The sequence below is a fragment of the Hetaerina americana genome, unplaced genomic scaffold (genome assembly GCF_022747635.1).
Source record: "Hetaerina americana unplaced genomic scaffold, ioHetAmer1.1.p SCAF_23, whole genome shotgun sequence".
In the NCBI taxonomy this organism is placed as follows: Eukaryota; Metazoa; Arthropoda; class Insecta; order Odonata; family Calopterygidae; genus Hetaerina; species Hetaerina americana.
This window is the reverse complement of record NW_027286797.1, coordinates 2,958,715-3,030,803: the sequence shown is the minus strand read 5'-3', so window position 1 is coordinate 3,030,803 and position 72,089 is coordinate 2,958,715. Positions and strand designations below refer to the sequence as shown.

Below are 72,089 nucleotides of genomic sequence, written 5' to 3'. Positions count from 1 at the left end.
GATTTAGATGAATAAACTTGTATTTTTAATTTTCTGAATAAATTCCGGGAAATTTTTGATCAAGGTAGTATGTGGCTCAGGGCGTTGGGAGAGGTAGTGTTTGAGAGCGGAGAGACCTTCTGAGTGGAGAATCGATTAGTATAGGGATGTTGCACCTATAGTGGCCACAGGAATCTCGGTATCTGGAGGGAGGGAGGTTGATTTTAGCCTCTCCAGGAAATGGTAAGAATCTATGGTGTGTGACGGTAGGCAATGGACTATCGGTTGGAGATAGTGCTCTACAAACCCTCTCTTCCTTGAGGAAGGTGGCTGCGACCACCGAAACTTCGAAAATTAGTGTCTCTTTTTTGTGTGTTTCTGTGTTTTTGTCTGTGTCCACTACTGCTAATTTTATACATTATTATTCACGTCCGGGAGACTTTCAAAATTGTTATAACCGTGTGGGTCGCCCCGGCATCATCTGGGTGGAGAGTGAAGTGCACGGTACCAATGCTGCGGTGTGGAAGGCAATGGACCACAGTATTCTCCCTAGAATATGCTGCCTTGCATTTAAATAGAGGAGAAGGTAGCAGCTGCAATAAAATCAGTCCTAGGATTGAAATATTAATAATAATGATCATTGAAACATATATAAATTTATATATACATACATACATTTTTTACATATGTATATATATATATATATATATATATATATATATATATATATATATATATATATACATATATTATTATTATTAGGTAATCTACCAGTTAAGGTAGGTTTTTGGATGGACATAATTACTAATAAAATAATATGTGACCCCTGGAAAAACACCACACCCTGCTCTACATCAGGTCCCTCTTCAGATCTGAGTACTTTCTTCCTCCCTTCATCCCTTCCAACATCCCTATCCTGTTCCTTCCTTTTCCTCGCTTGCCTAACATTCTCCCCTCAATTACAGTCTTCAACATCCCGCTGCCGGTCAATACCCCCTTCATCCACTTTTCCTGCCTCCATAGGATTTCTCCCAACAAACCCCTCTCTTCGCCCACCCTACCAAGTACTTCCTCGTTTGTTTTCTTCTCTGTCCATTTCACCTTCTCCATTCTTCTCCGCACTCACATCTCAAAAGCCTCCAGTCTACGAGCCTAGAATAAGAAGCATCGGGAAGGGCGGCGAGATTTGTCGAAGGAGTTCGTGGCGCCGGCAACATCGTGCCTAGACTGTTGAGGGATTTTGAGCTGGATCCCCTCAAAAAACGAATGTTGAACTTATTTGAAAGAGGAAAAATTTAAATGATTTGCGTACCTGAAATATATTTTTTCGATTTTTAAAAGCAAATCGCATTAAATATTGCCCATGTGTGCAGAAAAAAACGGAATATTAGGTTTTGCTCCGCCTTAGTTTTCTCGACAAAACTAATGATCGAAGACTTTAAATTTTCATTTCTCACAAAGCATAACAAATCATCACTTAATAGCCAAATCAGCCAACAGATTAGTCTTGGGCACAACCCCATACGAGAGGTTTAAATTACCACCCATTAATTATGACCCAGAATGAAGATATAATGTATATATATATATATATATATATATATATATTATTATTATTATTATTAGGTAATCTACCGGTTAAGGTAGGTTTTTGGACGGACACAGTCACTAAATAAATATTTTGTGATTCCTAAAAAAACTAAAAATCCAGTATCCTACTCTACATCAGACCGCTCTTCATCTCTGAGTACTTTCTTCCTCCCTTCATCCCGTCCAACATCCCTATACTGTTCCTTCCCTTTCCTCGTTTCCCTAACATTCTCCCCTCAATAACAGTCTTCAACATCCCACTGCCGGTCAATGCACCCTTCACCCACTTTTCCTGCCTCCATAGGATTTCTCCCAACAAACCCCTCTCTTCGCCCACCATACCAAGTACTTCCTCGTTTGTTTTCTTCTCTGTCCATTTCACGTTCTCCATTCTTCTCCGCACTCACATCTCAAAAGTACGTCTATCCTCCTGCTCCGATGACCACGTTTCCGCGCCTTGCATAGCTACGCCCCATATCAAAGTTTTTACGAGTCTCTTCTTAACATCCTTACTCAACGTCCCTGTCATCAAATCCCTCCTCCTTGTGAAAGCCTCTTTGCCTATCATATCACTTTGCATCACGCGTACCTCTCCCCTTCCTAAACCCAAACTGATCATCCCCTATGTAACCGTTTGCTCTACTCTCTATCCTTTTGTTTATGATCCTGAGAACAACTTTAGCTGCGTGGAATATCAAACTTATTGTCCTATAGCCCTCACATGAGGTAGCCTTTACTTTTTTTGGAATAGGAACTAAAACTGATCTCACAAATTCTTCCGGCCAGATTCCTTCCTCATAAATACTACGGATCAGCCCATATAGCCTCTTCCTCCCACATTTGCCTAAACATTTCAGCAGTTCCGCGGGAATGTTATCCACCCCCACGGACTTATTTAGCTTCATCTCCCTTAATGTCCTTTCTATCTTATCGTCTAGTATGCCTGGACCTAAGCTATCTCCCTCTACATCATGTTCCTTTTCTATGTGTAACTTTGTTGGTCTAAGTTCTTTACTATACAGTTCTTCTATATACTCCTTCCATCTATCTTGGATCTTTCGTGTGTCATGTATTACCTTACCCACCTTATCTCTAACTGTTAGCATGGATCTCCCTTTCTTACTTCCCGATAAAGATTTAACTTTGCTATGCAGCGCACTAATTTCACCCTTCCTCTGCAGACTTTCCATATCCTCGCACTGCGTCTTCCACCATGCTTCTTTTGCTTTATTTGTTGCCCGCCTCAATTTATTGTTTAATTCTTTGTACTTCATTTTGCCTAATTATGTATTTACATTCTTCCATTTTCGCCGCTCATCCATCTTTGTAATCATATCATCCGTGATCCATGGTTTCCTAGTCCTTTTCGCATTAATGATTCAAATAGTGTCTTTTGCGGATTTAAATAACCCTTTCTTGATCATTTCCCATTTTTCTTCGATAGTACTTAACACTTTATCATCCTCCATGTTTTCCTCTACCGCCTGTTGGTACTCCTTCCTATTCAAACCCTTTAATGCTTCTATATTCCACTTTCTAACTCGCCGCCCCTGCCTTATCTTTTTGAAACGGACGCTACATTTCATAACAACTAAATTGTGGTCAGAGTCAGCATCCGCTCCTGGGAAGCTGTGCGAATTTATCACACTGTTCCTAAACCTGTGTCTAACCAGGATATAATCTAGCTGATACCGTTCTGAGTCACCTGGCATTTTCCATGTATACCTGCGTCTTTTGTGGTGTCTAAACCAAGTGTTGGTGATGACTAGCCCCTGTCTCCTGCAGAACTGAACTGATTTCTCCCCGCGGTCATTCCTTGTGCCTAAACCGTAGTCCCCGACCTCGTCACCATCTCTTCCTTCGCCTACCATCGCATTCCAATCCCCCATCACTATCAAATGTTACCCTGCAGGAACACTCGCGATTATGTCCTCTAACTGATCGTATATCCTATCCACCTCATCTTCCTTATGGTTGCTTGGCGGCATGTATACCTATTTATTTATTTATTTTATTTATTTATTCAGAATTAGTCCGAAAACAGCGCATTTTGGCCTTTACATCGAACTGTTAACAACGATAACAATGGTCACATTTACAAACACCCAAGCCCTAGATGGAGGGAAACTCACCCAGGCGGGAATCGAACCCGCGACCCTTGGAATAGCAGATGAGGACGTTACCCCGCCGCCACCGGGGTCGGCGGGGTATTACCTGAATAATAACCAAGCTCGTCGGTTCTGCTTTTATCTCTACTAGTAATAATCTATCTGTTACCTGCTCTATGATGACTACGCCTCTTCCTACCTCATCATTTAATACCATGGCAACCCCTTGTTGGCTCTCGTCCCCGCCGCTGTATATTATTCTGTAATTATCACTCCAGTAATCCCCGCTATCTTTCCATCTCACCTCGCATAGACCTAAAATATCTATATATCCCCTTCCCATCTCTCGCTAAACATTCTCCAATTTCCCTGTCCTCATCATTGTCCTAACATTCCACGTTCCTATTTTAACTTATGTGGTCTTCTTCTCCTGCGTCTTCTGTCCTGCTGCTGCTTGTTTTCCCTTGCAAGGGTTTCGTGGGATGACGACCGCGGAAGCCTTGCCTCCCCACTGCCGGGCACGACACACGGCCGATTGGGCCGAGCCCCGTAGTTGCCAGGACTCAAAATCTCTGTGTTGTCCATCATTCAAATCTTGGGAATGATTATTTAGGTGGTTTCCCGTTGCCTTCCTCAATAGTGTTTTTAACGTGACACCATCACTTACTGGCCGCCCCACTGGGGTCAGACGCAATTGCAGCCACCTCACTGAGGAACAGACGCTGCGTGGACTACCTTTGGTCTGGCTCCTAACCTTCGATCTATCTGGCATGGGTGACCCTACCAGGAGCAATAATTATTACTCCCGCCAGCACAGCTCTAGGGGTCATCGGAACGCACAAGCCCTTCCACCACGTCAAGGTTGTAGTCCGGGGAGGGATATATATATATATATATATATATATATATATATATATATATATATATATATATATATATATATATACGTATATATATCGTAAATGTTTGCCGCAGTCAGTCTATTCATTCAGCTATAATAAGGGTCAGTCTATTCATTCAGATATAATAACTTCTCTTATTGATGAGTAACATAAATAATAAAATATTTGAAATGATTTTTTAGTCCAGGTTATTCATCTAAATCACGCTGCAATCGCAAGGAAAGTTTCGGGTGTTAATGCGGTGTCAAATGACCAAACTACGTAGACAAGAAAAATCAATTCATCAATTTTAGGTATAGTAACTTGTAAAGCAGCAGAGACAAAAGCAACAAACATAATAGACACCTTTGTCGATGGATTCGAAGAGAATTCTGAACCAATTAGATTTAAATAGTTTTGAACCTTCAGTAATGTTTAATATTTTTTCATTGGATAAAATAGCCTTTTATGAATTCCATTACACCGATAATAATACAGAGAAGCCCAATTGCTGGGAAGGGATATAAAGAAACAAATACAACTATGATAGACGAGACGTGGTGGAATAGCATTCAATTAAATAAAAACTACATACTTCACCTTTTACTTATTTCATTTTATACTACGCGTTTCGACACCTACTCGTCGTCATAAGGTATGAACTGAGTAGAGGTAGTGTAAACTTTATGAGTATGAGGTAGTGTAAACTTTACATTTATCTAAGCCCGGAAAAAACAGGTATTCATAAATTTGAAAAGGATTTCAAATGTCACGAATGAACCACCATCAACGAAGCCTTAACAACCGGACGAAATAAAAAGAAAATCGTTATTCGGTGTCAAGTAAGAAAACTACCGCGATAATTTAAACATAGGATGTATACTTTCTTTTAGTAAACAATATGAATAAAATTTTCTTAAGATGAACAACCGAAATCATGTGCTTAAAAAAAAGTTTCATGCCGAAATTTGTGAAAACACCACTTTTTAACGTCGCTGCTTTTATGGGATTCTCTTAAAAAGTGAGTGCGCAGCTCCCACTGTCACCAAAAAGCGTGCAGAAACCTGTAATCGTAATATATATTTTATACCAAATATATATATGAAATTTTTGTTAAATGTTTTGAATTTCATATTTTATTCCCGTTACTTGTGCCCATTTCACTGCAACTTTTAAGTAAATTATTAGCATTTCTGTTGAGAATGTAGAAAACTGCCGAATGCAAATGTAAATTTTAACATTTATTTTTCTTTCGTCTACTGTGGCAGTTTGAATCCTTGATTCTGGCAGATTATTCTTCTGTCGTAATAATGCATTCCAAGTTACCCTGACTTTTTATAACCTATTCTACTTCAAGTAGTCGAAGGCCTTTTCCACAAACGCCAAGCATGCAGTGCAATTGGTTTCGTTGTTTACCAGTGACCCTATTTAGAGCATAATTTCCCTCATTTCCCTGTTTACCCTTTTTCTTTTTGCATTTCGGACACATGTGGTGACACGCTCACGGCTCTGCGCTCCTTAACCGCTCGCTGGACCGTTTTCTTTGGTATTACAGCAATTAATTAGTTATCAAATTTTTCCGGCAATCTATCCGTAAAACTTGTCTGATTGATGCAATCATAATTTTCTTACCTCAATCTCCGTTTAAACTCTTTACTTCATTTTACCTCTTCTCCAGACATTTTCTTCTCCTTCAAGTCTCTGTTTTTCTGTAATCAATTCTCTATATTTCTGGCCACGGTCGCCTTCGCTCACCTCATCGGCTTTCCTATCGCTTTATAGGCCCTTAAGAGAGTCTTCCAAATTCCCTTCCCATCTAACTTCGTATTCTATCATTATATTCCCATTTCCATCACATATATATCTTTCTCCTTATTTCTCCAAAGTTTCTCTTCGATACTGTTCGTTACTTTGGTTTACCCCTTCATACTTTTCTTTATTTATTTGGAGCAACTTTCAGGTCAAGTTAAGAAGTTATTTCTGTTTCCCGATCGATCTGGTCCTGCAACGTCTTGAGGAAGCCTATCTATTCTACATTTCTCGAATGTTGTATTTTTCTTCTCTCGTCAATCCCTCATTCTCGCTGCGGGTAATCCGTTCGCCTGGTGTTCCTATTTTACTCGTCAATTGCTATTTTTATATGAGAGGTATTCTCATACTTCCGATACTGTCTTCTTCACAACATACAACTTCTCTGTACCATCTCTGCTCTGCTCGTTTTATTTGTCCAGTTGTTAATCTATGCTACCTGGAATCTTCCGCTCTATTTTTTTCGCCAATAGAAGATTCTCACTGCTCAAATTTGCACCTCGTTATTAGCAGTATATTGCACTTGGTTCTCATTTTTGTGTCAGACAAGGACGCTATCGATTTGGCATTTTTTCTACTTCCTGAAATCTTACCAGCAGATCTTAATTATCAAAGTTCCTCGAATAAATTTCCCAGTACTATCATACTCTTTTCATGACTAATCTCCTTAACTTTTGGTGTATTTTATCTGCAGAAGACAGCTACGTATTTCCTTTCTTTCTCTCTTGCTACCACTTTCTAGCCAACCATTATAATCCGACTTTCAATTTAATATGCCAAAGGGTAATCACAAATGTTCATGCCTCTTTAATCTTATTCATTTCTAAAATTTGGTATTCCCAATCTCTGTGCCCGTGACCTCCCCTCGTTATCCGACCATCGGTACCCAGCAATCAAACTACCAACAGAACTACCTTCTTCTTCCCCATATGTTTACCCATATTTTACCATCTTATTTACTCCCATTATTTATATTTCACTCTCTTTACGCTACTGCCTGTCGTTGCTTGTTAATTATTCATGATGGTCTTCCTTGAAATTCATGAAGAATGGAATGCCATACTCGTTACTACGGTGAATTATACACCACTCGGGTCACATTTTACCCAGATTATGGTGCTTGTTCATCGCAGAACAGAATTTCTTCATAAAAATTCTTAGTATTAGCTGGAAACCTCAGCTAATCCCATTCATTCAAGTTTCATTGGTCAAGTTGGCTTAACGGTGATGTCACTTTGAACTTTTGGGCACAAATCACCCCGATGGCGAGGACGCACCCGCCTGGGCTGCCGGCCACCTGTTGCTTGGATTTCTCTCCCCCATTTCTTTAAGTCTTCGGACACTGATCACCGAGACTTGCAGAACGCCTACCGCCATCAATGGTTTCCAAACCCTTCTTAAGCGTTTGCCATTTTCCAACACATATCCAGCCCCGCCGGGTTTTTCATAAAGCAATGGGCGCAATTAATTTTATATCCTAAGATAATAAATAATATTATGGATTCATCATAAGTTTGTTGAAAAAATTTCTGATTTCTAATTCCTCTTTTGCTGTAAAAATGTAATATTTTATCCCCTTAAAACAGTTCGATGAAATTATGCACAATAATAAAATAGTTTGGTGCAAAATCTCCTTTTCCTTCGTTTTGAACTATGATCCTTCAACGAACAAACTATCAGACTTTACTTGATGGAACTTTTCTACACCTTAGAATAAAATATTCTTCTTGGTGGAATCAAGAAGAATATTTAACTTAATTTCATTCTACACCCACGATATAGGTTTGGCAAATATAGCGGAAATTCATCTGATTCGACCAGATTTGTCGAAACTTTGATCGTGGGCGTAGAATAAAATTTCTTGGTGGCACTTTTTGTCTCTTCATCGTACCCCGGTTATTCAATATAATTCGTAAAATATCCAGAAAGTATTTTTTATGCGGGATTTTTTTACATTCAACTTATGCATGTATGCCTAATAAATACAAAATAATATTATCATCTTTACTATTTTCGCGTACTTCTATTTTTAGCATGTTTAAAAAAATAATATCTCATTAGTGATACTATTTTTAAGCCACTAATTTACGCATACATTTTATCTTTATAACTGTTTCAGGAGAAAGTAAAATTTTGTTGGTGAACAGTATTTTATAGTCAAATTCTCACTGCACCCACTATCATAAGCCTGAAAAAGTTCTGTGCTCAAACAGGTAAGACCGCAACATATTTGTTTTCTGTTAAGCTCGTGGACAATAAGCGTTTATCCATTTTTTTCTATTCATATTTATGAATATTTGTGACTTTAAAATGAAATTATTGCTCCTATTTTATATTTTGGAAACATAAAATGGATTTTTTCAATTCAATTAAAATGGTATCAAATTTTTATATCCGTGGTTTCTTAGCCTGCAAGATTACAACATGAATTGGGGAGAACTCGTAATGTTTTAATTGGCACTCAGTTATTTTTATATACTAACAAAACACGCCATATTCATGGATTTCTTTTGAGATAATCTTCATATTTCTTTCCGCGACCAATAAAAATGAAATCCCCACTCCAAGCACTATTTCTCAAACTCAAACACACTTCGAAACATTCTATCACGAGGGATGAAGCGTGTTCCGGATCATTCCAGAATATCATTATTCCCTACCACTTCCCGTCCGCAAAATATTATTCAGAGAGCTAATATCAATTAAAAATGGCAGGAAAGCCTCACCGTTCCCTTATTAGGTAAAAATATTTTCATTATTGTCAGTTCATAGTTTAAAAAAAATTAGTTCATACGAACTTAAAAGGTTTAAACTTAGGTAATGTATATTGGTATACTTCTAAAATACTTTCGTAAAGTATAAATGCTCCTTGCTCTCAATTATTTCTTCTCTCGAACCATTTGAATTTCTAGTCCCCGCAAGCAACCCAAAACGACTTCCCTTGGCCTCCTCGCCCGACACCCACCCTCATCACAGCCTGCAACCTCCGAATGCCTATCGATTTCGTCTTCGTCGTCGGCACACCCTACAACCGAAATACTACTCCTCTTTCTCCTTTGCCCACACTATCTGCCCCCTTAGCATCTACCCTAACAACTCCTCTCACCATATCTAATCCTTCTTCGTCTGATTCCTTCTTGTATCCACCTAACTTTTCCATGCGGAGACAGTCTCCCAAATCTGGAGCCTTCAACATACGGCATTTTCCACTAATTCCATGTTTTGTAAATGTTCAAAGATCCACATAAAGTGCTTACTAGCAAGGCAATCCAATAAAATACTGCTTTTCAAATCAATTCATATTATGAAAATTCAAATAGCTAAGATAAGCAAGCACCGTATTTTCCTTGCAATGGCTTTACCCATATTTTAATGCGATAATGTATAAAATAATACGATACGATGATATGAAATATTACGATAATAATATAAAACATTGTGGGCCAGATGAATTGCGTGCAATGCATGACCTGCAAGTAATGCAACCATTTTAAAACACTTGAGGGCAGCATATTCAAGCTATAAAAAGACGATTATTGCAACTACAAAATATATCGACGAATTAGGCTATCCTAATACAAGGAAAAGGAACTGGAGCACTGACTCTTGCTTCTCATGCCCCATTCTTATTACAAAGAAAACAAATTTTAAGCAGTCCAAAGATCAAATCGAAACGCCTAATTGGCAACTACGATTCCAATAACAAGCACGTCAAAATCATACGATTTGAACAGTAAAGACCAGTGGCCCCAACCGTTTTCCAGGAGACCAAGTGCCGGCACACAGGGCATGACTCGCTCAGCCCACTGCAATGACTGTTCCGTTTCTGCAACCCACGAGCGAATTAAAATTATCATCTAGTGCGTAGGAGATTAGGTGGGGATTTATTAAATTATTATATTTCGTTTATTCCTCAGTCATTTTCCCTGGGAGAAGCAAACAAATGGCGACGCAAATGCCCATGGTCTGCGTGATTTGAGGTGAGGCGTGTACGTGGGATGAAAGGGAACGCCCGAAAGGTGTCCTCGTGAGGCTCTCCTGGCAGCCGTGGGAGAGAGCACAGAGATTCGACTTCAACGGACGGCTTCAGCGTAACGTCAGAGACGGAAAGGAAAAAGAATCTTTCATCTATTTCATGAACAAACACTCCTCCATAGGGTCTTCGTCTCGTTTGCGAGGCATGCGTTGCTCGCATTTTTGTTGGCAATCACAATCCCTAATTTGTATGTCAGCATTATTTTTTACAAATTTAAAATGTCAATTACCGTATTTCATTCATTCATATCAAAATAATGGTATGCTATCAATGAAAATTAACTCCACCTTCTTATTCCCCAAAATCAGTTATTCAAGTTGAAACGTTCATTTCAGGAGTAATGGGCGATAAATAATACGAATGAGTAGCTTTCCCTTTCATACACTTCACAGAAGGCGTCACAAGTTCATGCCACACATATTATGCATCGGTTAAACACCATAGAATATCAATCAAAGGCGCACTCAATTTATCAATATGAATAAAAGAAGGATAGCGGCGTGGTAACCAACGTGCACAGATTTTACGGTATCCCAATTGTTCAAAAATGAAGCCAACACGTTCTTAGGATATTCCAATATGGTTTTCAATACACTTTTGAGTGATTCGCCGCTCATTTTGAATCAAATCTTCGACGATTTTGCGATGCTAATCGTCCGTGGCAGTGATCGGGCGTCCGCTGCGTGTTTCATCAACAATTATGGCTTTTCTAGGCTCGCAACCACGAAAATTTGCTACCCATCGATTAACAGTAGACCTATCCACAGCATCGTCACCATAAACAGCCTTTACACGACGATAAATCTCAGTAGGAGTTACTTTCTCAGCAGTTAAAAATTCGATAACAGCACGTTTAGCTCGCGTTGACATAGCACTAGGACACGTCTCCGGTCTTCCGCTTCTCGAAATACACTGGATGAATGAAACGACCTCAAACCTACGTATGCACATTGAGAGGGAATGATACTTCGACATGCTGAAAGAAACGCTTCTGAAAGTCATTTTGTTTGTGGTCCACAAGTATGTATGCATTAGTTTTCAGCCTACCCTCGTAGTTAGAAGACACGGACATTCCTAACTTTGTCATCGTCCCCAGATCGGCCGCAATGCCCTAAGGAAAATGGCGGAGGCTGGTGCATCTTAAAAGCGTCATGTTAAAGACAGTTGAGATGCTTCTAACATTCTAACCACAAAAAAGCATTGGTGTAGGAAAACGGCGAACATTACTCTACATTTTCGGTACATATTTTCGCCATATTTTTCCTTCCAATTTCGTCGAGGACCCCTCCACTCGGGAAGTAAGACGGGAATTGCCAATCAAAGGAATTCCCTCGGGATCTGACACGCGATCCGTTTGATTTCCATGTATGAGGTAAGAATCCCTTCCAGATTCGATTAGTAGGCTTGCCACCTGACCGTCACGCACATGGATATCCAATTAACCAGCCGTTAATTGCAAAGAGTACGAAAATAGAGAGAGCAGTAATTGCCCCCAGGTTCCCTATCAATGTCCAAGATAGATCTTGCATAATTTGAGCGATTTTAACAATCTTTTTTCAGTAGATTTCCAGAACACAGACGTACCTTCGGGTAATGGTAAATTTTGTGGGAGATTGCCACGTGTTTTATAAATTTGTGGCCGTCCGTGGCTACCCCTCTGGCTTCGCTCGACGTACACTTCCCCCGCAGTCCAATCCCCTCCCCTCTTCGTCAAGGTCCTCGCCCCGACCCCTTCCACACATGGGACAACCCCCTCCTTCAGCTCTGAAAGCCCCGCTCCCTGCATGCCCGACAGTGCCCCCTTCATCCCCTTCCCACAATGCTGGCACCGGAAAGGGGGGTGGACCCCCCATAGGTGGCGAGGAAGGGCGTGAGTCGAGTGCCGGGTTTCTCTCAGACCCCCTTGGCAACTCAACCCTCGCCTCTTTTGTCTCACGGCGTGGGCCTCATCACCGGTCCGCCCAAATCGCCGGCTGGCTCGGGATTTTGACGCCCTTGCATCTTGGGAATATATGCACGTGCACCATGTCATGGAATCGAAATAAATTCTGCCGACGAGAAACACGAAAAGAGAGGCTTTGATGTCGTTTCTGAAGTTTAAGAGGACCATTCGCCCTGGCCTGCATCAGTTGTCCTTCTGATGTAATCACTTTGCCGAGTGAGCGTGAATTCAGAAATAAAACGCACGGTTTTTGCCTTTCAAAACAGATTTTCAACCAATAATAAGGACAAATACGGATAATTTTACAGAAATTTTAAATGACGAGAACACGTTAATATATTATTCAAAGCCGATAAAATGTATTGTAGTCGATCTCGAAGGTTTTCTGTTTTCATTTTGCTAAACAAAATCGTAGACCATTTTTCAGAAATTCTATCTCCATTACTTTAGTGTAAAAAAACTACACGACATTTTACCCTTTAGCAGGTGATTTGGCAAGCTTTTTAGCGTTGTCTATTTTTGTTGATGGAGTACGATAGTGATCCCCCACACGCCATATTTCTTTCGAGAGCAGGGGCCTCTTGACTGAAATATGTACTCAGTGCATAAACACACAGCGAAATTATTTCAAATTTAAAGTTCCGCAAAATAACTACAACATAAAAATATCGATGTGGAGCTTTCAGTAATTGCTCCGGTCTATATTCCACATACAGTATGTTATGTCATGCATCAATTGAATTTAAAAATATACGAATACACGCATAAATAGCCTTTCACAGAGCAACTAACGAAACGACATCTAATACCACCACGCTCCTCACATCCTGGGATAAATATTCATCCGTAATTGCATTGTGGCTGGTAAATGTTACCTGCCGATGAGAAAAGCGGCGGTTGTGGTTTACTGTTGAGGTTTCAGCTCTAAACGGGGCTGAAATCAATTCTAAAGAAGCAGTGCTATCGATTATGAAGCGAAAACAAACGGGGAAGGAAATGGCTCGAAGCAAAATAGTCGGAAGCAATATTTCCCTGCTATATTTACTTCGTTTAAACGTCTGGGTCCTTATGTAATTAAGTATTGATTTCAGGGCAGGAATAATGAGAGATGGACTTCACCGTGGATCACTGACTTTTCTAATCAAATTCCTGAAATGGAAGAATTTCTAGATTCGATAAGAAGTAGCAAATCGGAGGCAAGATGGAACTTACAAGAATGCATTTAAACAAAACAATGCACATCTTCTATATTCTGTTTCTGTAACATACATCTCTACATATGTAACTTTACTGAAGGTAAATAAAAAAATATCACATTCCGACTCAAAGCCGTGCGTTTTTATAAATTCTAATAATGCTTAATCCCAGAGTTGAAATAAATCGAACGACACATTTGGTTCCCGTCATGGAGCTTTATCAAACTCTTAAATACGAGGGTGGTCACAGGAGTATCCGGTCTGACCTAGAGATGGCGGTAGTGGTTTCAACTATTCCACGGCATAAAAGGTACACATTCTGTAAGGCATATGTTTCAAGTTTGAAGACGCCACGTTGTTTAGCGCTTGATTAGCAGCCATCAATAGGGAACGCTTTCGATGAATTTTTGGAAATGGAGAAAATTGGTCATCGTCATGTGATGCAACACCATTATTTGAAAGGCCTCAGCCTAACCAATATAAAATCTGAGCTGGATTCTACTCTATGTGAGTCTGCGCTTTCGTTTACAGCAGTAAAATACGTATTGGGTGGCAGAGTTTAAACGAGGCCGTACGAACTGTCAAGACGAGCATCGCATTGGTCGACCAAATGAGGTGATGACTCCAGAAACGGTGAAGAAAATCCACATAGTGATTCAATGATCGACGAATGAAAAAGCGCGAGCTATCGGATATCGTAGGCATTTCAAAAGTGCGGTATTAACTCAACATTTGGACATGAGAAAGCTGTGTGCAAGATGGGTGCCGCGTATGCTCATACTCGAGCAAAACCGGTGTCGTAAGATGTTTCAATTGATTGTTTAGCAAAGTTTCACAGCAATAAAGCAGAGTTTTGTGCCGTTTCATAACCATGGATAAAATATAGGTCCATTACTTCACACCCGAGATAAAAGAACAATCAAAACAATGGCTTCAAAAGGGAGAACCGCCTCCAAAGAAGGCAAAGACCGTTTCAACTGCAGGCAAAGTCATGGCGTCGGTTTTTTGGGATGCGCGTGGGATAATTTTCATTGACTATCTTGAAAAAAGAAAAACTATCAACGTCGAGTATTATGCAAACTAATTGCAACATTTGAGCCAAGAAATCAAGCAAAAGGGGCCGCATTTGACTAAGAAGAAAGTGTTGTTTCATCAAGACAATGCGCAAGCCCACAAATCTGTTATTGCAATGGCCAAAATGCATGACTTAAATTGCAATTACTACCTCAAGAACCATTTTCGCCAGATATAGCCCCCTCGGATTATTTTCTGTTCGCATACTTGAAAAAATGGCTCGATGGTCAAGGAATTCCCAACCGTGAGAAAGTGTTGTCGTCAGCTAATGGCTATTTGTGAAGCAAGACCGTTCTCATCATAAAAAGGGTATGAAACTTATTGAACATCGCTGGGAAAAGTGAATAGCGCTGAAAGGAGATTATATTGAAAATAAATAATTTTTTTTCCAAAATTTTTGTTTCCTTTGTTGGGTCGGGTACTTCTGGGATTTCCCTCGTTCTTTGATAATCAAAACTGAGATGAAATCAATAATTTATTTCCAGTAAAAAAACCATTCCATGCACCACTCCCCGGGTCGATGCCTTCTGGTTCGTCTCATTCACTTGTCGTGGGTAGTGATACACCACAGATCTTCATCATCAAATTTTCGTGATTCCTTTGCCGAAAAATATTGCAGAATATCTCTTTTTAATTTTATATCGTCGTCTACTCATACCTTTACAGTATGTCGTCGTCAATCAAGTGAAAGGAATGACATTTTCGTGCATAGCATAAGAAAGCTGGCGGGCATTTTTAATGAAAGCATTTTTAATCGCGAAAGGTTAACTGAACTTTTTCTGCTTTTTCAACGAATATTGATGATTTCCTACCCTCCCTTTCGCTTTTGTAGTAAATTTTGTAAACGAAATGTCTAGCGCGCCCCAATTTTTAGTCTGTCAAGAGATATTAGATCTCCCCCACCCAGTCGTGTGGTCTTCTAAATATCCTCCCCAGGGAACAAGCTGCAAGATTTTCAATTCAGAGGTTTAAAATTCAAGGCCCAAACAAAAATATACTTCCCTAGGTAGGTTAGGGAAACTGTTGTTTCTTTTCCGCACCTGATTAAATTGGCAGGCTCATGGCCTAATCTATTAGCGTGTATCCTGGAGCACAAACAACCGTCTCTTCTCCATGTAACTTCAGCAGCTGATACTTGACCGATTCGAAACCAGAAAATGGGGTCTGCGTGCTGAATCAGTCAAAATCAGAAATGCTCATTGATTAGCATGAAAACAATCGGAAGTGGGTTTTTTAATGTCTCAATCAGATGTATAATTCTGTGATTAAAATTGCATTAAGATGACGCATTCTTTTTGAAGACTATAACATGGCAGGGTAGTAGCCTAAATCATCTTGAAACCGTAAGAGGCATCAGTGAGGTAAAAGTGGAAATGAAATGAAGGGAAAGGTACAAAAAGAAAGCTTTATTAAATGGGAATGTTGTGAAGGGTATGTTGAATGCAAAATGAGAAATAAATGAGTATGGGATGCTTTTTTTATATAACTTGGTGGAAAGTTTTAAAATTATTTGATACGAGATGAAGAGCTTTAAATGTGTGAGAATGCTGGCAGATATGCTTTTGGTATTATTAGCAGTACATAAAAAATGTATGTTGGTCCAAGGCACCGAAAATAGGACGCATACATTATATTTTTAGTTCTTCTCACATTATTTCATTGAAACGAAAACTAGGTAGATAAAGATAAGTATACTATACATTTTGAATCAAAGGGTGTGCGGAGTATTTGATGACTTCTTGCTGTAATAATGTAAGGGATGGGGTGAAAACTAAATGGGCCAAGTAATAAGATGTATTAAATGAAACAGTAATAAACAAATAAGAAAAAGATATATCACAATGGTTTGTTCCAGCTCAGAAAATGAATGAGAGATAGAATAGAAGAGTAAATTGCTGCTAAGGAGGGGGTAAACCCAGAAAAGTATGCGTCAATCTGGTCGAGGATATTCACAAGATCAAGAATATTAGAATTCTCAGCAACCGTAGAGAATTAAGAGACAAGACAGAGACTGAATTGAATACAATGTGACTGTGACATAGGCGGAAGTGCGCAAGGATGGGGACAGAACGGAAGAAATGAGTAAAAGAGGAGACGCCATCCTGACGATTCATAAGGTTCATTTTATAAGCCCGGTAACATTATAGCGGTGTTTTTGTGCTTATTAATCCATTTTCACCATAAAGTGCACTCAATATTGTATCACTTGACGGTCTGACTTCTAGATCGAGTTTAACACATGAGTCACCAAGCCAGAAGATGGCTCACGTAGAGCGGCATAAAAGACGCCACTATACATCTCGAGCACCATAAAACCCCAATTTCATCCTAGAGTTAATGTGACGTTCTTGCTAACAATTGTGGAGGGGCGTAATTTATCTGCAGATGTATTCGCTGTCGCGTCTTACCGTTCTTATAAATTTTCCGTAAATGTCTTTTGAGAATGTTCCTCTTTTCAAGAGTATAAAGTTAAGTTGAACTTATATCAATACTGTGATATCTCTATTTAATTACGGCACAAATCACGTAAATATTACCGCAAATGGTATTGTTTCAGACATAATTATTTCTAATGCTATATTAGGCCTTATCCAATCATTACCTCAACTTTTTCAGTGCAAATCATAAGCTTTAATTCATAGTCAAAATTATGAGATTCTTAAACGAGACTCAAGTGTCCTTTTTCTCTCAAGTGTTCCAAATTTAAAGCGCCGTATACAATGGGGACTTGAAGTAGTTCTCCCGTGATCCAACTAAAATTCAAGAGTCTTCTAACTACCTATCCACATGCAAAAAATCTTTGAATATTGCATTGCAAAACATTTTAATGTACGTGTATCTAAACATACATAACATCTTTTATGGGCAAAGTTGTTACAGATACAACGAAAAATAGGTGAAACTTAGCCTTTTAGTTGGCACTGAAAAAGTATATCTCAATGGCAGATAATTAAAGTGGCGAGTAGCCCACACAAATTAAAATAAAACTGTCATTATTACGCTTTTATTTAATAAGTAACATTTGTGATAGAATGAATTGTTAGAAAGACCAAGGGTGAAACATTTTTCTTAAAAGAGAGGAAATAATTTCCTCACGTTGGCAGAGGATCCTAATCCTTTTTTTCTTCGCTTGTAGCTTTCCTAAGGGGATTCAAGAGTTAATTTGGTAATATTAATTGATTAGGGAAATGATAAAAACATCTGATCGACTTTTCCTAGCATTAGGGAAAGTGATGAATGAATATCGCGCTTCACAAAAAAATTAATTCTGACTAGGATTAACAAAAACAATGAAAGCAGACATATCGATATTGAAGAACTTATAAATTTAGTAGCTGAACAAGATTGGAGCATATTTTTTAGGGAAAATGATGGTTGCACGGCTTTTTTCCTAACTCATGATACACTTACAAGCGGATTATTTTCTTAGAAAAAAAATATTTGAACCGCAAAGATTTTAAGTGTATGATGACAGAGCAATCACTTAAATGTATTTCGAAGATTTCGCGCAAGAAATGTAGATGTCACTCATTGAACGAGGGTCTAGCAAACAAATCCATTAAATCCAGAAAGTTTAAAAGGGAATTTCGGACTGCTTCTAATAAATACTATACGCATAAATTTTAAAGACCTAAGGTTGCTTGACGGAAAGTGGAATCTTTCGAAGGAACTAATAGGTGAGTTAGATCATGGTACTGATAAAATCCACTTGGAAGAAGATATAAACAATATTTTCGAGAGGTCAAAAAATTGAACTGACATTAAATGATCAGTTTTTTAGGGAGTTGATGCACAAAAAGCCATCAGTGAGAGCAGCAGTGATGCTTTCAAAAGTAAAACATGCACCAGATTTAGAGCAGCTATCTGTTACATATATATTTTAAGTCCAACTCTCCCACAGGAGTAAATAAAGTTGGTTAAATAGTTTCCCCATTTTAAGAATTGTTTTACAGCTCATTCGTTTATTCTAAGCTAAATTATGAGATACATGTTTTGAGCGGTGATATTTCTACAAAAAAGAATTTATTCAAGTTATTGCAAAAATAATCGTTACTAGCAAAATCTTTTTCCATTACAAAATCCTTTTGCGATAATCTAACATTGCTAAATATATTTATACGTTAATAAAGTGTTGAGAATGTTCTACGTAAGAGAAAATAATGTATCATCCGTAAAGAACAAGCCTAATAACGATAATCTACCCATTAGAGATATATTTTTGCAATCAAGCAAATTTGCCAATAGTTACTTGGCAATCAGTAAGGATTACATTTCGAGTAGAATGGTGCCAGTGATATATTTAATATTAAATACAAGAAAATATGTCAGAAACTGGACCAAAGAATATTTTATACTCGGATTCCCAAGAGCCATCGTGGTGGAGATCGTTATCGCCACGCTTAAAACGTCTCAAAATAGCATTTAAAGGACCAGTGTGAAATGGGAACTGTGAAATAATTACTTCGTCCAACCTACCCTGACACCTGCAATAACACTTGCAATAACCTAAAATTACCTCGCTCATTGCCTTCCATTGGATCAGAATAGTGTTGATATGCCACTTACTGCAGGAGAGAAAGGAACATTAGGATTTTTTTAGTCATAAATAACCGAATCACAGATATGTGGAGATATAGAATTATAAAGCAATTTTTACGGGTAAATTCATACAAATAATTAATAATCGGTACCCTAAATAATACACATTTTAATGCAATCGAATTGTATAATTCCGTAAATAACTAAATATATTAACATTGCTAGATCAATCATTGAACAGGAAATAGAAAAATATTTCCCTAAAAAGAAATAACGTTGCATTCAACGGATGCTTTACCTTCAGGCGTTATTTGTACTGCAGATATAATGCCATTCACTTTAAAAATAAACAAATCACCACATAATCTTGCACATCAATCAAGTTTCCATCAATGGTGGCTTAAAATAAAGATACAACTCATAATACATAGGAATGATATTTATCTTCATAATTTAAACATAATGTCACTATCGTAGAACTAAGAAATTATTTAATGGTCTTCCGACGACGGCTTAGAATTAGGCCAAGCTTTTCGGTTGTGTGTCCACACATCAACCTCAGATTTACCGGTGATAACCCAAAAATTGGCTAAGATGAAAAGATTCAATAAGAGCTTCACTGTAGAATAGTAATTTTAAAACTTTTCTTCAAAAGCTCCTACTTAGTATCGGCCTTGTTATTAGGAAATCTGACCTGGAGCAATACAATTCTCTCCCCTTGAAAAATACCCACACGGAAAAAGTACTCAATTCCACAAATGAATTCCCGTGTAATCTACGGTTGCTATTCTGGGCAAAGATTTTACCAAAAGCCCTGAACTATAAGCCCGTTCATCAAATAGAAACTAAATTCAACATGTCAAGCGACATTTATTGGACAATATGATACTTTTTCGGATACTAAATTGTTCGATTGGGTGGCATTCAAATGAATGTGTATTGCGGTTTGCACAAATAACATGGATAAGCGCAGTGCGGTTTTCAATGCTTTTTCAATCCGCTGATTTAAAAAATATGTTCCTTGAAGTTCGTTGACAATTCAATTGTTTAAACAATGAAACCACCGGTTTAATCTGTGAATTTGACCTCGCAACATTCCTGACTTGATCTCTTTTACCAAGTAGTTAAGAAGTGTATTCTCTTGCCGGTGCGAAAGTGGCGCCGCTCACTTAGTTAAAAGACTCCTATCGCACTGCTCTCACGTCTATGGGAAGATATCCCTCGTGAGACGAAGCACCTGCATCGTGCACCGAACATTCAGAACGCCGTACCAGTGCGCACACGGTGGGAAAGACTTAACTCCACGCAACCGACTCTATTGTTCGCGCACATCGAAGTGTTTCTCCTCCCACGAGGATGGGTTTCGCAAGAGAAATATTTCACCGGCGTCGTCATTACTAGTCATGAAATCTGCGATGGAAGTGTTGCACGGAACATGCATTTTGAGAGTGACACACTGGCGATCGATGGATGAGACCTTCGTCAAACGGGCATTCGATTTGAATGCTTAACTCAATGCAACAGACGGATGAAAGCCGTTGCACTAAACATTGCTCTCTGGTGGAAAGCACCCAGACGCAAATCGGGACACAAGGCCGTAAACGACCTGCGTACTGCTAACCAGTCCGGGCAAAAGGAATGTGAAAGGGCTGAGGACGATTTTCTCCCTGAGTTAAAAGCAATGCTTGATTACATGTACGGGGTAAATACCATATCCGAAGGTACTCTTTAAAGATAATGGGTGTGCATAGCGTGAGGAATCCATCATGCTTCAAATACCAGGTCATAAAGAACACAAAGTTGGAACATAAATCTTTTCCCATAAATTGACAAAAACTCAAATTACCGTTTTCCTCCCCCGAGCATAAAAGAGACTTGAAATAATTTGACCTCGTAGTACTTCAGGTACATTCACTGCCCGTGCCACAAACCCGCTCACCAACAGTCGAAAGACCTTTACCACATGAAACACAGGGAAAAACTTTGTGCTCATTGCGGTCAGGTTACAACGCAAATTGAATACAATCGGAAAATATTGAGCGGAAAAGGTTCTCTTAATTATTCATTATTCAAACATTTTGAGATTAATTGACTCCTAATTAGGGCCGCTGATCCCCATTCATGCGGAGCAGATTCACTGCTGGAATCAGAACTAAGTACGAGGGTCATCCGGAAAGTAGTACCCGTTCGTGAAATAAAGACACAAAAGTAAATATTAACAAACATAAAAAATTTTATTTGAAAGAGGATACTTTAAACTACTTCTCAACATAATCTCCAAGCAAATTAAGGCATTTGTCATAACGTGTGACAAGTTTCTGTATTCCTGCTGCATAGTCCTTCGCCGCCAGCTCATTGAGATACGCGAGGGACCCATCTTGCACAAATTTTTGCATAATGCAGATGGTGTTTAACAATTTCATGAACAATTGTTCGAGAAACATTGGGAAAATGCTCACAGATGTCATCAATTGTGACGCGCCGATCGTTCCTCACGAATTCGTCAACTGAGCTCACCAGTTGGTCTGTAATGACAGACGGTCTCCCCGAACGCTCATCGTCGTGTGTGTTCCCCCTCCCCATGTTGAAGTTGCGACACCACCGCCGAACAGACGACTCGTCCATTACATTGTCTCCATACACCTCCTTTAATTGGCGATGAATATCACATGGGCGAACGTTTCTTGCATTGAGGAATTTAATCACTGCCCTCACTTCACAACTGGCGGCGTTCTCAATTTTTTTAAACATTGTAAACAATCACAGAAACAACACAGGCAATGCTAGCGTCACGCAACTTGGCTCAGAGAAGGCAGACAAGCCACTGAAGCTATCTGACCTCGTCCAGCGGCTACTCGCGTCGTCAGCACTTCATGCGGCACGAACGGGTACTACTTTCCGGATGACCCTCGTATATGTATACCACAATGACTGTTCTACATTTCAAATCATTTACTGGACCTAATTTTTCACGCACACAGTTTCCATTCGGATCCCATGTTCCCTAGCGTGACTCGATGGCCTGACCCCTTACCAATCAAGTTTGTGTTACAAACAGAGAGCTAAACGTGTGCAGTCGACGGAAACCAACACACGGTTGATTACCGACGATAATTGTGCTCACTCAGTCTCCCAATCGAAGAAGGGGGTGTGGTTCTAGAAATTTGGGATATCCTTCACGCCGTTCAAACGAGATGACATCTCAAATAACGGATTAGACAAATCCTGTAATTGTGAGAAAATTCATCATACGTGGCCATCTAAGAAAATAGGTATGCACAAAAAAATAATTTTCTCCCGTACCAACCGTCACCATTGATCTCCAAATAATACCATCAGAAATATTAATTGGTACGCTTTTCTTAAGGATAATGAAACAACGTTACTACGGACAATAATTCCGTGAGGAAATGGTTGTCCACCCGCGTACAAGAAACGCGTTTCCGATCATTTCAAGTTGGCGGGTGACACGACACAAAAAGGAATGGAAAAGCGATCCGATTGGGGTGGGCACGTATATTTCTGCAAGCGAAGAGCACTTACCATGGTCAATCAATGCGGTCGGAACGGCAGCCGCCAACTTGGGATGAGCGGAGAATAAACGGAGGAATGAAATGTCCGCGACGAATTGGACCACGGCCCCGACTGGCATGAGAGGGAAAACGTGTGTCGAGAGGGCAGCTTACCATCGTTCAGCGAGTGGTCCGGCCGCTCCTCCTCCTCGGCCGCCGCCGCCGCCACCACCTCTTCCCCCCCACGGCCCGCGTCTTCCGCCCCCCGGCCCCCACCGGCCGCCTCCTCCTCCCCCCCCGAACCCTCCTCGCACGACACCTTATCCACGAGGGTAGCGAATTTCACTTTGAGTTGAGAACGGGGATTGGATGGAGAGGAGGCATCTGAGGATTCGGAGGCGGAGTTTGTCGTGACCACTGCCCACATGCTACCCACTCCTCACGCGCCGGCTCCGGGGGCAGCTCGCCTCCATCCGCGCCGAAAATCCCTCTGGGGCCCCCGCTCACGGCGGACGACGCCCGCAGATATCACTTTCACCACTCGCTTATCGCGACTAGCACGCCGACTCGATGACGGCCGCCGCCGCGTTCGCCCTCCGCACTCGTCGCCCCCCCTTCCCCGCGACATCTCCTTCCCGCATCATCCGGGGACCGAGTTTTACCCATCTACCCGCGTGCCACGGCACCCGAGAGGGGATCGTGACCGGTGTGTTCGCATCGGAATACGCGGATTGCGAGGCGACCGGGCATATTTTTCATTTGTTTTATTGAGGTGGGGATCCGCGGGACACCCACGGGGAATGGGACGAGCAGAGGCCTCCGCAAACCTTCCCCCCCCCACACCCAGCCCGCTTCAACCGAAACCCCCGCCCCACGTCGGGATCACCGACGACGAACTGGCAACGCCGACCCTCTCTCCTCCCTCGGTCCTTGCGCGCTCTCGGGGCACCGGGGGATTGCGCGCGTGGACGACGACTCGAGACAGGAGCTGGCGGCGCAGCAGTGCAGTATGCTTTGCCAACGACCTCTACGGGTAGTGGCTCCAACTGCAGCGACGAAGTTTCGCGAATCGCAGCGCGAAATTTGATGGCGCTCTAGGGCGCGAGCAAGTGGAGGGTGCGGGCGCGCGGAGAGGGGAGGGGGCGTTCTCGCGAGGGGCTGCTCCGGGGCTCTCGGGGAGCGACCATTCGGATAGGGGGGGACAGTGAAAATGCTCTGGCGAGGGGGGGAGGGCACAGGTGTCAGGAAGGTAAGAGTTTTTCAATTTTCATGCTAATGTCAGTGAGTCAAGGGAAATCGGTCAGAATTCAACGAAACGAGTAATACTTCCAAACTATTATTAAACCTAAAGTAGATATTATGTTGGATGCTCGTTGGTGCCTCAATTGTGATTCGCGTGGGAGTAAGCAATGCAATCAGCAGCACAAGTTGGTAACGTGTTATTAAAGTTAAAGTATCATTTTTGAACTTTACAACAATTCCCGATGAGTATTTCTGGGAAAATTACTTTATTGTCAAAATATCTTCAAACATAAAGGCTTTCCTAGGAGCTCTTTGCAATATATCTTAGGCAAATTTGGACCAATTCGACGTTCTTTAATAAAATATTAAGTATCATTATTTCATCTCAGTTGAAAATGTTTTAATGAAATATCCAGTTCCCTCGACCCCGTATATTAGTGCCAATACTATCCTTCTTTCATTGAGTAGTGGTTTTCGCCATTTTTATTCCTTACGCCAAGGCAAATGTATTCTGATTTTCAGAGTCACTGCCTCATATTTGTCTAGCACGAAGTTTGAAGGTTGATATAATCTAGCGAATAGTACTCATTTTTGGATTTTTCATGGCACCAAAACACCTCATCCAGTTGCATCAAAAGATTTGCGACACGATACGATTCACGGAAATGAGGAAGTTTCACTTGAAGAGTGTTGATTTGATGAGAGTAAGATGCAATGTCGCTTGTTGTTACAGTTTCCGATTACCTTAACGGGCTACTTGCTCATTCTAATTCCACGGGCATTGATTATGCTATTTTCCATGACGCCATCCCTCTTTTTAAATGAAATATTATCTCTGCCCTTGTGGAGCGATGCTTGTGGACGACTCCAGTAACTAAATGCCTGTAAAATTTAATTTAAGTCTGTGCATAGTCGTGCGTTCCTACAAATCGTTTGCAGCCATAAACGCACCATCATATACTACATCTGATTTTAGTTGTCATTGATTCAACGGCCATCTTTACATTTCGGTCCAAATAAACCGCACTTCGGCACAGGCGTGCCTCAGTGCTAGACAAACGAGACAAAAAAAATCCAAGAGGGAATTAGCAGGTTCTATTTCAAGTTCATCACTTGCATTCAGGGATTTGGAACGGGAGCATTTAAACTACCCGCCCTGGCGACCTTTATAGGTGTCACCCACCCTGAGCGGCAAGCCTCATGGACTTGGCCGCCGATTCAAAGGATCGCCCTGATATACAGAAATCACGCTATTCTCGTGTGACCGCAATTGAACACATAGATTAGTTTTCCTCGAGAGGTACACGGTGAGGTAAAATTGCATGCCAACAGTAAAAAAAAATTTACAGCAATTATTGTACACGTCCGAATATCATAGTCCAAAGCCAAATTATGAGCACAGTGTTTCCATAATGCACGTCCACATATTCATCTGTAAGCCATTATCTGTTCCAACCATTCGGGAACGGATACGCGAATGGTCGACTACTAGCGCCATGGAAGCTAAAATTATGCTAAAGTTGCTAAAAATCATCGGTTCCCCGATTTTGGGAAATCGAGATCGCAGCATAAAAACGATATGAATGTGTTCTTCATATTGCGAGGATCTGTTAATCGCGTGGGTCCTCCGTCTTGGCAATGTTTTGTAATACGCGGCCCGCTGGTTCTTTGGAGGTGGGAGGAGAAAAAGGGGACGCCTCTCTTCACTCCGCCGGCGGCTTTAATTTCCATTTTTCTGACGGGATATTAAGCAATGAGTAAGCCCCTTGTAAGGTAGTGAACTTTACGGCCCACCCTTCGATTTGCATCAACTTTGCGAGTAGAAAAAAAATCCTCTTGAAAGAATGAGTGGAGTATGAAATTAAAATAAGTTGTCATCCATAGGTAGATTTTAAGGTGTAAAACCTTGCATTTCCAGGCTATACTTTCTATCTGTTGATGGTGCAATAGTATGATATTAAATTCCAAGAAACTGCGGTGGATGCCGCAACAGTAAATGTTAACGGAGTCATCCGCTCATATATATATGCATTTCAATTCAACAATTTCAGAGTGTAAAACGAGGATCCCTCGATGTCCACCCGAGTGCTTTAGCCAGTTAAGTTATCGAGGCTGCCTTGGAATTTTTCAATTTGCTTAGTGTTTAAAATTGGCTTTAACCTCGTGGACTGTGGCGCATCGCGCTCGACTACGAATGCCCGTGACATTGTACTAATGTAGGGCATTGATTTTTACACTATGAAATTGTTACAGTGTATAATAATAGGTAATCATAAGGAAAGAACACCCATCAGAATCGTCTCGTTCGAGAAAACCTCATTCTGCATAAAATATGATAATCTCAGTCACGAGTTGTGTAAAATTAAAACTTGCTGCTGTGTGCTAATATTTCCAGCGGGAAACTATGTTTACAACTTGTAGTGCAAACATTAAATCCTGAAGATTTATTCCAGACTATCAGCCCTAAATATGATCGTCTTGTTGCCCGGATAACGATTGCTCATTAACGAATATTCCTAAAAATATTAATTTTATCAATCGCTTCGTGGCAACCTGGAATGGCGGCTTAGGTGTCCACTTGCTAACCCAAAGGTATGAGTCCCATTGGGGGCCGGTCTGCCATGGAACTCGGGTGGTGAAGCCGAACTTCACATGAACAGCACTTTCGGAAGAGTGCATCGTCGGCCAAACTACCTTCCCCATAAACTTCAGCCATCCCATCTTCTGAAGTTTCGGTCTCATCCATTGAAAACCAAACACACAGGAGTAAAGTTGTGCTGGCCGAATAAAACAGGCATAGAGTGCGGTTGGCGAGTACAATAGCCTGCGATGTAAAAAGCCCCGACAGAAAAATGTACATCTAAACATTTCTCTAAGAGAAATACCGCTTTCCTCAAATGACTTCGTAGATAATGCCAATACCAATTCGACCTCTGGACGGTCAATTGCCAGCTTAAGCCTTTAAATTGGCGTCCTTTCGTCCTATGAATTCTCTGGTATGAAGAACTTCTCGGCTCCTGGATTCAATTTGGTCAATAACTTCTATTTGATAAAATCCATTCAAGATATAACCTCCAAAGGTTCGTGATTCTCCGTACGGACCCTCCACACAGGGTTGAGAGAACAGATATACTTTTCTTGTAGCTATGCAAACGTGTTACGCCTATCTTAGGAACAATATCCCAATCTTGCAATGAGTTATTAATATAAAATCTAAAACATATTTTCATCTTCAAATGATCACAAATTTATTCATTTATTTATTTAATCAGCGTAGTAATGAAAAGGGTCAACCTGCTTGTCTCCCAGATGGTTTCATTATTAGTCTGCACTCGTTTTTTGGTTCTATTATCAAGTTTTAGCTGATTTTCCTGTCTTCAAAGACTACCCCAAAAATCCCTTCGGGGAACCTCTTGACGTAACTTTGTTTTTGTCCGAGTTTTCTTTTTGAAATACTTTTTATTTACGATTAATAGCTCTGGATAATTTTTATTTTACTTGGTGGTCTCTTGAATGCTTGTTCTTCATTTTCCATAGGCCACCATGAATTATCGAAAGCGGATTTCATACTACTGAAGATACTCCTGACGAATTTATTTTCTTTTATATGAATTTCAATGCAGGTTAGCAAGTTATCTACTGGTCCATTTCCATGTTCTCTAAACCCAAACTGGTTTGGTGCAAAGAATTGACCTCCAGCGTCTATTTCCTTTAAGTTCTATTTTCATCATAATTTCAAGAAATTTCCCTATCTTGAAGAGCAAAGTGTATGGTCGAAAACTCCTCATATATGCAAAGTTGCTATTATTTCCTTAGGGATTTTCGTGATGAGACATTTCTCAATGCATTTCTGGATATATGAATAGTCCCAACATTATCTGTACAGTCGGTATAAAGTATTCAACAATATCAGTGTTTCTTTCAATAATGTTACTCCTCTAATTAGGTCAGGTCCTGGTCCTTTATCCTTCGTGTACAACTTTTGATGGAAGAAATTATATCTCATCCATTACATCTCGTCGGAATCTGCAAATCCTTTCTGACCGGCAGACAACTATAACAATCTCACTGAATGATATACTCGAAAGAATACACTGTGTATTTCCACATTGATTTATGCGGAAATAAAAAGTATATTCTTTTGAGTTATGGATCGCTTCCACAAAGTCAATCTTGAAACTACATCATATGTGACTGAGAGACGCCTGGTTCCTATTCCGAGAAATTAAGATTTGTTCGGTCCGAAGAACCTTCCCTAAAACCTGCCTCAACTTGGTATACAAGGTGCTCGACGCCCTTCCCCTCCAGCATGTCCAACAGTGCAGGATGAGATTTACGAGAGGGGGGGCTTAAGGCGAGGCATCTCTGCAACAGCTCATTGGCAGGCGAATTTGCCAGGACACCCCCAATTTAGACGTCGTCTGCTAATGGCGTTGTTCCACTAAAGAAAGGCATTCTACACCGCTTCACATGAGGTACTCTCGCCAGATTAAAGATGACGAAAGTGTTATTTCTATTGCATTTTCAGAAGCTCTATTCCGTTTCTCGGGTTGGAATATTTTCGACCCTATCCATTCACCTTCAGTAATTCTCTCTCAAACGAGTCAGTTCCCTCTGACGACTTGGCGAAAACATTTGGCAGTACTTAAAGTATATAGACTATTAGAAATATCTGCTGGAAATACTCTAAGAGCCAAAGATATTAGCACTATACGAATCAGGGAAAAATAATTTTGGAAAATCTGATTAGGGAAAATAGAAGCACTTTGCCGTTTTCAAAAAGTATATTTCCATTTTTCCCCCGAATAACATTTGCCCTGGGTGTTTGCTTTTATTGAAGTGATTTAATTTCCCACTTCTCCATCCTTCTTTCTTCCCAATTAACGTAATCATTGTTTTTACGGGATCTTGAGAAAACTCCTTTCCTTTCAACTTTCCTAAGCATCATGTCTTTGGGGCATTTCGTAAACCAAATGCTGCCCTATGCCATCACAAGAAGGTGATCACTATCCATGTCAATCCCTGAGTATGAATGACTGGATCTAATAGGATTTCTGTATCTTCGTTTGAAAATTATATAGTCTATTTGATGTATTTTTTTCCCCCGAGGGCTCTGCAAGAATATCTTCTCCTGAAAGGGGACCTCGAAGATTAGATTGGTATCATCTCGTGTTGCTCACAAAACTCAAGCTATCTTTCTCCTCTGGTATTATTTTTTTAAATCCAAACTTTACCACCCATTTATGACTATTCTCCTGGCTACAGGCACATTAATATCACTCAATATCTTCCCATGTAATTGTTTTACTTCCTCATCCTTACTTTGTGTTGCACAAGTCCACAGGACAGGGTTCGAGTTTAATCACAGTTATTCTATCACTGAGGTGAATGGTGACAATGACTTTTTTCCATTTTTTCTTCAGATTATTCCCACTCCATCCCATCCTGGTAAAGCATTTCCAATAAGAGTATCATTAATTTCCTTAGATATAAAATCCCCATTTCCGGCCCAACTTGGTTTGCAAACACCTAGAAGGTGCATTTCCATTTTTTTAAATTGCGATCTTCACTTCCTCTAATTTCCAAGGTTTCAAACTAAATCTTACGTTCCATGTTCAAACTTTGAATTTATTTCTTCACCCTTACTTGCTTATGACATCACCTAAAACAATTCCCCACGGAGAACTGATTGTGGGAATTGAGACTTCAGCATATTTTGTATTGGAAGAAGTCGTTAGCGAGCTTGGGACCTTGAATGTTGGTTACTCTGTTGTCGTTTTCACCCTCATTCCGTTGACCATCGACTTGAGTTCATTCGTCTTTTGGACAGATTTCTCTTCCCTGGGACAAGGGTTTCTCTTCCCTACCTCATACTAGCTCATCCGCCCTTTAAAGGGCAGTTGGTCCTTGGTATAGGGACTCCTTATACCGGGGTCTGGGGACTCCTTACACTCTGTGGTCAGAGCCTCGTCAGTGATAATCGAATTTAGTTACAGCGCATGAAGGTGAGAATGACCATTGCACAGGAGTGACTATATGTGTCTCACCGCACCTTACACCCCATTTATATTTATAATAATATATAATGCATTTTAGCAATATAAACCCCATTAATACCGTAATCTACCCTAAGGTCTGTTTGGTAGGTGGTGGTAGAGTTCACCCAGCGCTAAGCGGCGAGTGTAATACACACATCAGGGTACCCTGATGGGTCGGGGGGTCAGTTCCTTTCTCTGGGCCGATTATGGTTTCCAAGGAAGATCTGGTACCCGAAAAATCACATAGATTGGGTGAAGTTGAGGATGCCTAGAGAGGCTTGCCCGGGACTCGAACCTAGGGCACTTCGACCAGTAGCCCAACACTCTATCCCAGGACTACTGCGACCCATTTTAGTAGTTTAATAATAGTAAAATAATAGTTTATTAATAAAGCAGTAATCAAACCAAAGTTCAGTTTGGTAAGTAATGGTAGAGTTCCCCCATTGCTAAGCCCGACAGCGTGTGAAATTCACACATCAGGGGTCCAGTTCCTTTCCGTGTGCCGGTTATGGTTTCATTGGAAGTTCTGGGTGGTCCACGCCACCTTTCTAGAGGAAGAGAAGGACATAAATGAGAAAAAGAAAGGACTGGAAACGCTGGATGGAAGGGGAAGGTGAGGTAAGGCTTGTTAAGGGAAGAGTTTGGAGGGGGAGTTGTAGAAGTGGGGATAATATTAAAGGTGATGGGGGAGGAGGAGGGATGAAAATATGTGAAGATTGGAGTTTTTAACGTTTGATATTAATGCCTGGGAAATTCGATGAACCCAGAAGCCATATGTGCGCCCGCTCCATTGTTTTGAGTTTCAGCGGAGGGTCAGAGGGTTGAAGGGATGGTAAGATGGATAAACTATAGCATTTATCAAAGGGAGTGTTGTGTTTGGAGGCGTGTTTGGGGATTGGAAGCATACCAATCGGGGAAGAATTCTTGCAAGAGGCTTGGTGGCTATTCATTCTAATTTGGAGGGGTGTAGTACACTGTCAAATATAAAAGGCAGTTGGCACTTCAGAAGGTAAACTACATGGCTGGAGGTGCAGGAGTAGGGAATTGGTGGGAGAGATTTAATCAGCGGATGGAAGAGGGATGGGCTTCGGGGTTTGAAAATAGGACTTTTTTGCGGGGTTAGGAGTGGTTTTGGGATGGGGCGGGGATTTAAGGAGTGGATTGGTTTATTTGAGATCTGAAAAGTTGGCGGGACGTTTGAAAGTAACCCTTTCGGTTACTCCTTAGTTAGTCCTTTCATTTATTTATAATGAATCGGTTCCATAGAGTTACGCCAGAAACCATCAATCACTGACAATCTAAACTAAAATATCCCTTTCCAATTCCTCATAATTCCTTACTCCCTTCGTTCAATCAAACTTGCATATCCTACAGGGTTCGTCCGGAAAATAAGTGTACTGAGCTCAGGAAAAAAATATTATTACACTTTTACATATCTTAAGCTAATATTCCTCAAAATAGGACCCTTGTGAGTCGATACACTTGTTCCAGCGGCGTTCCCATTCCTGGAACGCTCCCGCGAAGGCATCATCGGGAACCTCTCGAAGACTCGTCGTCGACCTCTTCTCTGCCCTCCACGAGCATCTCGTGCCACCGAAAGATCATGTTTCTGGACATGGCTGACTGCCCGTAAGCCTGGTTAATCATACCGACAGTTTCGGTAGACGATTTCCCAGGCTTTACCGCAAATTTGATGGAATAACGCTACTCCAAAAACTTCGGCATCGCGTTCCGTGACGTGGGTCGAAGCGTGGAGGTTCGCGTTAACAGAGCTCCTCACTACACCACAGCTCAGAGCCGACTGCCTTTTCCAGCGTCGCTTGCCAACATACCCCCCTCCAATCGCAGCCTCTCAGAAGGATGCTGGGCGCGCCTGGAGCGGCGCGCCCAGCCCAGGAGTCAGTACACTTATTTTCCGGACGAACCCTGTATTTCTACCCCTTCCTCGTTTGCCTGGCGTTTTCCCCCTACCACAAGTAGGGGAGGTAGGGGGATCCCAGTGGACCTCCACCTAGGGTTGATTACCGCGCCACATGGTGGTAAAAATCGGAACTGAAAACAAATAACGGTCGAAACAAATGAAGCACGCCATGCGGGGAGAGGTAATGCGGAGAATGTTTGGTATGAATAGCAGTTGAAACACGCAATGTTAAGAACAAAGGAAACAATGTGGGAAGAGGTAACGCGGAGGACGATTGGTTATGCCCAACAGTTGTAAAACGCAATGCGGAGAAAGAGGCGTAAGAACGATTGGTTACGCGCGACAGTTGAAAAACGCAATGCAAACGTTCGATTGAAAAGCGCAATGACGGGGCGGGGCTCATATTGGTGAAGCGCTAACAAGTCGGGACGATCCTGATTCGCGTCGATGTTGTGCTCATGCGCCGCCCCCTCGCCATCTTGGTACCAATTGAAAAGCGTAATGTGCTCTGGCTGACGTCAATGCGCTCTGCCCGGGACATGTCTGTTTCGCGCTAATCTCACGATGTTTTACGCATGCGCAAACTTTCAGAGGTGTATAAATGAAAGAAATGTCATCAGATTTCAAAATCCATGTTTATTAATTTCAGTATGCATGAGGTCTATTATTCGAAAAATTGAAGAAGTATATTGTGTAAAAGCTCTCTTGCGACTTGGTTGATGATTATAAATTCTTCCAAAACTTCCACATCAAAATGGGTGGTAGCGTACTCGCCGGAGAGGGAAGAGAAGGCTGCCGAGGTTGGTGGTATGGCACCACCCGCATCTTCCTTGCCAACTGTTGACATGCGGCGACTACGCTGCAGTGGCTTCGACAGTGCGGCCCGTGACCGATTTTGAGGCAGCGGTTGTTGAGTCGGTCGCCTAGACATTTCAAGGAGTTCCTCTTCTATTTAGATAGCGCAGGAGGATATAGAGTGATGTAACAACGACGGTGGCAGAGGAGGAGTGATGGTAATCTTCGCCGCAAAGGATCTTCCGTACATCCCGCACGCCGTTGTACTCACAGAATGCATCGAGAAAACATGCTGAATATTCCTCACTTGAATAGCCTTCACCCAAGAGCAGGTCCTGCAGAGGAGGATCCCCTCCCTGGTGTGACAAAGCTCGATATTGAGGCCCAAGAACTCCATGATGTAGAATGATTTCTCTTTCCGGGAAGCTGTTTTTATGATGAGAATGAGCGCGAGAGCCACGCTGCAAGGTTTGCGGAAGCAGGGCTCGGGACCAAATGGGGGGCTATACGCGTGAGAACTCAGCTCGGCGTAGCCGAATGACGAGCAACATCCAGCATGCCGTTCAATCGAGGGAAGCAAGCTTCCATGACTACATGTGGGAAACACGACCGCTACCGGGTCAAATGTTAAAGAAGAGGGGTTTGGGACTCGGCGAATGTTTAGAACGTCTGCCATTCCGTTCAATCCGGGGAAGCAAGCTTCCATGGCCGCATGTGGGAAAGTGTTAAAGAAAAGGGATGAGGGATTCTGCATATATATAGCCGCCAAAGAGTATGCATAACACATTAACACACGAGTGTACAGAGCGCAGTTCGATCACAGCAATCCGCACAGTTAGATCATAGTAGTTTGCAAAAACGCATCTCGACCGCAGCAATCCGCAAAAACGCAGTTCGACCACAACAATCCTCAGGGACGTATTTCGACCGCAACAACGCTCTCCTCACATCAATACCCTAAGAATATTCCCTTCAGATTAAATATAATCATTAATTAAAGACACTCATATTCATTCATGGAAACTCTTTTCCCTTCTTAAAGATGGAAAGAGTCAGTCATTCATGCTGCGTCAGCAGAACGAGGCCGAGACACTGAAGCGGAATGATTTAAAGAAAAGTGTGGAATACGAGGTGAAAAAATTAGAAATGTTACCAGATACAGAGACGTCATACTGTCCACCATTATCTACGAGAGATTACAAAGGAAGATATACATGCCTAAATATTTTAGCTTGTCTATACAAGATATGCAGAAATTTAATGATACGTCGTGGCACGAAAAATTAAAAAAACAATGTAATGTGAATAAAAAAATTAATTTAATAATATGAAAATTGTATTATTTCATATAGTCGTAGAGTTGAAGAATTTGCTTGAGAAAAAGAAAAACATTGCCTAAAAAGATGGTCAATTGTTTTCATTACCTTTTTCGATTGTTTTGGATCGACGAAAATGAACGGAGAATTTCAAATACAAGCTGGTATTTCTCTAAGAGAAATGCACTTGGAAATTGGAAGAAATAGTGTAATAAATGTGAAAAATCAAGACAATTTATGTTTTAAATATGCCATTTAGGCGAAAAAATTAATAAAGACCCTCAAGGTGTTTCTATATACGATACTCAAACATTTCATACTGGTTACACTTGGGGTTGCATCAGTTACCCGGTGGAAATTTCCCAAATTGCGACATTTGAACGAAAAAATAATATTTCAATCAATATTTTTGGCTTGGATGAAAAGAATAACGCCTACTCCATCAAAATTGTCAATGAGGAGCTTGAGGATCACCATGATCTTCTCTATCTAGTTTAGGGAAATAAATCGCATCACTGTCAGATCAGAAACTTTAATAAATTGGTGAGAAGTCAGTTGACTAAATATAAATCGAAATTATATTTTTGCAAACGTTTAAATCACTGCTACACAGTGGAATCTCTTGCTAAACATAAGGAGGACTGTGATATAAATTCCCCAAGCAAAATAATTCTTCCCAAAAGTGATGACGCTTTTTTGAAATTCAAAAACCTTTCACGCACAGCCCGACTTCCATGTGTCGCATATGCAGACTTCGAGTGTGCCCTACCAATAATCACAGGTTGCTCTCCTCAGAACGAGCATTCGTATACTCAAGCACGTCAGTAGCACGAAGTGATGTCTTTTTGTCTTCTCTTGGTGGCAAACAGGCGGGGTTTCCGAGCCTATTTAATACAGGGGTAGAAATGCAGTGCACGTCTTCCTCGAAAAACTCAAAGAAATGTCACTCTATGTGAGAGGAGCATATAAAAACGCTGTACCGATGCATACATTGACTTATGAGGAAATTCTCACATTTAACCAAGCTTCTCTTTGCCATATCTGCGGCTGAGTTGGGTGAAGATCGTGTGATAGATTACGATCACCTTTCGGGTAACTTCAGAGGTTCAACTCACACGGCATGCAATTTTGATTACAAAAACTCAGCTTTATTCCTTCTTAATTCACAATTTATCAAATTATAACTTTCCCCTCGTCATCCCACACTTAAAATCTGATGACATGCAGATAACTTGCATGCCAAACAACACGGAAAGTATATTTCCTTCTCAAAATATGTAGATTCCTACTTTTCCGACCGCTTCGCCGACAGCTTTAGATTTTATTCAACCTCTCTTTCAAAATTGGTACACACTCTCCCAAAGGATGCATTCAAACAAACATCCTCCATTTTTAGAGATAAACTCGATCTCATCACGCGTAAGGGTGTTTTCCCATTAGAATGCGTAAATTCCTGGTAAAAATTAAATTATGGTAGTCTTCCTTCCATTGAACAGTTCTTCAGCACTCTGACGGAGGATACCATTACGAGTGAGGATTATGAATTTGTTAAAAAGGTATGGAGTGAATTCCATAAAAGAAATGCGTGAATATTTAGATATTTACTTGAAAACAGACGTTCTTCTTTTGGCCGAATATTTTGAAAATTTTCGAAGTTCGTGCAATGATACTTATGGGTTCGACGAGGCTTGGTAGTTCACAATACCAGGGTTTTCCTTCGACGCTATGCGTTAGCATACGGCGTTAACGCTCGACATGTTGACCGACTATGATATGGTCCTCATGTTTGAAAACGGTATTCGCGGGGGAATCAGTCAGTGTGAAGCGATGTGCTAAGGAAAACAATAAGAACGTGGAGATGTTCGAAAAAGGAATCTACATATTTAAAGTATGTAGACGGTAATATTTTATATGTATGCATATTTTCAGATTGTCTCCCCGACTATCCCCGACAATTCTCCTGAGGGTTACTTGTGGAAGTGGATTTAGAATACCAGACGGAGCTGTACGACTTACACTCGGACTTACCTTTTGCGATGAGACAAAGACCCCTCCAGGCGGAAAACATTCAAAATTATTAACTACTCTGGATAATGATGAGCGTAACGTCATCCATTACAGAACACTGAAACGGGCAATTACGGCAGGTCTCGAATTGAAAAAGATCCATAGAGTAATCGAGTTTGATCAATCTCAATCGACGACGTCATACATCGACCAAAACTCGTAAAAACATGAATTGGCAAAGTTCGATATTGATAAGGAAATGTACACTCTAATAAACAATGCAGTATTTAGCAAGACCAAGGAAAATGTACGTAATAAAATCAATATCGAATTCGTCAATAATGAAAAATGATTGAATAAATTTATCGCTAGCTTCTTACTTCTCGATCGCACTATTGTCGCAGAGAATCTCGCTGCTGTTAATGAAGACGTAGTTCCATCAAAATGAACAAGCCATCGTACATTGGTCAAGCAGTTTGTACATTTCAAAAATGTTAATGTATGACTTCTTCTATTGCATATGAAGAAGGGTATGTCACTGCTCTATATAGATACGGACAGCTTCAAACTCGAAATGCGTGAAGATTTCTATGACGACGTAAAAGTTAACAGTTCATTATACGATGCCTATAACTATCCAACTGACCACCCGTGCTTTTCGAAAACCAATGCTTAAGTGATAGGGAAGATGAAAGATGAATGTGGGGACAAGATCATAACCCACTTTGTCGGATTGCGAAGCAAACCTTTCTTATAACGTGCAAGGCAGGTAAACGCGCAAAAGGTGTGAAAAGGGTCGTGATTGATAAAACGATATCATTCGATGACTGTCACCTATTTGCGTGAGAATACTCTCTCTAGAAAGATGACTGATTCGATCGCAGAAACATCAGTTGCACCCGATGGAGATGAATGAAATTGCTTTGGCTCCACCGATGACAAACGCTACGTCTGTGAAAATGGAATAAACCCCCTAGCGTAGGGTCATTTCAAACTTTGCAGGAAAAGAACGAGGGATGAAGCGTTTCCTCCATGAGGAAGATAAATTAATTGAAAGTCGAAGTCAGTTGAAATTTGTTCATCGCGTGGTGAGCACTAAAGTGGGGTATGTTGCCGATGCTCTTTGCTCTGTTTTCGTTTCTCAACCTAACCAGGGATGACGTAACCCTATGTGTCGCTATTTATTTACAACATTACGGTGTCCTACACGTGAGCGATAATGGTATTAGCAAAATAAGAGGATAGGCTTTAGAAATCACGCATACCATTCCAAAAATATTTTAATTTGAAGGCGGATGGAATTTTGAATGAGGAAACATTGATTTAGACGAATATTACAAGATGTCGGGGTGCAGGATGATACCCGTTTTGCCGTTTATAACTACCTATGGAAAAAGAAGGATATTGTATGGCACTGTCCAATGGTGAGTGATTTACATGAGCAGTTAGCCGAAGCAGCCTTTAATGCCTGGAGTGAATACGCTAATTTACTGTTCAGGCAGGATTTCAATAATCCAGTCATAGTAATCATCAACTCTCGTGATAAGCATAGATACATGCTAAATCTGGAATACAATGCAATAATCTGCAATACATGCTAACTCTGGAATATGCCCTTCTCCGCTGGATGGGCCGGGAAAGGTTCTAGCACATACAGCATTTCCAGCTCCCGGAAATCATCCCTTAGATATTCAATCGATTTTGGGAATAAGGGAAATTGGTATTTAGGTAAATATGGGAATCACTCATACGAATTCTCGAATTTATACAAGGTTCTGCTTCACGAGATCGGGCACACTCTCGGCATTTTATATTACAGAGATAGCCGAGCTATTTTGTATTCGCTTTACTTTCATAATGGTCCATTTGCGTTACAAGAACATGACATAATCACATTACAAAGCTTATATGGAATACGTGAAAAATCTAAAGGAAATAGGGAGAATAAGGACGGGGGAGAGGTAGGTGGAGAGGAGTAAGACGAGGAAGTAGAAAGTGCATAGAAACAGCACCCGATTTCCGTGTGCGAGGTTGAATATATTGATTACTTTCTGATTGTTGATCATTAGTTGTTTTTGTTTCGCGGTAAATTATTTTGGATGATCGATTTAAAGAACATGAATATGCCATCACTAAATTCGCAAGTTATCACGGACTGGATGACTTTCCTCCCATCGAACATGAAAGCAATTGACGCGATTCACCGCAGACCTTCAGGAGAAATCCCAATTTGAAGATACCCACTCTTTTTGTGATGGATGATTTAATGCACGATTGTTTTATTGCTATTCACGCGAGGATCGCATCATTCCAACATCTCAGTCATACTCACCACACAAAACGTATTCTATCAGAGCCATCAATCTGGAAATATATCCCTAAACACGAAATACGAGTATGTTTTCAAAAATCCTAAAGATCAGACTAAGTTCCGATACCTAGCCCCGCAGGTACATCCAGAGAATTCCGGCGAACTTCTGAGGGTTTATAATGAGGTAACATCAAAGCCTTTCAATTATTTATTTCTCGACCTATCGCAAAAGACAGACGGCTTAGATTTAGAACTGACATATTTCCAGGGGAAATAACATCGGTGTTTGCCCCATCGAGCACGAATAACTATGAGGAAATTGAAACGCAACAAGTACCTCCTTGGGTTGTTAAAGACTGCCGGTTCAAAGTTGCGAAGATCGATGATAGAATCTGCAAGCGCCGACGGAATGAACGCAATCGGCGAGTGTTGCCTAAATACTTTGAACGGGAACCATAAAATTTGCCCTTCTGTGAAGAGGAAGTTACGTTGCTATAAAAATACGCTAAGAATGTTGAGTTGCTCTAAAGTATCAATTAAGAAAAAACGTCAAATACTTAAGCAAAAGGGAGGGTTTCTACTGGCACTTTTAGGATCTCTTTTGAGTAGTTTAGTGGGTAACCTGATATGAGTCTCAAACGGATGATACTAATCGATCAGATTTTGAAGAGGAAAAGAATGACGCGAGCCGTCTGCAGTTTGGAAGAGCAAATGAAGAAAGAAAACTAAAACGAGCGATTCCAAGAAATGTCATCACTACCGTAGGATATTAGATTCATATTTAGGCACCATTAACCACATGAACGGGACCATTCCAGTATCGTACGAGGTGGAAGAAGAAAGTAAGAAAGGGGAAAATAAGTTATAAACAGTTGGCAAAACCCTTCTGATCAAAGAACGAAATATATGTAGATCATGGACAAAAGCTGTCAAACGAAATGGAGGAGACATGAAGACATTCTTGGAGGAGTTCGCGCAAGAAATCAAGGCAGGCGAGGAAGGGAAATCACCGATAGGGTCTCTTGCCAGATCAAGCAGAAAAAGACTGTCAAATAATCAAACTCCACCTATCAAAGGAAAGAGAAGCCTGCAGCGTACGTGAAATGGAAAACTAAATCAAGTTCTACACATTTCAACCCGGAGAATCCCTATAACTTTTCTAATGTCGAGCCGCTATGGAAGTGACTCGGAAAGAAAATAAACAAAACACGTGTGGGAGAATGGCTGGAAAATCAGGCAACGTATACGTTACATAAGCCACCGCGGAAGAAATTTCCTAGATTAAATATACTCCTACGTATATAGATGAAGCCTGGCAATGTGATCTTAACGATATGCGAAAGTTTAAAATGCACAGTGAGGGCTATGCTCATCTCATCACCGTCATTGGCGTGTTTTCCAAATATGCATGGGCGGCTCCACTCAAGAGTAAGTCCACCGAGAACGTCATCAACGCATTTAGAGTAATTATAGGCAAAAGAAAACCCTTGAAAATTCAAAGTGATACGGGGACCGGATTTTCGAACGAAACGTTTAAAAGCTTCCTTGCCAAGCGTGGACTAAAATATTTTACCACCAATAATCCGGACGTAAAAGCCGCTGTAGTAGAAAGTTTCAATCGTACTACTCTAAAAAGACGTATGTATAAGTATTTCACAAAATTTAATACCTTGAATTATGTAAGCGTGCCACCGAAATTGATGAGAAAATATGACGATCGCATATATTCCAGCATGGAAGTTTCTCCATCAGAAGTGAGTAAGAGAAACGCCTTTTGGGGTCGCGCGTCGTTTATCGACGATTAAACCGAAAAATCAGTTTTCCAGGAGAGATTTCGATCGAATATCGAAGGAAAGATTACCTTTTGCTAAAGGATACACGATACTCTTTTTCCAGAGAGGTTTTCAACATTTGGAAAATAGATAATACACCGATCCTCAAGTACAGTTTAGAGAATCTCAACGGGGAACGCATTAAAGGCTCGTTTTACCGAGAAGTTTGTCAAAAATTTGACTGTCGGTGAAAACACTGAGTTTCAGATTGAGAACATTTTAAAACGTAGAGGAAAGGGTAAAAAACTTGAAAATTTAGTTAAATGGAAGGGGTACGGTGATGATTTCAACAGTTAGGTCTCAGCCTCTGAAGTGCGACATTTGAAATGAGTGACTTTTACGTAACTTAATTAAGCGATAGCTCTGGGAAGTTTTTCCCCGATAACACTATTTCACATTTTCGAACAAAATCAGCTCAAGGTATATCTGCGGAAGATGACTGGAAGGTAGGCCTCGCTGAAATTTATTTCCCAAGGCTTAACCTGCCAATAATCCCTGCAGTAGAACCTGTGACCAAAGCTGATTCAGTTCCCTCCATACCGTCAAAAGAAGAGCCTCTACCTGTCCCCACAAACTGTCCAGTCGTCCGGGTTCGGGTTTGTGTACATGTAGTCATAAATTTGGAAGCTAAGACGTATAGTTTGAGAGAATTGTTGAATGAAATTCATCAAGCAATGCCGAGTGAAAAAAGATGGATATACGTCACAGGGCTTCACGATTGGTTTCAAAGGAAACTTTCCAACTCATTCCATAGTGCACCTTACGATACAAAATCCCCAATATTAAAGTATCCCAATACGTTCATGGATGTCGTAGGGAATATACCCGTAACACTCACAAAATACACATTGAAAGAACTACTCAGTACTATCAGATAATATATGGGCAACGAATTTGGTAGGGCGGAATTTGACATGCAATTCATGACGGTATTTACGAAACTTTCCGTTCCCAGCGCGATGATGGAGGTCGTTATACCTGATGAGCCGGAGCATCCGAAGAGTCAAGTGTTTGTGTACCTAGACGTGATATCACCACAATTCGTCAAGGACGCGATAGAAAAATGTTTACGGGTCGTGATGGGTGATAGAGGAAATCATCAAATTTTCATTCATCCCTTTTATATGTCACTCGAAAAAAACGACTTTGACCCGATGGAAGTTAAATTGATGAATAAAATGGGTAACCTTTATCCATTTATGGACAGCATAAACCCATCGTCTGTCGTTTTACATTTGATTGGGAGAACTGAATGATATATACAGGGATAAAATGTATATTATTATTTAATTAACGAGATGTCGAAGGATGTAGATCGTTACCGCCGATATTTCAGTCAGATTGAAGGCGATGACCAAGTGTATCAAGCTAATCATTTTAAACAGTGAGGTAGGGGGCTTCGGAATTTTTTCCGAGGCATTTGAAAATTTATAAAACCTTTGGCCACGCAAGGAATAAAGGCCATAGGTTGAGAAGTTGGGGATACGGGTATAAAAACTTACAGATAAGGAGAAGGAAGATTAATAAAGGAACCTTTGCGAACGCGCTCCTTAGAGGCTATTGATAATTTGAAAAGAAAAGCAGAGGACAAAATGAAAAGGATGGCCGAAGCAGCTTACGTGCTCCAAAGTGGGCTAAAATCGGTCGTGTTAAAACAAAAAAACGAAATGAAAAGCTTGAGCAAGTAGGTAGAAAGCGACAAAAGCCTCGAAGGCGAAAGCGTACGGTAAAACATAAACGGATACATAGTTCGGTAGTAGGTGCGTTCGGCTTATTAAAAGCTTTGTGTCCGAAGTGTTAGAGGTTTTAAAAAATGGAAGAGTAGATCCTAGAATCTTTGAACCTTTTTAGTGAATCAATACTGCAAGCGAGCGTGGATGGCTGCTCAGTAGTACCTTATAAACCGATCGCTTCTCTCGATAATTCCCGCGAGATTTATTTTTCAGTTAACGATAGTGGTGATTGATGCAGAAATTTAGGTGGAATAACTCTGAATTTGAAAGTAAAGATGTGCAATCGCGACGGTACAGATTATGGGGAAAGTGATAATAAACAACCTGGGGTGGTTAACAACTTCTACATTCAATGTTCTATCAATGTGAAGTTTATTTCAATGGGGTTCTAAAGACTTCCTCAGAAAATTATCCATATCGTTCATCCTTGAAAAACTTGTTAAATTATGGCGTTGATGCTTCATGCACTCACCTCGAGTGTAATGGATGGCCTTTGGATACTGGTAACGACTTGGGCCTTCAGACCGCTGCAAACAAAGGATTCGAGGAAAGAAAGACATGGTTCGCAAATAGCAACGTTGTAGAATTGGAAGGAAGATTGCACGTTGAAATTTTCAACACTTCAAGAAAACTTATAACTGGTGTGAACGTTGAGATCGTTCTAACGATGAAAGATTCAGAGTTTTAGATCAAGGAAAGTGAACCCCATCAAAACTTAAGATTTTAGACGCTACACTTCGTCCCGCATCATGACATTAATCCCTCAGTTTTATTATCTAATAAATACCTATTGAAAAACAACCTATCTATATATCCCTATAAGCAAACGGAAGTTAAGACTCACCTATTCCAGTAATATTGATTCAATCAAAAATAAGAACTTAATAGTCGGTCAAATTCCTTCCAGCATATTAGTGATGATGGTAGATGGTGACGCATTCACGGGAAAAATCAGAAAAATCCATTTAGCCTAAAACATTGTTCGATGACTGGATTTAACTTATTCGTAAACGGTACTGCTATACCATTGAGTGGTGTGAAAACGAAATTCCACAGCGAAATGAAGTTTTGCTACTCGCGTCTTCCTTCAACTCTATTCAGCTTTAGGTTAACGAGCCATAGTGATTATGGGAATCATATCACGATGGACATGTTCAAACACGGATAAACAGTATTAGCGTCGGATCTCCCTCCGGATAGAAGTGGTGAGGAAAGCGACGTGTCCAAACCGGTTTACGGTTATTTGAGATTTGAAATTCAGTTTGCAGTTAATCTTCCAAATTCCGTCAATTGCAACAATGCACAATTCAGGATTGGTGAAAATAGGATCAAGTTCTTCGATAAGTTGAGTGGTCATTCATCATGCAAACAAATGACATCGAAAACGTTTCATCCCGAGATCCTAGAACGAAAAGTAAGTTTAGAGGGGTTTTTCCGTCGGATCGGCTACCCAACCATCCCAAGCGCGGAATTTATATTGTCAATGTCGATCCTCCGCACAAAACAGGAATCCACTGGGTCAAGGTAAGCACGTTTAACAGTAAACGTGCGGAGTATTTCTACTCCTATACTTTTCCTCCATCAGTCGCGGATATTTTCACTTTTCTGAAACCTTTCAAAGTCATAGTAAATTCCGTTCGGTTGCAAAATTACCAATCAGATCTTTGTGGAGAATTTTGCTGTCTGTATGCACTTTTCCGATCCATCGCTCGCAAACCTATTTCCAAATTTCAAAGTCATAGTAAATTCCGTTCGGTTGCAAAATTACCAATCAGATCTTTGTGGAGAATTTTGCTGTCTGTATGCACTTTTCCGATCCATCGCTCGCAAACCTATTTCCAAATTCACATCCTTATTTCATCACCCCATACTCAACGGCTGCATCTTATCTAAGGTTTTCCGACGAGAGTTTGGACGCAAGCGTAAAGGAAGAAAATGTCACCCAGAATTGCAGAAGTGTTGTGCTCTAGTGGAGCATAGCGTCAGCTCCACTATATAATCAGTTAACTATGCAGGAGTCTCACGTGAAAAAGAAGATCTTCGTTCTTTACCTCCTACCCCTTATTCTGGACAATTGAGTATCTGGGTAAGAACAAAAGTGAGCGCATCTGTTGGTTGAAGGAGTCGGCTACGCCTAGCGTGGAACTTTCCTCTGAGTAAAACCGTGGGACTCGACCGGGGCCAGTGGAGCGGTCTAAAAAACTACACCACCCCCGTTACGGACTCTTTTAAAACATTAGTAATTCCTTCAGACGTGGATTCGCCCGTTCAATTTATAACATATTCCGGTAAACCTCACGTAAATTTGGGGAGTAAGAACAATCGCGTAACCCTTAAACATGAAGATTGGGAAGCATTAGTAAATTCTTTCGAGTCAATTGGTTCTCTCTTAATTTAGCCAGCAAATTGGATGATTCAGATATCAATCTTCTTATCGATTCTTTTTTGGAATGTTTATTGCACGATGTGACGTGCCCGAAATATTCTTTGAATAAGATTACATTCACGATGAAAGGTTGTGTCCTGTAATATATAAGCACGGTGAGAGTCTCACGAGCATCAGTTCATTATGCGGCAGTCTCAAGTGAATAAGAAGAGATCTTCATCCTCTGCCCCATGCCATGGGCAATTGAGTCCCTGGGCAGGACTAAAAGTGCGTGCATCGCTTTGTGGACGGGTTTGTCTACGCCGTGCGTGGAAATTTCCTCTGAGGAAAACCGTGAGACTCGACCCGGAACAGTGGGCCAACCTAAAAAACGAAGCCGCCTCCGTTAGGGCCTATTTTAAAACATCAGTGATTCCTTTGGATGTGGTGGTAATCTATAGTAGGGCAAAGCACAAGTAATAATAGATTTTCTCCTCAAAATTATCCAATACATTGAAGAACCCAAGCCTGTGCCAGTTACAGGTTCGAACACAAAATTTAAACTTGGAGGTTTGAGTGGCCATCCTGGATTATTTATAATAAAATAGATAGAGTAAAATTTATTTGAACAACTGTAGGCGTTCCTCCTAGTATTAAAGTTGAAAACAACTGCATTTAAAAAATTATTAAACCTATAGGTGCTTAATAAAAAGTTTCTGAACTATCAATCAGAAAATTTATCAATTCCTAAATATGATGAATATAGCTTCCAAAAAATAAACTGACTCATTAATATAAACTAAATACTTCTTATTGTTATCAACTGACTCTATAGCAAACAAAATTACAAATGATGCATTAAATTTTTATTTATTATATCCTTTTCCCACAATTCAAAAATTAAAATGGAGAAAACAATATTAAGTCAACATTTCATTCACCATCCATCCATGCAACTTTAAAAATATACATATAACTAAATAAATATACATACACAGTCAGAAGCAGCAGTTGATCAAACAATAAAATGATCTAAAAGGTTAGCATCCATGCAAGTAATTACATTAGAAACATACTTTTATATCTTTCACACAACTAGGGGGCACATTTTAAAACTGGCCATGATAGAAGTAAATTTGAAGCCTTCATAGCATTAACATATTGTCATAAACACCAAAGACCCTCTCCAGAAAATCATTGTACCATAGGCATTCCAGACCAAAAATTGGCTAGCTCACTAACATTGATTGTTTAACTACAAGGACCGTTCATAAACATCAAAGGGATTCATTGTCACCTTTATTGACTGATTATAATACTCAATAAAATTATTCAATTAACCCACAACCTAGAGGAGCTAGTCAATGCCTCATCCAGAAAGCTGAAATTTCTGACCTTTAGCAGCTATAAACAAAGGAGATGATCCCTGAAAAGCACTGCCCTCTTATGGACCTTCCAATGAATACAAAGATAGATAGCTCACTAGCAGATAGATCAACCCTAATATTCATCTGAGAAGGAATTAAAAAACTCACAATGGTCAGACACTTAGATTAATTCTGAAGCTAACCTTAGCCAATGTATTTAAATGAATCACCAGTAATCAATAAAAAGAAAGAAAATCAAACAAAATTAATTCTGGAAATAACTCTGCACGTGATAGTTTAACATAAGCCACCAATACTATAATCTGGAAAATTTTTTACAAATGACTTCCGACAAAATTCATTTGCATGAGACACTTTCAAATAATTCATTAACACTAGCCTAAAAAGGATATTTTGAAAATTATTTCTGCTAAAACTCCTTCCATATTTCACAATAAATCTTTGATACTGAAGTGGAATGAGGATATTTAACAGAATTGAAAGACCTTGAAATTAAAATACTGAAAATAGCTATATATTTATTCCTTTTAATTTATTAAAAGCTCTCTTTTCCCAGTAGTTCCTGCCTGCATATTTTGCTCAATTATTTTTCAACCTAAGACATGCATAAAAACATTTGTTAGTAAAATGAAATCATGTGCAATTCAAAGAAACTGTGGAAAAAACAACTACTTATCTTTTGAAGCCATCTGCATGTGTGCACACAAATACATGAAATGTCAGTGACTCACTCCCTCACCTAAACTGAGGCTCCAACCTTGATCCCAGCCAAATGCTTTAAACACTTAGGTACCTCATTGTCTTTAATGCTGTATTCTATTACTAAAGCCTAACCATGGCAAATGATTTCTTTCTGCCACGCAATTTCTTTCATTTGGAAGACATGTACATAATTGATATTATTATTTTGTTAATCAAGATTCAATCCAGCCTTTAAAAAAAAAATTTTCTAAATTGAAATAAAATAAGGATCATTTAATGGGGCAAAAACATACCAATTAGAGAACTCAGTTATTAGTGTCTCCAATCTTTTAATCATGGCTTGAATTCATAGATCAGCATATGCACTGTTGTAGTCTAAATGGCAATTTCCTTTCTTCAGCAGAATTGGAAGATGCCAAACAAACGAAAAGTTAACTGCAAGCACACAATGTTGATCTGCAGTCTGATGATGGCTTATTACTTCATTCTAAGACTTTCAATTAAATAGTGCACACTTTTGTCAATCTTACACAGCAGTTAAATTAAGCATTAAATTAGTAGTGATTACTTTGGAAGGTAACTGATTAGGGTACTGTACTTCCTGCCCCAAAAGGTGCACCCTGATTTTTCAAGTTATGAAGTACTTGAATCAGACAGAAATATATCAAAGTATTTAGATTTTAACACTTAATACAAAGAAATATGAATTGCTATACAATAAAATAAAAGCCATCACACACATGTTAATGTTTATTCCTCATAGAATCTCAGAAATTTGTCACTGGGCCAAAAACATCCTTCAGCTGCCTTGTTTCTGCGTTCTGAAGCTTGATTCAAGAATTCAAGTTCAAGCACTATACTGCATGGCAATCTTCACTCTTAAGACCACATGAGTCAGTATCAATTTAACTTTTTATGCGACGCTCAGTTTCCATTTATTTTACTTCTGTTTAATCAGAAAACAGCACTTTGACCTTTACATCAGCCTTTTTAGCAATGATATACAATATAAAAATTACAAACACCCAAGCCCTAGATGGAAAAAAAACCCACCCAATCAGGAATTGAACCCACGACCTCTGGGTTGGCAGGCAGATTGTTACCCCTCCGCCACAAGGGCTGGTAATTCTGTTATTATTGAAATTTGTATTAAGAGTAGCCATTTCCTATGCCTTTACAACACTTTCATACTACATAAGATTGCATGTCTGTAGACTCGGAGTTGATCAGAAGAGATATATAGCATTTATGTATTAGCAGAGGAGCTACTAAATCCCTGTTGACCCAACGCCTACTTAGTTTTACAGCAGCACCAATGTTAGATGATACTAAATGAGCTATAATTCATTTTATGATTCATTTGGGAATTTTATGAAGTAGTTTTTAAAAATTATAAAAAAAGTTTTAACTATTGATACAAAACAGTTATACTATCGAAATCTGTAACATTTTCTACACCTTAAGTTGGAAAAAATACTTTCCTGGTCAATCAGCTTGCACTTGTGAGTAGTAGTATTTAGGGGAGGCGACCGACTGCTGTTTGACAAACGTTATGTTCAAAAGTAATTTCTTAATGACTTATTTTCTTTAAAATTTAATGAGAAAAATATTTTGAACAAATATGTCCTCCATGCATAACTCTTAGTTTGAAAGCAAAGGTGATTTATGCAAAATTAATGACACTAAAAATACCAATCTCTCATGGCACCCATGAATATCACTAGGTGTCTTTGCTAGTAGCAGTAGTTTTTATGGGAGGCGACCGACAGCTAAGGTCAATTGTGCCTTAAGGGATGGATGGAAAGGAAAGGTGGAGAGAAATCCGGCGCTGGCATTAGCCAAACCTTGTCAAAAGATGCCATGGGGTTCGCAGTTTAAGGTCTCATTTGACGGACGTTGTAGTCACTCAAAGTGCTCTGAACAAAGCTCCTCAAGAAGGGATCGGGATACCAATAAAAATATTTGTTGTCTCCAGGATTTGAACCCTCTTGGTGAGAATGCACTTTTTGGGCATCAGAACTTCCGGGGAAACCACAGACATTACAGTGAGTAGGGGAAATGGCCCCCCTACCCTACTGAATGATTTCACAAGTGAAAGGGCTTTGTACAAGGAGGGCACCACATCTGCCCATCAAATCAAACTACAGATTGAATACCGCCGGTCTTATCATTACTGATATCAAGGGAATTAATAAGGGAAAAAATTTGTGAAAGGGTGAATGCAGCTGAATGGAAGTGTGTAATGCAGAGGACAGCATGTATTGAATGGTCTCATGAACATTTACTACTAGTAAAGAAGACTTAAGGAAACTTCCACAATGTCAAAGCAAATACTGGTCTTTTGAGAAGAGAATCTTCATGGTGCATCAATGCAATTATGGAGTTCCATAGCAAAAAATTTGATAGAAAGAATGAGTCATAAAGACAACAAAAACAATTTTAAATCCCCAATAATTTATCCTGGTAACAATTAACATTTCTTCACATTTTATAAACGACAGCAGCAATTTCAACTATCCCCGTGCCATATGCAGGGCTATGTTCAATTTAAAATCAATGCTTTGGGAGGATATTTTGAGAAATCTTTTTGGAACATATTTTCAAAACTAGCTGAATAGAAATGCCCAATGGTGGGTTTGATATTTTGCATGAACAGAATACACTTAAAATTGGTCTTTGTCCTTTGGAAATGTTATCAACTGTCAACAACATTAACTTCTTTAGATTGAAAATTAATTTGTGACCTTGTATTCTAATGCAGTATTATTGTAGTGAAATCAAATACGCTGTATCAAAAGAGATACCAAAAGACCTGAGATAAAATAATGCCAATGTAGATATTTGTTACTATTAAAACAGCATAATAAATTAATAGATAAAAATTTGATCAAATGCATTTAGGAAGGTATTTTGACTAGGAAGGATAGGGAGACTTGAAACTTAAAAATTTTGGATCGAAAACAGCATCAGAACAATTGAATGCATAATTTGGCCAAAGAACAACTACTCCTTAAAACTAATGACACCTAATGGAACTAAACAAAATAAGAAAATTAGGAACTATAACAAAGACAAAAGAAAAAAAATGTTTTTGAGGAAAACTGAATGACCGCAAAATACTAACCTAACAACATTAACCAAAAACAACAATAACTAAAATGTCAGCTTCAACATACACCCTCAAATGGGAAATGAACTGTGATGAGCCAGAAGCAACTGACAAGAGTGGTGAGGTCCTGGGGAGAGTAGGATTTTGCCATGTAATTGTGCTCTGTTAGCCTACAAACTAATTCATGCTCGAGTCAAAATTTGAACTTTCTAGCAATCTTTTGAGCATCACCCAGTGAATTCATTGAATTAATAAAGTATAAATATGGAATAAGTGAAAAGTAAGAGCATCACTCGTACTTCTTATCCTACTCCACTTCATCACAAAACATGAGAATAATACATCTCAATGAAAATTGTAAACCACCACAAATGATTCTCCAAACAAATCAGGACACCACTCTTTCTCCAACCAAATATTTTAACAGCATACATAAACAATTATCAGTGGCACCAGTCGTGGGCATCACCAGAGAAGGAAGATTAGGAAGTCAGCAATACGACAGATATTAGAAAAAGCACATTTGCAATGGATTTACAAATATTTCACATGTTACCCTTCAAATAGGGCCATAAAACAGTCCAATTCCAGGTAATCAACTCATTTACAGAGAATTTCATTTTTTTGCACCGTAAATAGCATTATCATCAAATGGTGATTGGGAGTATTCCAATTGACTTAAGTCATTTATTTAAACACTGCTAACGAGGAAATTAGTCATAAAACATGAACTGTATGGACACGACTTAAAAAAAAGATAGGTTTATCTGCATGCCATCTACCATTCACTATAAAATAGCCAACTTTCAATCATTTAAACATGTCATGTGAAGTCATAATTTGAAAATACCACCATATGAAAAAGAAAATCTGGATGTGGAACCATCAACTGTCTGGCTCACTAACAAACAAACCATCGATTCCCCACCACTGTCTGCAACTTCCTTGGTTACCTAAGGCACTAACAACTATGTTGAGCATGCATTCTAATACAGCCACTAATGCTTGACCGGCCTCATTTAAATCCTTTAACAGCTCAAGGAAAATTTTTCTTTGCATGAAACCAAACATTTATCAGGTAATTCCTTTGAATAAATATCCCCCCATGACATTTTTTGCTCAGTGCCCACAAAATTGAGTGCATCACATTGAAGTGCACAGACAACATTTGTAACAGACTTAGTTCACCACACTTTTCATTGCTTTTCAAAGAAAAACAAAAAATATAAGATCACAGGGTTACTCAAGTTAAAAACTTATTGTGAAAATGCAATAAACACCAATAACCAATGATCACAACCAAATGAATCTTGAAACAATAGACCATTTGAGATTGAAAACGGATTGATTGAGGAAGCTGATACTTTGTGATGCAACTCTGCAGCAACAGATTGAAACAACAACATCTGTAACATCTGCTAGGCATTAGTGCTGTGCTAAAGGAGAGCGTCTCTTCATCACTTAAGTGTATGCTCATGCCATGAGTGAGATAAGTAAGCAGTATCTCCTTGGTAGTCCATTTTGTGTTAAATTCTTTCAACCGTAGGTGCAAAGACATAAGGCCATGGCTAATTGTACCTGTAATCATCCAGTGGAGTCCAGGACCAACAATCACACATTTTCAAACAATTCTGCAAAGCCAACAGTCAAGAGATACAATATTTCATACAATTGGAGACACAAATGAAAATAATATTATCAGCATTGAAATAAAATTGAAATAGATAAAACACTTGAACAAACATTCAACATAAAAACTATGCAGATACAAGTCTGCTATATATACATTTTGATTTTTCAAATGAGCAACAGAATCATAGCAGTCAATAAATAAGATAGCATTTACACAGCCAAAGACATGTTCATTTACTCATAACAGTGCCAGGGTCCATAGAGGACTAAAAACAAGATTCAAATGGCGTTAAAGGGATAGGGTCTCTTTGATAAGTTTTTTCATTGTACTTCCCATAGATGTCGATGAAGGACCTGAAGTTGAAAAGGATATCTGCAAAACAAGCACAATATTTGAATGAACTAAGGATATGTAAACTGATAATTAAATACAAATATTCAACTTTAACTTTAGCAATAAAGAAAAAATGGAGTTACATTTAGGTCTGAAAAACCAACCATTTAGATTGACACCATGGTGAGGTGGTATGCACTCCCACCTATTTGACACAAAATAGAATACCCACAGCCAATGACCTAAGGAGTAGTCAATGAGTGTAACATACATGCAGATTACCCTGCTGTTTGGAAAACCATAGCATTTACCCAAAATGAAACGAAACTTCCTAGATTTTTAGCAAAATTTTACCCTGGTGAAATTTGCCAAGGTAACTTTAGCAGGTTCAAAATGGCAAAATGAAGGAATGCAGAAATTAAGAGTATATCGGATATAACAATGAGAATGGAAAGGTCTTCCTTTACAGCTTCTATCACTTGATTATTAATACCATAATATCAACTATTTACTCATTCCTAACATTTAATAAACATAATAATTAAGTTTTCCTTCACCAACAATTTGAAGCATTCAGTAACAAACCATAGAGAGCCTGCCATATGGTGTGAGTGGAATGGAGTATTAAAATGATCGTCAAGTCTTTCCCACCCTCAACATTCTTTGAACTCGCCTATGAAATTGGTATGGACTTAATTCAGTTCCCAATGCTTCGTGAAATTCTCTTTGCATAAATTCTTTATTCATTCAGATCTTATCAGAAATTCTCCCATGCCTTGACCATTAAATAAGAAACATTGGAATCTGATGTAGGAGAGGCAAAGTGCCACTGTTTTCTCGGCCTCTGGTATTTTCTGCAAACTATCATTTAAACTCTCTTACCCTTCCTCACTGATCACATTGCTAAAGACTTTTTTGTAAAATGAAAGCAAGTGAAATTTTATGAGATTGCATCCCTCATAAGACCAGATTTGATGCCGTGGAACTGTTACATATTGAGAACAAATTCATGTTTTCAATTTTAGCTTAATTTTTCTTTAAGCTTAATTAGCTAAATTTTAGCTTAGTTTTCAAGATAAGCTCTGATACCTTGCATCATTTTTGAGTGGCTGCTCAGTTTGATGTTGCCGCTTACATGCACATGGGTCAGGAGAGGGAAGTTGGTGTTAGAGTATCAGCCACGATTTTGCACCAAGTGTCATTGAAATCGTTTGTTTTTTTTATTGGCGAGTCACATCCTATTTTTGCCAATCTCAAAAGGAAATACGTAAGCCTCTTATCCAGAAGAAGAAAATTAGAATTGTTTGGGCAACAAGGAAATGGAAGAATGCACTGCGAGGATGTTAAGTCACAGGTCAGCAAAGCCATCTTCCAGAGAGAGAGGGTCAAAAGCAAACGCCTTGCTCTTTACTGTGGCTTGACACATTTCCCTCCATCCTCAAACAGATTTTTTTTATTTCACATGAGAGGTGGAATCAGCTCAAAGAGTATTCATTCCTGAATCGAACTTTTTAGTTTAACAAGTAGCTAGTTTGATAGTCAATGTGTGCGCAGACTCCCTTTTTCTTAGGTGTCAAAAATAATTGCATAACTTATTGGAAGAAAATCCACTGCAATAGCTGCAAAGTAAAAGCACAGAAATTAACCGCAATTTCAACTCCTTTTTCGTTTAAATGAATATACTTCGTAACTTCCACACAATTCTTGCAATTTCAACTTTCTGCCTTCCTGCCATATCACATCTAATTAAATAACTTCATGGTATCCTTTGCAATTGTATGTGCGTGTGTGTGCGCAACATCCTGTGAGACTGCCATCGCAAACAATGTGAATGACAGCCATCACATTGTTTGGCGAACATACTTTCTATGCAATGATAGTTATGTTATGCACTTCCTTTAAATGACAAAACATATTTTTTAGGAAATGAAGTAAACCAACCGCCATATTTCAATCAAAGGTTATATATTATCCGTATGGCAAGAGCATTGCTCATAATTTGCTATGTGTAGGCCCCTGCTACTCTCTATACTGCCCGTAATGAGCCCAATGACACTTGAATGATTTAACTCGTGCACCTGCAATCAAGCACCACTTGTACTTTCACCCTGTTCCAAACCCTGAGAAAGCATTGCTCAAGTGCTGATTGAGCAAACCTCACATTTTTGTGAGACCTTTTAAGTAAAAAGACTCGAATTTCTGCCAGCAGGAGCAATTAAAACTGCTCCTGGTAGAGTCGCCCATACAAGATAAGTAAAATATTTACAAAGTAGACAAGAGGTACGAGCAAGGGGATGTTCCTCGGGGAGGTGGCTGTAAAGGTGTCCGACTGAAAAGGGATTGAGTGATGGTTCCCATTAAAACAGAACTGAAGAAGGCCAAGGGAAACCATCTCCATTATTAATCCCATGATTTTTATGAAGGACAAAATTTCCAGAATGAGCCCGGGTAACTGCAGCACTTAGACCACTGGGCTATGTGACATGTCTGGCCGGAAAAGTGGCAAGACTTCTGCCGTTATCATCACATGAAATCCTTGCAAAGCAGAATCAACGGCAGCAACAGCAAAGAAGACGAGGACCAAGCCAGTTAGAATACGGACCTATAATATTAGGATGATGTGATTTTGAGGAGATGGAAATCAGAAAATATAAAGTGAGAGATGGAGAGAAGAAATATAGATATCTTGAGACTGCATGAGTTGAGATTCATGGGTAGAGATCTGAGGGTCTGAATCCATCCAAAACCTACCTTACACAGTATACTGCCGATAATAAAGTTTAATTAAATGGCCAAAAAGTCATGATAGCATCCTAGGCAATAAGCCCACAGGGCCTCTCATCACTCAAAGGCATTTAGGAAATATAAAAGGATCCTGCAGACGGGCAAATGTTGACACAACAATCAAATAAACTGGATTCAATAAAAGATTAAGATGACTGGAGTTGAAGATGCAGCTGAGCATGGCTATGCACCGCCAGAAGTTGCTATCTGCATAATTTATTTATTATATCACATGCCACATTCTTGGCCATGCTATGATTGAGTACGTACATATATGTACATTCTGTACAATGCTCAGCCTTTAGTATTCTGGTGGGGATCCAATTCCAATGCTCGTGAATGGAAAACCCAAGGTTATCATCCCATTTACATTGATTTGAAGGGTTACTCAATTAAATCATTTGGAAAACCATTTGCTGAAAATGAATCATTTCCTAATACTCATAAATTAATATGGAGTTATGCACTTGGAAAATATGAACTTTCAATCTTATTGATGGAGCACTGTGAGGAACTGATTGATTGCACCATTTTTATGCCACAAGCTGTTATAAATGAGAAAATTTTGGCTAGCAGACAAGGATTTAGCATGGTCCAGTAAATCATCCCGTAATTAACAAAATAAGGGTTAGTAGACAACTTTTTTACATTCATCATTTCTGATGGGGAATAAAAATTAAAAAAGATGAAAAGTAAACTACAGGTTTCCTGTATTTCATTTCGACAAATACGTGAAGAAATTTTCCACTATATCATTAACCTAGGGGCAGATCACATGGGCAAACACTCAAGAATAGGTTTTGCCATCATTCATTCAAACCAAATTACAAATAATAATTCATCCTGCAACCAATGCATCCAAATAAAGAGTGCTTAACATTACTTCCCACATTTTTATTTTTACAGACATGCTTCCTGCTCAATGAGCACTTATGACAATACCAAATATCTTACAATTTTTCACACTTTCCATTTCATTCCCTTTAAATACTAAGCCCTTCAGTCTTTTAATCACAAAAATAAAATACTCTCATCTTAAACATATGCCACTTACCTTAAATAAATATGGTTGAACATCTGAGTATCCAGTATCAAATATTAAATCTAACTCTGATTGATTGGGCATTTTAGGGACATACTCGTGTTTATTCATCACCTCAGCTATATATATGATTTTTTCAGTCAACATGTCACCCAACTTTTCTCTGCATTCCTGGCGCTCTGGAAAAGAAAATTTTTTGGCATGGTGAATCACAGTTCATAAATTAAGACTAAATATGTATGGTTGCTTGTGGAGACATGGAAGTCAGTATCATGGTATTAGAGCAAATCAAGGTCGCCCATCATTGGCCCAGACTTTAAAATTATATGTCAGCCAAGCCAAGAGTAGGGCAGGTTACTTATTGACTCCGAGTTTTTAAGTAATACTAATAAGGAAACTTTAAAAGGTATTTCTCTATTTATTGAAAGGGATTGCATCAAAAAAATATTATAAATGCAGCGTTCTGTTAAGAGTTCCTAATAAAAACTTATACTTCTTAAAATCATTGAATGCATGCAAATGGGCAGATACAATTAATTTTGGAGAACTGAGGAAATTATGTCAACAATTAGGACTTTGCTGGATGAAACATCAATTTTGTCATATTATGATGGTATCATTTATGCCCAAACAAATATTAAATTGTGGAAAGCTTGGATGAGAAGAACCAAAAAATGGAAAGGAGACTTGATCCATCCAGTGTAGAAATGAAGGGAAAATAATTTTATTAAAGTTTAATTTTAGTTAAACACACAAAATATTTCTTTGGCTACTTCAGATTTGTCTTCAACTTATACAATCAATGGACTTCTACTTATAAACTGTGAGTACAGATTTATTCATCCATCCACAAATAAACACTGGCTTCCTTGAATGCATTATTTTCCTGGAGCCCTTCTACAAAAGACGGCAAAAATTCATTTCTACTTTTTAAGATGCCAAGAGGTCAATTTACACTCACCATAAATAGAAACAAAAGAGCTGTGAAATTTTCACTGGACATGAATAAACCTTAAGTGATGATAAGGAATAAAACTATTTTTGCTTCATGGCTAGACTGCAAGCAGAGTCAAACTAATTATAATCCAACAGTTTTAAAATAGAAATTGGACAAAATTTTCATACTCAGAATTGAAAATCACATTCACTAATAATTTTTGGACTAAAGCTGGCATCAAAATGTGTCATCAGCCATAGTTAAAACTTCGCATTCAATTTATGTACTTAAAGTCAGCATGGGTTAGAATCATTCAATGGAGATGGAAGTTTCATAAAAATGGGATGGGGTGATTGTGATCAATAAATCTTTTTTCAGAATATTTGTCAAATGAAATCGGGTTCCACATCACACTTGAAATGCCACACTTTTACGGCTTTGATGCAGCATGATAGTGTGGACTCAGTCATCGCATTTCAATGAGACCCATAACCTCTGAGCATACTAACCAGGAAAACATGTACACCAGGTTCAATCTTCAATGACAAGTTGAAAATAAAATGTAAGCAACACAATTTAAGTAAGAACCGGCACTCTGAAGTATTGTGTTTACAAGAATAATTATATACATGGCAATGAGTATATTCAAGTTAATTATTGCCAGTTTTATTCCACTAATACTTTAAAAGCCCTCTTTGAGATAAAAAAAAGAGCAAACTTGCTCAATAAAACCTCACATAACATAGCGATGAATTGAATTAATGAGCTAAAATATAGCTACAAAAATTGGCTGACTGAATGGAGGCCTTTTGGCATTTAGAGTGATGAGGAGAGGGGAATTCCTGGAAAGATAGAATCCTCCCTACTATTTTGTGTTTAGCACTCATTCTGCTAGAATCTTAGGGTTGCTAGATTATACATTTTTCCAAAATTGTGTTCAGACATATTATTTGCGAGTTTTTTGTGCATACAGGGCCTCTACAATAAGTATCAGGACTGGTCCCAAAAACAAAAATTTACTGCAGTTATCATTATAATTACTTAATAATCTTCAAATACATTCCTCCTGCATCATTACACTTAGTTCAGTGCATCTGCCACTCGTCAAAAGCCTGCTGGAAGTTGGTTTCCGGAATACTCTTGAGAGCCTTTGATGTCGCCACTTAAGCAGCCTCGATGGAGTCAAACCGATATCCTTTGAGCTCCCTTTTCATTCACGAAAACAAAAAAAAGTCAGGTGGAGCCAGGTCGGGGACGTAGGGGGTGAGGCAACGTTGCCATGACGAATTTGGTTCTTACGAAATTTCCACCCGTGACAGCATTGGTGCCTCGCTCAAGACTTTTGGCACCAGCTTCTCGCACACTTTCCTCGTCGCAATATCCTTCGTTAAAATGGTGAGGACGGTTCCAACTGAAAGGCCGGTCTCTTCACTGATAAGGGTGATGGTTAAACGCCTGTCAGAGTCCAAAAAGTTTTTCACTTTGGCTACTTGAGCATCGGTTCAAGCAGCCTTTGGGCATCCAATGCAATGCTCATCTTCGACTAGCTCCAAGCCTTCCTTTTACATTTTGTGCCACTCTAAAACTCTTGGGCAGCTTAAGGCATCATCCCCATAAGCCTGTTTAATGAGTTCAAGGGTCTCCAATGCGGATTTCCATAGTTTAAGGCAAAACTTCTCAGCATAGCGTTGCTTGACGGTGCACCCCAAGCTGGTGCGACAACATCACGAACAATCACACGTCACAAAAATCCACCTCCTGTCCCAACGCATGCCCCGAGGCAATTGAACTAAAGTACACCTGAGTGGTGGGAGACCCCTCTACCGAACCGACCGGTCAGATCCCCATCAGGCTACAGCGAACCAGTCGCAATATTTTTTATACGGTCCCTGTAGTTTTAAATATGCCTCCAAAGGAAAATCCACGGGAAGACAGCCATAAGGGATTAAAAAGAAATGAAAAGTGAAACCACTGTGCAGTGAAAACCAGCTAGGTATGAGAATGGCTCATCTAGCACACAAGCAAAATGTCGACATAAACAAATTACATTTTCTTCAGAGACAAGATTAAGGTATTAAGATAGGATGAAAAGAATTACTAGGCAATCGTTATATTTTCTCAACATTGTTGACAGGTTGCTTCCCTCAGGGATCAATGAAAAGCAATTGCAAGGTGTCACTATTAATGAGGATATAATTTGTGAGAACATGTAATTTTTGCTGATCTCGTTATGAAGATACCAGGGTCATCAATGGCCAAAGAAATATTTAAGGTCCTCCGTGTGTGGTTGGAAAAGTTTAAAAGAAGAACCAGCATCCACATCATTATGAGGCATGGTTAAGCATTTAGCTCTAAATCAAAGGCAGGAGACAACTTCATCGATGACTCCCAGAATCTTGTAGATTCTAAATGTTATCTGTTGTACCAGGTTTTTAATTGTGACAAGATGGGTCTCTTCTGGAAGAAGATGTTGAAGCAAACCTATAATTTTAAAACTAACACCAAAAGAGAATGCACTGCCTGGCCACATGCCAATCAAAGGCCATCTCATGCCACTCTTTTTTGACAATTCAAGCGGCATTGTGAAAATTAAACTCCTACGTGTTTACCATTCAACAGCTCAACAAAGCAAGCTAAATATGACGTGGAGGTCATGGAAAACTCTTGCTGCTCCATACCATGCGTACAAAGCATCATCTTAATTCAGCAGTGGCTACGCACAGCAGAACTTTATTTTAAGATGATGCTAAGTTGCATTTTTTAAATATTTTGAGGTGTTGGTAAAAACAAAATGGCTCTAATTGGCTTTTTATTAAGTAGGAATTAGGTACATATCATAAATAATAAACTATTTATTTTGATTATTTTTCTTTTTAAAAATCAAGTTTGCATTCCTTGTTGCTTCATTGCACAATAGAAGATAAGATGAACATGATCCACAATCCTAAACAATATATGCATAATTTTCATTGAATGAGCCTCGAACACAATTTAATTTATTTTTGGCATGGACTGCGTTATCATATTTTACATGGATTTATAGACAAAAAATTGTTCAACAAAGGGAGTTTCACTTAATGAGAAAGTTAGCAGAATGCATTATGCTCATTGAATGAGTTTCCACTGAGCATGATGAATATGAATTTCAGCACATTTCATATGGTTTTTGTTGAGACAAATCAAGTATTCATGGACATATAAGTGAATTTTAGGTATTTTCCAGCCTGTAAGACCAGCAGATTAAACGCATCCTGATTTTCCACATTAGATTTTACAAAATATTTGGATCAAACAGATAAGGATGAAAATATTTTGGTGCTAACACTTAAACGAAGAAAATTGAACAGTTACATTAAAAAATTAGCAGCTGCAAGTATATCGATTTTTATTCAACTGAGAACCACAGAAATTTGTCATCACTGCAGCTAAATCATTTCCGCAGTTATTTTCACTGGGATGGACACATTACTCACACACAATATCTTTATTTCCATGAAACAAATTAATAATTTCACATTTTTAAAAGGCATTATCACAATGTCGCTTTTCACTTTCCCCAGGAGTTTTTCGATCACAAACACTAGATATTGACATCTGCTTCTTTCTTTCCATCAGTGTAACATTAGGAGTTGGAGCCTCAGAACCTTTATTTCATAATCAAGTGACAGTTTTTCTGGCAGTTTCAGTAGTAGCTTTGGCCATTTAGAAGTACATGAACTTTAATTTTTTAATCATATTCTGCATCTACCAAATCCACCTTCTTCTATCATCTTCTCATTCGGAGGCGGGCCAAAAATCCTTTCAGCTCCCTTGTTTCTGTGTTCAGGGGGGTAATTCACAACTTCAACTTTAAATGCAATACTGCAAGATAATCTTCTCTCATTAGATCCCACGAGGTTATCATCATATTAAATTTTTATGCCACCCTTAAGTATTATAATTAATTCGTTATTTGAGTAAATTCCTCTTATATAACGCAACAACATTTGATAAACATGGCAATTGTATCTAGGTATTGGGTGCACATACGAGGAACCCCAAAATGGTTACTGGCTGTTTTTGAATAGTTTTACTCTTCAACCTCACAGCATAAACAGAATATCAATTAAATATTTTCAGCTAGAGTGAACTTGCTATTAGCCATGATAACAGGCGCACAATTAAGTATGTATATTTTAAAATAGGGAATACAGAAAATATGTGGAAAATAAGGTGGTGATATAAATGGATATGATGGAGACTCTCCTCGTGTCATTCCTTGTGATAAATTTGCATTTTTTTAGCAATGGAAAGTAAATTTTTCCACTTATAGTAATTTTTATAAGGGTTGAATTATAGTTTTCACAAAGCGTATAGCAGAATATACTTCACTTCAAAATCTAAACCAATCACATAACCAGGGATAAAACAAATGACTGGTTGCTGAAAAATATCAACAAAGGAAAGCTGGTATAGATTCATAATCGTTGTAAGATAACATTTCAAGTAATGCGGGGCAGATGGCTAATGACTTATTAGTTGCATAATGAAGCTATGCGCATGCTCACCTTTAGGAGAATTTGGAATTTTTAGGGCTAGTGAATGCAAGGGAAACCAAAATGGGAAAATGGGAATGGTACTAATATGTTTAAATTAAAACAAAATACTATTACAAACTTTCTATTTTGTGAAATTAATAACTTTTGAGAAAGCCAAGGCATTTCAAACTTGTATTCTTAAAAAAGTATATCAAAGTTTTAAAGCACTTAATTATCTTTACGATTGTAATTTTAATCAAATTTTGAGGAGCATTCATAACTCCTCAATGGCATTATTTTTTTTCATTCGGTTCATGACATCCTTCGAAGTAGTCCCCATTCAACCGAACAACACACTCCCGGCAGTGCCTCCACATCCTGCAGTAGTTTCGGAAGTCAGTTTTCTGAGTGGCCTTCAGTGTACTTGTTGCATTCATTTGAATCTCCGCGTCATCAAACTGGAGCCCTTTGAGTAGAATTTTCAACGTTGGGAGCAGACAAAAGTTGCAGGGGGCTCAGTCAGGCCTGTATGGAGGCTGGAAGATCAGCGTCATCTTGTGTTTTGTCAAAATCTGTAGCACAAGGCTTGAAGAATGCGCTAGTGCATTGTCGCAGTGAAGAAGCCAGTCATTGCTCACCCGCGGGTTCCCATATTTTTGAAATATGAGTTTTCAGAATTCCCAGATCACTTTTATTTTACGCAGAGCCAAATGAAGATCTTTTTCAATTGCAAGTTGCACTCATGCAATATTTTCCAGGGTTATTGCCCTCGAGGGTTGGCCGTGAGAGGTGTGATGGAAGATAATGGGGATTACTGGAGTGAAAATTATGGAGCAACATACAGTAGAGGGGGAATGAGGGCCAGCGATAATGTTTAAAAAAATGTAGGATGAGACATAGAAAAGGGAAATAAGCAACAGAGTATTATCGGTAGAATTCAAAGCTGAATCAACTTACATCATTATGGCTTCCACAAGGTGTAGCTATTGAAGATCCAAATTTTCTGTAATTTCTTCCACGAGGGTCCATTTTCTAGGATGGCAGTTTCACCAGCATTGCAATCAGCATCTTCTTCTGACCTGAAGACACCGGCTGCAATGCCAGCAAAACTCTTGCCCTAGAAAATGGAACCATACAGGGGAAATCCCAGAAGATTTGGATCTTCATTGACTAAATCAACATACTCAGTCACTGATTAGGTCTGTATGCCACCAAGCATTCATAGAGAGGAAGAAGTCTATGACTGTCTATGTATAGGGTGTACAATCAGTTAGGAGACATAATTGTGAGTGTTCCCGGAGGGAAAAAAAATCTGATGATGATGGGAAATTGAATCAACAGTATGCAAAGGAAGAGATGGTAGTGAGGTAAGAGACAACAGTTTGGAAACAAGAAATGACCGAGGTGAGAAAGCAATTGAAATCTGCAGGAGACAGGTATTAATCATAACCGCCACATAGTTAAGATATCACAAAAGGCATAGGCGTATTTGGAAAATGGATACCTATGGATACAGGAAGCTATCAGTTAAAACTGTATCATGGTTAGGTACAGATTTATGAAAAGCATGATTCATTCCCGCAGTTTCCTGGGAGTGGATACAGATTCATATCATATTTATGTACTACTGAAGCATTAACAGGGATGGAAAGAAAGGAGTATCAGCAGGCAGTAGAAGAAATGAGAGAGGAAAGGGAGATGGATATTATGGGGAAAATACACGACCACTTCAATAAAAGGATATTGAACGCCACAAACAAAATGATAGAAAGAGTAAATATAAAAAGGGCAAGGAAGCACAGAATTATGGAATATTGGGATGAATGGGATAATTAGGAAGATAAACAAGAGAAGAAGTAGAAGAATATAAACAAAACATTTGGTAAATGAAGATGCAAAGAGATAAATAATAAACTGATTTAGGAAATTAACAAGGTAAAAGATCCAGGGCAGTTATATGGGAATAATCCAAAGTTGGGGTGAAATTGGTGTGCTGTACAGGAAGGTGAGAGCACTGTCACAAAGTAAGAAGGGAAAATTTGTGCTAACTATCAAAGATACCTTAGGGAAATTATTAATTGAACCAGGAGATATATATATATATATATATATATATATATATATATATATATATATATATATATACACACACACACACACACACACACACACACACACACACACACACGAGGGTCATCCGGAAAGTAGTACCCGTTCGTGAAATAAAGACACAAAAGTAAATATTAACAAACATAAAAAATTTTATTTGAAAGAGGATACTTTAAACTACTTCTCAACATAATCTCCAAGCAAATTAAGGCATTTGTCATAACGTGTGACAAGTTTCTGTATTCCTGCTGCATAGTCCTTCGCCGCCAGCTCATTGAGATACGCGAGGGACCCATCTTGCACAAATTTTTGCATAATGCAGATGGTGTTTAACAATTTCATGAACAATTGTTCGAGAAACATTGGGAAAATGCTCACAGATGTCATCAATTGTGACGCGCCGATCGTTCCTCACGAATTCGTCAACTGAGCTCACCAGTTGGTCTGTAATGACAGACGGTCTCCCCGAACGCTCATCGTCGTGTGTGTTCCCCCTCCCCATGTTGAAGTTGCGACACCACCGCCGAACAGACGACTCGTCCATTACATTGTCTCCATACACCTCCTTTAATCGGCGATGAATATCACATGGGCGAACGTTTCTTGCATTGAGGAATTTAATCACTGCCCTCACTTCACAACTGGCGGCGTTCTCAATTTTTTTAAACATTGTAAACAATCACAGAAACAACACAGGCAATGCTAGCGTCACGCAACTTGGCTCAGAGAAGGCAGACAAGCCACTGAAGCTATCTGACCTCGTCCAGCGGCTACTCGCGTCGTCAGCACTTCATGCGGCACGAACGGGTACTACTTTCCGGATGACCCTCGTATAAATATATATATATATGGATCGAGATGGTGCGGGGGCTAACGTACTGGCTTCCCACCCTGAGGGCGCGGGTTCAAATCCCGGCGGTGTTGAATATTTTTCAGAGGTATCTCGATCCCTACTTGAGGTGCTTTGTGGAGGGCACTTTGAGTAAGTACGCCGTCCGTCGGATGGGACATTAAACTGCGGACCCCTTGGCGCCTTTCGTAAAGAGTAGGCTAATGCCAACGCCGGGTTTCTCTCCACCCTTCATCCTTTCCTGTCCATCCCCTATGGCGCAAATGACCTTAGCTGTCGGTCGCCTCCCCTAAAAACTACTACTATATATATATAAACATATATATATATACATATATATATATATATATATATATATATATATATATACACATATATATATGTGTGTATATGTATATATATATATATATATATATATATATATATATATATATATATATATATATATATATATATATATATATATAGAGGATGTATAAGGTAAAGAGAAGGTAATTGATGACAGGGATGTTGAGTAAAGATGGTAAGAAAAGGCATGTCAAAACTTTTACGTTGATCACAGTTTTATATGGTGCAGAAACTAGGTCATTGAATCAAGTTGACAGGCATAAATTTGGATGCTTTGGAATTTCAGGGTGATGAAGGATGAAAGAAGCTAAGTGGACAGGGATGAAAACAAAATAGGTCACAAAGCAACAATTTCAGAGTAGAAAAATCATTCACCTTGAATGGGATTTGAACCCAGATCCCTCAATATCCAGTTGTACTGAGGAATCCACATTCGAATCCTGGTCAAAGTGAATTATTTCTACACTCTGAAATTGTTGCATTGTAATGCGCATAGAGCAGATGACTCCATTAAAAGGTACTGTTGTGGCATCTCCGGCAGTTTCTTCGAAAAAGATGAACTGCTGAGTATGGCTTGGGAGAAGAGGGGATTGTTGAAAGAAATCAAAAAGAGGGATGAAAGATAAATGCAGAGCATTTGGATTGGTGGGATGCAGAAGACTTGTGAGGGGAAATCCTTAGGCAAGCAAGGAAGGAAGTATGTGGAATGAAGAATGGTGCATTGTAGAGTGGGCTTCAGGTTATACTTTGTCAGAGGAAGTAAGAAATGTGTTGTAGATCAGCCTTTGTCAATATAAAGCCTACCATAAATGGTAGAAAACTAAGGGTAATAATGTCTCCTTTACTGTGTGCCCACACATCCAAAGCATCGCGCAGATCTTTGAATGGCTGCACCAATGTTTGCTCTTTTTAGAAAAAGGGAGAGTTTGACTCATATTTGGGATGATTTATAACATTATCCCTGAACGAAAATTTGCCAAGATACTCTTAGTAGGCAACAAAGAGAACGATGTTGACTGGGTGAATGAAAGATAGAAAGGAATCCTTAATTAGCAGCCTTGAAGTCCAGCCAGGATTGTGCAATGAACCCCACGGATATTTAGAAACCCCAATAAAAACAAGAATATTTACTGAGACATTACGTGCTTTATGGAAGGAAAAGGAAATGCTATTTTAACGAAAAGTGAAGAGTCAGGCGTGATATTGTGGAATCGAGACATAATGAAAACTTCGTTGCAATTTTCCACAGTTAAAACTTTATTGCCGACCATGGTTTCGCTGAGTGAGCTGCCCGCACTTCGGGAGTTCCATTGGTTTTTCCTGCCTTTCTCTTTTTATGACAAACCCCCCCCCCCTTCCCCCCCGCTCCCTCCTCCCCTGCCACCCCTTCTTGTAACTTGTGTATATATATCCCTTCTCCTTGTATTTTTCCTCACCTGAAGATGATACAGTGTATCGAAACCATGGTCGGCAATAAAGTTTTAACTGTGGAAAATTGCAACAAAGTTTTCATTATGCTATTTTAAAATGAATCATGAAAGCAGAAAAGGAACAATTCTAAATTGGGAAAACATATTTGAAAACAATACTTGCCAATGTTTTTTTTATTGAATTCTTAGTAGGGTGAGCTCTAGAGATGCAATGTGGGTGGCCCAAAGAATTCATGAAGAAGTGGAACAAGTTTGCAGAACCAGAGTCACAGAATGCATCGAGTGTTCCCAAAAAAAGAAGTTGAAAGAAGATGAGATTATTCAGAGATGACAGGTGAGGAGCACATGCTATTGCCAAAGAAAAATGAAGGTGATGCCACTCCAGTCACAACATAAAGAATGGGTTGATTTGAAAATAGGCTAATGGGGAAACTTAGGAAGTGGATGGAGATTGCAGGCAACAATACAGACATCTCTCTTCCTTTCTTAGCCAACAAGTGAAATTCTCAAATCTGAAGAATCACAGAATAGTTTAGGTCAGAATGTTTTACTTAGGAATGAAGAAAGAGAGTTGCCTTGCAATATGAAGATTATTTATACTTCCGGCACTTGACTCATTTCTATTTCATTGCACATTCACTTGTAGGCCTAAAGGTCTTTGCACGTCTAAACTCATTCCCTTTTGTCTTAGTAGAGGCATTGATCAAGTCTCAATCGAAGCAGCCACGCAACATATCTTGATATGAATTTGAATACTTCATGCTAATTTAAGAAACTAGCTTATTAAGCTTCTCATTTATGTCATTTTACCTGAAGGCTAACAAGTGATGCCATTGAAGGCAAATTTCCTTAATTATTTGATAACATCACTATTCTATTTATTCTTTCATTATCTGCCAATTATTCAAAAGTCAAAGTAAGATATAATAGTAAATAATTATTACTAACATTTTTTGAAGTGTGCATTTTCCTTTAAATTGACCAGCATTCTTTCCACTTCGCTTGGACTGGAAGCGAGATTTACAATGAAAGCCAAAAACAAACCTTTTTTAACTCGTCACAATTAAGAAACAGTTCAGTAGTGAATTTCAACCTACCATGCTCATTGTTGAGTTTGATAAGTTCAAGTCGTATAGTCCACACCTCCCAAGGAATGCATTCAGGATTGAACGGCCAGCGATTTCTCTTCTTTTGGTAAAATTCCAATGATATTTGGCCAGATCTAGGTCCATCATGACTCCGTAACGCATCTGAGAAACCTGCTATTTCTCTCTTAAGTGTGTTGTCTAAATTCTCTGAGGCACAACATATCTAAAAGATAAAAATATATATTTAAGAAATTGACAACTTTTCAAAATTCCCTCAAATAATGAAACCAACAATAACAGCCTAAGGTCTATTTCCCACGAGAACTTTGAAAACTACAGCCTGTAACACAAAACTGCAATAGATGCATTTTCAGCCCTAACTATGACATACTAAATCACCACATTAAAACATCAGACATATGGAAATATTCATAAGAACTATAACTTACGTAAGTAAGATCTATGAAATCACAATCCACATCTTCATAACCTACGGTGCCTACGGAGTAGCTGCCTTCTTGTTTATATCGGAATTTGCCAAGGGAACGATGAAATAAAATGGTATGAAATAAGCACGCAACAGCTTCATCCACCTGACGGCCTTCAGCAGCCTAAATTTAAGAAGAAACATGTTGCCGATAAAATCTATTCTTCACATTTTCATCAGTATGTTACCCCGTAATGTTAGGGAGACATATGTCAATGCTTAAAGATATTTGGGAACTTACCAGCTCAAAAATTTGGGACCTTGCGTTCATTCTTTAGGCAGTTGGTAGATTATTATGTTATCCAGGCAGTTTGTAGATGAGAAACATGTTCTATACATTGCGGTTAAAATTAACTGTTTTTGTCTCATTTGCTACACATTTGTTAGAGTTCATCTTTCAACTCTTTAGTAACTCACGAATCATCTTAAGCTTGTTAAAACAAGTAAATTAGATGAAATTCATATCAAATCCAGTGTGAGACAAGAACCTATCAATGAATAACAACACAAAAATCAACACGCATTCAACAACAAGGACTTAAAAGAGCACATCACATCACAAGAGACAAATAGCTGAGCTCTTGGCAACATTGCCAATTCTGCATTCGGCAACGTTGATATAGACATTTCTCGGAAAAGTATCGATGGTATCAAGACTATCGAAAATCTTACATTAGCACACAATAAGTACTAGTGGCAAATTTAAAATACACTAAGTCGAGGAATTTGCGGTATTGGTATTTTATTGTGAGGACCTAAATCGATTTATTCACTTAGACACCATATATAGAAGGAAACGAAACGATAAAAGAAATATATGTCGCGCCGTTAAATTAAAAAATCGTTTTGTCTCAGACACAATGACTTAATAATAATAATAATAATAATCTTTATTTGCCCAGAAGACACTGACACAGTGTAATAGATACATCAGATAAGTGTATAGGACACGTCATATGTACATATAGATGTTAAACAATGATGAAATTCAGAAAAGCATGACACAATAATAATTTTTTGCATAAAATATATTCCATATTCAGTATGGTTATTTTTTCTCCATGAATTCCATTACAGAATAAAACTGTTCTTTCCTTAAAAATGATATTAATTTCTTTTTGAACAGGACTGGATCCTTTACGTACTTAAAATCGTAAGGGAGCCTGTTCAGTGCAAGGAGGCCCATTGATTTAGGCCCCAGGGATGTATTTAAAGTCCTGCAATAAGTTTGATGCAGATCTCTGCAGGCTCTGGTTTGGTGACAATGAACGCTGTCATTTGTCATATAATTGGATATATTACTTTTAGCGAAAATGCATACGACATAAATGTAAATACATGGAACAGTCAGAATATTTAACCTTTTGAAGAAGGAAAGACAAGGTGCATTGTAGGGAGAATTGCATATTAATCGTATTAAACATTTTTGAGCTTTAAAAATTGAATCAGAATGAGGGGAAGAACCCCAGAACAGAATACTATAGATAATTAAAGAATAAAATTCTCCGTAATAAATTGAAAGTAAGATATCAAGGCTTACAGATTTCCTAATACTTCTAATAAGAAAGCAAATGGAATTTAACCTGCTACGAAGATTGCATATGTGTTCATCCCATGATACATTTTTATTTATAACAACTCCCAAAAACTTGGATCTAGAAATTTGGGGTACACACGTTCCCCCTAGGTCAATGGCCAATGAAGCAGGGGCTTTATTTTTATTAGAGAAGTATATGAGTCCAGACTTGTCAGGGTTGAGTTTCAGAGAATTTTGTGAACACCATTCACAAAGGGGAATTTTGACACAAGACTTTAATTGAATAAAGAAAAAAAACCCCATAGCCGTAAACAGTTTGCCTTTTAAAACAAAGTACAAATGGGATTAGATGGCTAACGCAACAAGTCAAAGGATTGGAGTAAAGGGTAAAAAAGGAAAGGGATAAGGAAGGTTTTTTACCCTTTACCCCATCCTTTGACTTGTTGTGTTAGCCAACTAATCTCATTTGTACTTTGTATTTAAAGGTAAACTGTTAGCGGTTATTGGCGTTTTTTATTTATTCAATACAACAAGCCGTTAGAACTCAATTCACTCAATATAACAGTGACATTAGTTGTCTTAGGTTCTCCATTCTTCATGGCACAACCCTAATTCTGTAATGCCTTGGCTAACCCCGGCCTCTCGTCTCTCTGTATTTTATATTTGTTCTTGTCGATTGTTGAAATAAAATTTCTCTAAACTGTTCAGCAATTTTTTACCTCACCTCCAGTTATTTATGTGGATGTCCATGAAAAGATGCCTTGAGGAGGTTGGTCAATTGAAATTCATAGATCTCAAATCTAATTCCGTTTTGACCTAAACACATTGAAATAATGCAACTGAGTCAACAAACGCTGCAATTTGTTGGGGTTTGCATCTTTATCAAATAATCTGAATAAAGCTGTTATCAAAAATTGCTAAATAATATAACATCCTCAATGTTCTAAAATTATGGCTTACCTTTGTAGCAAACTGAGCAGCTGTTAGCAATTCCTCAAGGATGAAAAATGCTATCCGTCCTCCAGCTCCTCTTGCCCCCAAACAAGGATTTTTATTTTCTTTCTGTTGATGTTCAAAGTTATAGAGTTAAGCCACGTGGTCACCCTATTCAAAGATAAATATAGGTTTTCTTGATCCCTTACCATTATACCAGTATCATATTTAACGCATCATATTAATATCTTCAAATTCACTTAAAATTCTTTTATTCACTCTTTAAGTCTTTCATTGCCTCTTCCAAGTAGGTGTACTTTGAACACTGGTATAGCTTTGGTCTTTGTTCAACTCTACATTTAATTTAGATTCTTTTTTTATCAGATTAGCATACATTATGGTAACATAGCTCTCATAAAGTTAATCGACTGTTGTGTTAGTAAAAAATTCCAAGTTTGTCTATTAATTTGAGTTTCTTTTGCTCTCATTTTTTTGCAAGACTTTCCCATTTTCTGTTCTGAGCGAAAATTTGGCCTACCAACATCTGATCATTGCAACTATGGTTGATATTTCCCTGCAATGCATTGATGAAAATGATGAGCATAGTTGCACTTAATGCATATGATCTTGCTAAAATTTAATTTTTTTTCATTGCAATTTAATTTCTTTTTCATTGCAATTTAATTTTTTTTCATTAAAATTTCATAGTAGCAGCCACAGTCCAAACAAACCAGATGGGTTTATTTGCATAAATACATTTTACCTTTGACACACTTAGAGAATGAATCCCTCGTGCCTCTGTTCTACATGCATTAGAATAAGTTTTTCAAATAGGCTATCAGTTTTCCCTTCTAAATTTGCGGGTTCAAATGTAAAATATCTACTGAGATCAAGCTGTAGTTCTCCTAAAATCTCTGTCCTGTTCAATTTCTCAAATCCAAACACTTTTTTCAAACTCCACCACTAATATAAAGAAACAATGAATGAGGCATAACATAGTAGTATCTACTCATTGCAAAAAGATCTTAGTGCTTCCTCTACCCTTACCTCCGATGTAAACAAAGGGTACTCTGTGCAATAAATATGCAAACTGAGACCATAAGAACTTTCTTCTGCAAAATTTAATCTGCATCGATTTTTTCCCCTTGAAAGTACTCTCCATTCATTGCTATGCAATTATTCCATCTTCTTTTACACTGTTTAAAGCACCCTGGGAAGTCCTTGGCAGTTAGGCTTTTTAGTTGTCTCATTGTTTCTTGCTTAATTGCATTCACATCTTCCAAGTGATATTCCCTAATCACATTTTTGCATTTTGGGAACAGGGAAAAGTTGCAGGGGGCAAGATCTGGTGAGTAAGGAAGATGATCAAGCATGGTGATGGAACTTTTTGCCAGAAACTGGCAAAAAATCAATGCTGAATGTGCAGGTGCAATGTCATGATGTAGGATCCATCTGCCATTGTCGGTTAAAATAGTGTGCATTGTTGATTCTCCTAAATTCAGCTCATCAGCTATCATTTGGACAGTTTTTCAATGGTCGGTAAGGACAAGGGACTGTATAATCAATGTGGTCATCAACACAGGTGGTTGAAGGTCATCCCAGCCTTGCATCGTCCATGGTGACTTCTCGGCCATCTTTAAAATGCTTAATCCACTTGAAAACGGATGTTTTCTTCAGAGCATTATCACCATAAGCAGCTGTCAACATTTCCGTAATTTCTTGATAACTTTTACAGCACTTCACCGAAAAACTTGATGCTGATTCGTCGCTCCAGGATTCTGTCAATTACCATTTTCGACAAACTTGAAAAACAAGGGCAACAGAAACTAGCACCATATGGCACCATAAGCACAGTTCAATGATCCGCCAAGCACAGATGGCTCATTGGGTCTCAGGAGACTAGCACCACCGGTAGTGGGCGAGGTTATGGTCCACGTCATGGCCACTAGATTGCACCAGCTCCCGCATTTATTGCACAGACCATTCATGGGACTGTGGATTAGATAATTGTACCTTGACGATGTAAATTACATCCTCAGTCTCTGATCACTTTTTCATTAGTACTTATTGAGCATTACCAAGTGTTTTGTTCATTTTCCACCCAATAATACCCAACTATCATGGCTGTCTTTGGTCCAGTAATATTATCTTTATGTTTTTTTATTAGTTACTTCACAATTAATCCAATGATTTTTTCCTTTCCTATGTACACGTTTTAGCATCAGATCTTCCAATGCTCTTTTAAAAACCAGCCAGACCTTTCACTATTCACTACATGTGACCTTTCATTCTGTTTTTTGTGCTGCTCATTATTTATGGGAAAATATTTAACTACATATTTCAATTCATTTGATAAAAATAATTAGAAATTTGCCACAAATAAGGCAAATATTCATTGTTTAGTAACAAAATTAACTGAAATTTAACCCTTTTAGCACAGAATACTCTAGGAATGTTTTAAAAGAGTTCTTACTTTTCAGGGTTTAACTCGACACAATGAACATAAAAATATTGCTAAAATTTCTGTGCACTTGTAACTGAATACAGTTGCAATTGAATGAATGTCAGAAAATGGTCTCTGTGGAATTCCAGGAATGATTGTAACTTGACATGATCCTAAATGTGACGATACTGCT

At 38.9% G+C, this 72,089-nt stretch overlaps 2 protein-coding genes across 2 annotated transcripts in view; both read right to left on the bottom strand.

Moving 5' to 3' along the window:
* The window catches only part of LOC139689434 (tensin-1-like), a 297,006-nt gene extending 273,913 nt beyond the window's left edge, over positions 1-23,093 (bottom strand). The window contains exon 1 of the mRNA XM_071586557.1: positions 22,841-23,093. Within this exon, the coding sequence (XP_071442658.1) occupies positions 22,841-23,093 (253 nt within the window). The remainder of the gene's footprint in view (positions 1-22,840) is intronic.
* Positions 23,094-47,053: 23,960 nt separating this feature from the next.
* Positions 47,054-67,539, bottom strand: Atg101 (autophagy-related protein 101). The gene is made up of 5 exons (XM_071586453.1): positions 67,225-67,539; positions 66,946-67,107; positions 66,506-66,719; positions 55,230-55,396; positions 47,054-51,430 (listed from the first exon to the last, which is right to left on the bottom strand). Exons 1-5 carry the CDS (start codon positions 67,252-67,254, stop codon positions 51,347-51,349), a joined length of 657 nt encoding a protein of 218 aa, XP_071442554.1. The 5' UTR covers positions 67,255-67,539; the 3' UTR covers positions 47,054-51,346.
* Positions 67,540-72,089: the final 4,550 nt, after the last annotated feature.

Coding starts and splice junctions, on each gene's coding strand:
- Atg101 (XM_071586453.1), bottom strand. CDS start 67,254: ATGAACGCAAGGTCCCAAATTTTTGAGCTG. Junction 67,108..67,224: donor GGTCCCAAATTTTTGAGCTG/GTAAGTTCCCAA, acceptor TCTTAAATTTAG/GCTGCTGAAGGCCGTCAGGT. Junction 51,431..55,229: donor TTCAACCATATTTATTTAAG/GTAAGTGGCATA, acceptor CTTGTTTTGCAG/ATATCCTTTTCAACTTCAGG.